The sequence below is a fragment of the Geotrypetes seraphini genome, chromosome 1 (genome assembly GCF_902459505.1).
Source record: "Geotrypetes seraphini chromosome 1, aGeoSer1.1, whole genome shotgun sequence".
Lineage (NCBI taxonomy): Eukaryota > Metazoa > Chordata > Amphibia > Gymnophiona > Dermophiidae > Geotrypetes > Geotrypetes seraphini.
The window spans coordinates 10,959,555-11,031,643 of record NC_047084.1 but is presented as its reverse complement, the minus strand read 5'-3'; the positions used below and the strand labels follow the sequence as shown (position 1 = coordinate 11,031,643).

The 72,089-nt window shown below is 40.6% G+C and overlaps 1 long non-coding RNA gene across 1 annotated transcript; it reads left to right on the top strand.

Moving 5' to 3' along the window:
- The first annotated feature begins 12,886 nt into the window (after nt 1-12,886).
- LOC117348416 lies at nt 12,887-71,033 on the top strand. The gene is made up of 3 exons (XR_004536984.1): nt 12,887-13,027; nt 67,282-67,859; nt 70,664-71,033. It is a non-coding gene; the product is annotated as an uncharacterized LOC117348416 (long non-coding RNA).
- Nucleotides 71,034-72,089: the final 1,056 nt, after the last annotated feature.

Here is a 72,089-nt window from a genome sequence, read left to right as displayed (position 1 = left end):
TCCGTTCAAAGCCGTGGGTGGCAGCTCCTTGCGAGATCCGTGCCTGCGTCTGAAGCCTCTCTGATGTTGTGATGTGAGAGAGGCTTCCGATGCAGGAGTGGATAGCGTGAGGAGCCGCCAACCCGCGGCTTTGAACGGAATGAGCTGGCCAAACACGCTGCTGCTCCAAAAGGAAGGGAAAGGGGAAGAGAAATGCTGTTGATCGTGTCCAGACTGCGGGCCGCAAATAAAACCTGGAGAGCCACATGCAGCCCGCGGGCCGCGTGTTTGAGACCGCTGCTCTAGCCAATGCTATTCACCCTCCTTCTGAAAACTGAGGGCTTCTTATTTGCTATATGCTCTTGAGGCTTGACCCATCTTCACTTTATGCCACCGTTGTCTCTTCATCTCTTTTAACCTATAGGGCCCTTCTCTTCTTCTTTGTGTGCCAAAAGCAGGCTTTTACAAAGATGCACTGCAACATGGGTGACTCAGCACTTAGGGGGCACTGCTAGGCAGCATAGCTTTATTAAAGGACCTGTATATCTTTACAATTGCAAAATTCTTATCAAATTATTTCAGAAGAGGAAATGGAATGAGAACACAGATTAGCCCCACCCCCTTTTTTAACTAAACCGTGATAGATGTTTCTACTGTGACCCAGAGCGCTAAATGCTCTGACGCTGTTCCAAAGCCCATAGAATTCCTAGGAACGTCGAAGCAGCATCAGAACATTTAGCACCCCGGGCTGTGGTAGATCAAGTTTCAAGTTTAATAAATTTTGATTGTACGCAATATCCAGTATTTCAATGCGTATTACATAAATCTAATATACAATGAAAGCCAGGGATGACAAATACAAATAAGACATAGTTATACAGACTAATCATTTTGTTCTATTAATACAAACTGGAACAAATAGGTAAAGGGTAGAAATACAATTTATACAATTTATAAAATAAAAAACAAAACAAAAGAACATTTAGGGCCTGATTCTCCAAAGTGCGTCCCGATTTTAGGCAGCTGTAGGTGTCCTACAGCTGTCTAATCAGCCAATCGGGATGCACGTTTTTTAAAAAAATGCTCCCCAGGCAGGCCGCCTATATTGAAGGCACCTCCGGGAGCCTAGGGAGACCCGCAAGACGCCTAAGGCCAAGGCCTAAGGCGAACCTAGGTGGCCCTACGCGTCTCTCTAGTAGAGGAAGAGACGCTTAAAATGTAGGCCAGCAAAATGCTGGTCTACATTGTAAGTAGACGCGGCCGCTATACTTATGGCAGCAAAGGATCTCCCTGCTGCAATAAGTATAGCGGCCGCGGTCGCAGCCGCCTGTCCCATCGCCAACAGGAGGATGCCCAGTCCTCCTGCCGGAACCCCCCTGGAACCCCCCTACCCCCCAAACTGGTAATCTCGGGCAGGAGGATGCCCAGTCCTCCTGCCGGAATCCCCCTGGAACCCCCTCCCCCCAAACTGGTAATCGCGGGCAGGAGGATGCCCAGTCCTCCTGCCGGAACCCCCCTCCCTCCCAAACTGGTAATCGTGGGCAGGAGGATGCCCAATCCTCCTGCCGGAAAGCCCTACGACCCCCCCCCAAAAAAAACTAACCTTCCTCCCCCAACTAACCTTTACATGTTGGTCAGCTGGACGGGTCTTGCTGCCGTCCAGCCGACGGGCCCGCCTCGTGGAAATGAGACGGGCCCGCCCCTTCCCAGCCCATCCCCGCTAAATCTAAGGCCTGATTGGCCCAGGCTCTAGAAGCCTGGACCAATCAGGCCTTAGGCATAGCGGGTCCGCCCATCCCCACTAATCCTAAGGCCTGATTGGCCCAGGCTAGGCCACTGGTAGATAAATACTTCTGCTGTGTCTATGGGAAATCAGAAGAATCATTTGAGTTCTGTTATAACAGTCCTCTCAGAGAGGACCTCCTCTAATTATTGCTGCATGCATTGTTAAGTTATTTTTTGTGTGTTCAATAATTTTTATTGGTATTTAAAGAAAGGTCATACATATATAATCACAATACAATACAATACAATTCAACATAAGTCATATGTATGAAAAAAACAAAAAAAAAACCCTACTAAACAAACATCATTAACATCAAATTAGCGATTCAAATTGTTAATTATAATTGATACTTTCATAAATACATCAGAAAGGACAGTAAGAATGTACACCTTTATCACACAAATCATTATAGTTTAACAGGCGCATGGCTATAAGATTCCAATGGCTCCCATATTTTAGTAAATTTTTTTAGAGTTTTGAATATCTCTGTAACAACACACTCATATTTTGCAGTTATACAAACAGTGTTCCACTAAGTTATGTATTCCACCCTAGAAGCATCCTTCCAGTGTTGCAAGATGATTTTGATGGCTAAATTAAGCAAAATTCTTAGTAATTTTGATTGATTATCAGATACTTAATGCTGAAGCTCAAAATGGCCCAATACAATGATGTTTAATGTAAGTGATTCATTGATATTCAATAAAATACAGATAGTATCCCATACTCGTAGCCAGTACTCACTTATGTGGTCACAGAAATATAATAGATGAATTAGAGTGCCAACCTCCTTTAGACACGACCAGCACTTATTAGATTTATCACCATTCATTTTGGATAACTTATAAGGTGTCCAAATGGCTTTATGAAACACACACAAAAAAATAGATTGTTTAATTGCATCCAATTTTAGTGATTTGTGAATGGAAGTCCAAATCTGTTCCCAACACTGCTCAGAAACAACCTTTGTGATGTCAAATTGCCCTGTATCTTCAGTACTCTTAGGATGTAAAAATGAATAAGTTATTTTTTAATTGTGTTTAGTTTTGCAAGTTTTTGTAATAACATACAAGTACACATGTGACAGACAATTACCAGGATGAAAGAGAAAGCAAAAAGCAAAATATACAAGAAAACTATTAAAGTCAATAGTAAAAATGCATCTACCCTTGTGCTTTGTATTTAAATTCCTTGATTTTAGTATAAGGCAGTAGAGAATTAAAATATGAGAAAAATAAAGAAAAACTCATAAAGAAAGATAATTGGGAAAGCTTAAAAGTACATTTATCACATCTTTACTTTTAATTATACATTTACAATAAAACTTTAAAAGTTAATGAGTCTGAATCTGTTCAGCCTTAGGATATACACTAAAGTAATCAAAAGATTCAGAAGAAAAGTCCCACGAAGATCAGCCAAAGGAAGCAAAATGCAGGCAAATGAATGGGATATAATCAAATCAGCTCTTTATTGCAGAAATACACAGACAGGACACTAAAATGTGTTTTACTAAGATTAGTTTATTGATATGCAGTGTAATTTTTTTTATATTTAGGTAAGACATTGTTATACAGCTCTCTTTTTGTTTTCATAAATAACAGGAATACATTGGTAAGATTTTTTTATATCCTGTCTCCTTTATACATATTATTTTTATTACACACCTTTTATGTTATTAATATAACCCTCCACCCCCATTTTATGAAGCTGTTTTAGGTGTTGGTTTTTTTCGTCAGCCACGGCAGTATCATAGGAATTCTCTGAGTAGCGAAGCTAATACCGCCTTATCAGCAATAAAAAAACTCTAATGCAGCTTCATAAAAAGGGGTCATAATGTACATTAAGGGCCCCTTTTACAAGGCAAATCTATGGCAAATGAGATGCAGCTGATAGGAATTGAACGGGCTGCATCGCATTTGCCATGCAGGACCCACTATCACAACTTTGAGAAAGAGACCCTAAATGTTTCTTCATTTTGTTCCCTTTTTTACATATTATGGTAGATTTTGGCCCCCTTTTACTAAGCAGTTATGGAGGTTTCTACTGTGGCCCAGGGTGCTTAATGCTCTGATGCTGCTCCAGGGTTCATAGGAATTCTATGAATATTGGATCGCGTTGGAGCATTTAGCGCTCCAGGCCACAGTAGAAACCTCTATTGCAGATTTGTAAAAGGGGGCTTTGTTTTTTTATTTATCAACATATTAGTCTGTTGGACTTGTCTTTTTTATACTAAACTAGACTAAAGCTTAACTTTGTATACCGAGTCATCATTCTGAGAAGGCTCAACTCGGTTTACAGCAATTAAATAAACAGGGAATGATTTACAAATGATAAATAGAAGATAAAAGCAAAATTTCAAAATTAATTTTCAAAATGTTTGGCAAATAGAGTAGTTTTTAAAGATTTACAGAAAAATTGAAATGAACTGGAACTCCTTAAAAAAAAGGGGAGATCATTGTGACAGTTTTGATTTATTGACTTAATATTTTGTTTTTATTTGCTTTTCATATATAATTTGTATATGTTTCATTTGCATATACAGAGGAAGCCTCAGGGAGTCCCCGATTGGCTCAGATGCCTAAGACTCCACCCAAGGGGAGGGTCTTGAGGCATCTGACCCAATCAGAGCCTTAGGCCCCTACCTGTGTATCAGATTATGCATGTGGTGGGGCCTAAGGCCTGCATTGCAGTCAGCGGCTGCCGGCAGAGGATCAGGAGGGACTCCTCCTGCTCCCAATGAAAGGTAACATGGAAGAGGGGGGTCAAGGGGGGATGGGAGGCCGAGGGAGGGGGCACTCCACTGGCACTAGGGAGTGGGCATCTCTCCTGCCATTTGTTGGCATCGGGTGTCTGGTGGCAGGAGGGTGTGGGCATCCCTTCTGCCATTTCTTGGCATGAGGGAGTGGGCATGCTTCCTGCCATTTTGGGAGGTTCACGGTGGGGGGAATGGTTGGAGGAGGGGGATGCTAGCGCAAGGGAAGGCTTTTTTAATGGGACAGATGGTATGCATTTAGACACAATAAAAAAATGGCTTAACACCAACAAATTAGCCTTAAATATAAAAAAAACAAAATTTATGCTATTTTCTTGGAAAAAGGACATTTCATTGGACACTGCCTTTTTCCTAGACAACGTTCCCTTAGATTCTGTTTCTTCGTTAAAAATTTTAGGTATCATCGTGGACGACAAGCTTTCATTTCACGAAAACATAGGGAATACTGTTAAGTCATGTTTCTATAAATTACGTATGATACGTTCTATATCCAAGTTTCTTAAACCTAAGTCTATCAACATATTGATTCACTCGATTATTTCCAAAATCGATTACTGCAATTCCCTTTTTTTTTAATATACCGCAAAAAGAAAAAAGGAAGCTTCAAATCATCCAAAATACTGCAATCAAATTAATTTACAATGCAAAAAAATTTGACCACGTCACTCCTCTGCTGATAGACTCCCATTGGCTTCCTATTGCATATCGAATTTCATTCAAAATATTACTGCTAGTTTTTAAATCTATGATCTATAATGAACCTCAGTTCATTACTAGAATGCTTATTCCATACAACGTTTCACGGACCCTCCGATCAGCTTCAAACAATTTATTAACAGTTCCATCCCTAAAAATAATTGGAACTAGAAGACAAGACATGTTCTCAATTATTGCCCCTACCTTGTGGAACTCTATGCCTCAGTACATTAGAGACATAAAGGACCTCTTTTCCTTTAAAAGAGCTTTAAAAACTTATTTTTTCAAGGATGCTTTTAATATATGACTCCCAGACTTATAATTTTTTTTTGACCCTAGGCTTGACATCCTACAACTTTTTTTTTTTTTCTTCTCCCTTCCCTGAGTTATTTTTCCCTTTAATGTATTTTTTCTTCTACAAATATATTGTAACTTTCCCCTTTAACCCTCATGGTTCATGTATGTTAACCCAGTATGTTTTTTATTTAAAGTCAGTGTATTTGTATTTCTATTTTACTTGAATTGTACTTCGCTTAGATATTCAATAAGCGATTTATCAAGCACTAATAAAACTGAAAACTGAAAATGAAACTAGGGAGTGGACATCCCTCCTGCCATTTGTTGGCATCGGGTGTCTGGTGGCAGGAGGGTGTGGGCATCCCTTATGCCATTTCTTGGCATGAGGGAATAGGCATGCCTCCTGCCATTTTTGGGGGTTCACGGTGGAGGGAATGGTTGGAGGAGGGGGATGCTAGCGCAGGGGAAGGCTTTTTTAATGGGACAGATGGTACGCATTTAAGTCATGCAGAACATCTGTCCCATAAAAAAAAGCAGAAGCCCTGACAACAGGGACGGGAGGCTGCTTCTCCTGTCACTACTGTCAGGGCTCTGCACCAACTCAATCGCTCATTGAGCGATTGAGTCGGTGAATTTGCATGCCCCGATTCACATGATAGTGAATCAATCGCTGTTTGCAAATTGAACAGAGAATCAGCCAACAGCGATTCAGTGGCTATCTGGGTCCAAATATTTGAGAGCTAAGTATCAATACTATAGCAGCAGTTCTATATGGAATTGCTAGCATTAGACCCCTCTGTGCCTGCTAATTATCATCCTGTTTTGTAATCTCAAAGTTGAAGGAGAACATTGTTTACTCACAACTTCTGCACTTTTGTGAAAGTAATTTGATCTTTTATTCCTGATAGACTGGATTCCATCATAATCACAGCACTGAGACAGCTGTTACCTCCCTCTTGAGTGAGCTGCACTCTTATATGGATAAAAGGGACATAATTTAATTGTCTCCCTCACTCGATCAGTGGTCTTTGACCTTATTGGTCATTCCCTGCTACTATAACATCTATCTTCGATTGGGAATTCTGGATCAGCTTTGCAATGGATTTCATCTCTTTCACAAGGGCATCCTTTCTCTTTAGACTCAGGTTCTGACTATTCTCTTCCACATCCTTTACCTTGTGATGCCCCACAAGGTTCTATACTGCCTCCTCTGTTTTTATAAATATTTTTTCCTGAGTCCACTGTCTACTTTGATTCAGACTTTCAATATTAGCTTTTATTTCTATGCAGACAATATTCTTATTTTTCCTACTTCTTCTCACATCAACCTTCTCCCGTTACAATCAAGCTTACAGGCTATTTCTACCTGGCTACAGGCTATTTCTACAATAAATTGGTTTTTAAGCAAAATTAAACACAGCCTGTTGGGTCCTAGACCATTATCTCAGCCAGCTGATCCCTTTGACTCTGGTGTGCCTATCACTCCTTTCTTTTCTTTTTTAAATTCTTTATTCATTTTTAAAATTTCAATTGTGCAGAAGAGATGATGCATTTACATATAATATTAACATTACAGCATAATAAACTTAATATAATAAACACAAGACTTATTTTCCCCCACCCATTTCCAATTAACCAACACCTCATAAAAATACCTGTAAACAACCTATCTATACCTGTTAACCAGTGCCAAAACATACCCCCTCCCCCCTCCCGGATGTGTATGTATTCCTCATTTATATAAATCAATCAATCCTTACAATATTTAGTTAATGGTTCCCAAACTTCCATAAATTTTTTATAATATCCCTTCTGAATGGCCATAAACTCCTTTCTTTTCAATATTTGGATGTTATTATAGACTCCCATCTTTCTTTCCAATGGCATTCCAATACATTTTCCAGTTCTTATCCTCTTCAATCCGGTGTTCCCCAGGGCTCTTTCCTGGGTCCAATACTTTTTAATATCTTTCTTGCTCCTCTGACTCTACTATTTCAGTCTCTCAGTTTTATCTTTTTCATTTATGCAGATGATATTCAACTTCTTTACCCTCTTGACTCTTGCACACCATCATGTTGTGCTAAGTTAGACAAAATCGTTGATTAGCTTCCATTTTCATTCCACGCATTTTTCAAAATCCTTTGTTTGACTCATTTGGTTGTTTCACTCTGGATCTCTGTCTCTCCTAGCCTCTTTTACTATCCCATATACCCCCTATAGATTGTTACAATCCTTGGACTTTTACCAACTGATTCTCTCTTCACCTGAAAATGTACATCTTGAATCCACAAGGCATACAGCCTTTTATTTTGTATCCCCCAAATTATGAAATGACTTCCCCCTTTATTTATGGACTGAGCAGTTTTTAAGAAACAAGACTTTACTGGAGAAATGTTATTTCAATCTGGCATTCACTGCAGACATTTTGGAGGGTGGTGATGTTTTTTTGCCTACATGATATCTCTACTTACCCTCGTATGAACCTTGATCTATTCCCTTAAGGGGAAATTCTAAAACTGGTGCTTACACTTAGGCGCCTAAGTTAATTGAAGAATGGCATTAAAAAGACAAAAAATGGTGAGGTTGAAGCACCTACCAATACCTAAATCAAAGGCAGCAGAAGGCTGCCGAAAGCCAAAGTAAGCATGGCCAGTGCCAGAAGTGGTATTAGGTGGCCTAAAGTGCCTATATAGGCATGATTCATACAAAGATAGTCATAAAAAATGTAGGCCCAGAAATTCCTGGCCTATATTTGTGGTACCTATCTTTCCCATAGGTGTGATTCTGAAACCGACAAATGCGTGATTGACATGCAATCAGCAGCCACTTTTAAGGCAGCGCCGATATCAGTGGCAATTACAGAATCTGGCCCTTACTGTACAAAAGGGTGCTGAAAAGTTCTCAGCCCAACCAAGACGAGAATGACAAGGATATGGTTCAGTCAATGATTTTAAACTCAGAATTTAGGACGTTGGTTGGTTGGGCTGAGAACTTTCCAGCACCCCCTCATAGAATGAAGGCTGCTGTTCTATCATAATTTGTAGCTCTTTTTCCTTGCTTTTGTATTTTAGCATACAAACTGCCCTTACCTGCTTCCCAGACAAGTTGGTATAGTATGAGTAAATGTGCAATAAACAACAATTAACAATATGTTTCCAAAGTTAACAACCAATATTTCTGCCAAGTCCTGGGAATAGCCTCAATGATTTATATGAAGGTTTTAAAACTTCTGTGGTTTAACATGTTGCTGTCGGTGTGTGTTCCCTGCAAAACTTTTAACACAAGATAATGAATTAGGCAATATTTCTTTCACGTGAATGAAGCATTTGCATGGCAATGCATGTCACCATCTCCCTGTAACTGTTCAATTCTGTACTGTCCATAGCATACTGTAATAGTCGGTTCTGTGGCAGTATAACTCCTATGAATGATTGCTGATGTGAGAGTAGCCACTTTCTATCATCATGCAATACATTTTTGAAAAGGGCAACCGAATACTTTTTAGTTAGAAGGACCAAACAAACCAGTTTTCAGCTCCTGTACCAAACTCTAGTTGATTACACTATGACCCCATTCTGCTGCCTGTACAATTCAAAATAGTTTGGAGTACATCAGTGCTTATTTCTTTATGTCACTGTTTTCAGTCATAGCAGTTTAATTAGGTGGGATGCAGTGCTGTGTAGCAGGTACTTACAATACAGGCAGTCCCCGGGTTAAGAATGAGTTATGTTTTTAAAGCTGTTCTTAAGTCAGATTTGTATGTAACTCAGAAATTATAGATTTTAAGATTCTTGCTGCTTACCTCTGCTCTCAGCTGACAAAAGGGCCAACTGTCCCCACCAGTGCTCCCTCTAAGGCACAAACCACTTAGGCATTCAAAAACACTTGGAAACTCTATTCTAGCATATAACCTAAATATCGTCAAATGCAGTAAAAAAAAAAAAACTATATTATGCCTCATATAGCATATTTAAACCACACGTGGGGAATCTCAGAACACCACCTGTCTGCTGTAGTATCGTGCAGTACAGTGTGGCAGCACTCGTCACTGGCTCACCCAATCGTGTATTTTTAACTGTTTTTTAAATCTTTTTTTCTAAGTTTTTATGTTGTTTTGTTTTATTTATATTTCTCCTTATACTATTTCATGTAATGCTTATTTAATAAATAAATAAATATTCTAATAGGTCTTTTCAAGGGTTTCAATTCATCACCATTTATCTATTCCGTGTAATTCATTATCACCTCATTCATTTCAGTTGATTTCATTATTATTTAATTCCCCTAAAAATCATAAACTTAGCTTATTTGTTCAATGTGGTTGTTACACTAGGGCCCCCTCCCCCCAATAAGGCACAGCATGCACAACCACACACTGTTCTTAATGTGGCCATACATCACTCTTGAATCTGCTTCAGGAGAAGTGTAGGAGTCCATGCTCTTTGAAATACTGCTCAGTGGCAACAACGTTCTTAAGTATGAGTCTTACTTAAGTTGGGCGTCTGTAACTCAGGGACTGCCTATATTTGATTTGTGGGATTACATTGTATATACTTTTTTATATATATATATAAATTCTTTATTCATTTTAAATCAAATACATAGTGCAAACAGATGAACAAACAAGTAATATAACATACTGCACTCCGTTCCTATCAAATAATATACAGTTATTAAATCCCACCTCCCACCTTCCCTCTCCCCCTCCCCTCCTGGATGTGTGTAAGAATCTTTCATAACCAAAGGGAAATAATATTAATATATCATAACTTGCAATATTATGTTAATGGGCCCCAAATTTCCTTAAATTTACTATGATGTCCCCTCTGTATAGAATAAATGTTTTCAAACTTATAAATTGTACATACTTTTAATGTTGCTATGCATTCCACTCGTCCCCATGTTTTCTGTTCTTGATAACTACTTTGTAGCCTCTTTCCTTTCTATACTCAGAGATACAGTCAAACCTCGGTTTGCGAGCAACCCGGTTTGCGAGTGTTTTGCAAGACGAGCAAAACATTCTCGCAAAACTTGTCTCGCAAACCGAGTGTTGACTCGATTTGCGAGCACCCCCCCTCAAGAACCGACATCGCTCCCCCCACTCGCAAAGGCCCCCCCCCCGCGCGAATCGGCACCCCACGCCCAAACAACTTGAACCTTACCCCCCGTCTGGCACCGGCACACAGCCCACAGGACGTGCCGGTGCCACTTGAAGAACTTCCTGCCTCTGCTGGGTCTTGAGCATGCATCTGCACATGCTAATGGCCTTCTAATTCTCCCTCTCGCCGAGATCTCCGAGAATCTCGGCGAGAGGGAGAATTAGAAGGCCTTGAGCATGCGCAGCTGCATGCTCAAGGCCCAGCAAAGGCAGGAAGTTCTTCAAGCGGCACCGGCACATCCTGTGGGCTGCGTGCCGGTGCCAGATGGGGGGTAAGTTCAAGTTGTTCGGGCGGAGGGTGCTGGTTCGCATGGGGGGGCCTTTGCGAGCGGGGGGGAGGGAGCAGCGCCGCTGGCCTCAGGAGGAGTGGGGGGAACGTATCAAGCGAGTTTCCTTTATTTCCTATGGGGAAACTCGCTTTGATATACGAATATTTTGATTTACGAGCATGCTTCTGGAACTAATTATGCTCGTAAACCAAGGTTCCACCGTACTCTGAAATTATCGGTTTGGAAATGTTGCGAATTCAAATCAATATATCTAGAAATACTTGAGCACCACCTGCATTTTTTATATGATGCTTATTCTTTGTAGATAACCTGAAAACGAGATTCACTAGGAAGCACTTGCTTCTTTCTTGATGTGGGACAGTGAATCCTGTGAGGCATAGGCATAATTGAATCAATGAGCCTCCTCTGCCTTGTGGTTTCAGTATAGTTTTGCAATAACAGTGCTGTTATTGGTCACAGAGATTGAGTGATGATTTCCTCTAAACTGTGATATACTGTAGTCATTTAAAATTTACCAGTGTTGTTTTCAGGTGTGTGTTTGTTTCCCCTTACAGATGCTAAACAGGATGAGATTGTACGTGCATATTGTTTAAATAACAAATATAGGGGTCCTTTTAACTAAAGCGCGCTAATCGATTTAGCATGCACTAACTGATTTAGCGTGCACTAAAGATTAGCGTGTGCTAAATATTAAGGTGCCCATAGAATATAACGAGTGCCTTAGCATCTAGAATGCTAAATCAATTAGCACACGCTAAATCAGTTAGCGCGCCTTAGGTAAAGGACCCCATATTTATTATACAAAATGTATTAAAATAATAAATTGTCTCAGTTTTAAAATAAGTCTTTGCAACAATAAAGTGCAATAAACTATTAAAAGTTCTTCAAAAAATGAAACATTGCATTTAAAACTCACACTGGATACAAACATCTTAGGGCTCCTTTTACTAAGGTGTGCTCGCGGTTTTAGTGTGTACTTAGCGCACGCTACAATGCCCCGCGCGCTAGACGCTAGCACCTCCATAGAGCTTGCATTAATATTTTCCATGTAGCGTGGGGTTTGCGTGCACTAATCTTCAGCGTGCGCTAAAAACGCTAGCGCACTTTAGTAAAAGGAGCCCTAAGTTAAAGTGCTAGATGTAATAGCAATTGTATTGCAGAATTAAACTCAAAAGCTGCTTCTTACCGAACTTGACATATGCAGCAAGACTTCCGACTACCTCCATTAAATAATAAGTACTGGGAAAAATGTTCTCCAAACTTGTCTTGAAGACATTGCCCCCAAGAGATAATTCTATAACAGTTCACCTATAAGGTACCTATTCTATAAAAGAAAGTGGGTGCCCAGTAGCATAGCGAGTGTGAGAGTCGCCCCTCCCCTGCCCTCTTCTCTGCCCCATCCCACCTCCTCACGCTCTTTCTTTGCCCCCTCCTTTTTATTTTTCTTTTCCAAAATGTTATTAAAATTTGTGAAATATACGATAACAAATCCAAACAGGAGAGAATATATGCATAGAAAAATATGTATACGTATTGTCACACCCCTAGCCTTAAAGCTCGGTTTGTGCCAGGCAGGGGTTTGTCTAATCCTATTACAACTGTCAGAAGAGCTGATCAATGTAGCAAGCCCGAGGGAAAGAATAGGGAAGATGGTTCATTTCCCTTTAATTCTCAGGTAGCTGAGCTCCAGGGAGTGAAAGATGCTGAATGTAACAGCCTGGAACAGCCTGAGAACACTCCCTCCTCTCCTGCCAACTCTCAGCTGCAAAAGCTGATTGCTGCTCCTGGGAGAGTTAGGAAGAAGCTGCAGGCTGGCCCTCCCCCTCAGAGAACTGGGCGTGCCCGGCTGAACGTAATAGAAGCTGCTCTGAGGGGAAAGAAGCCAGTCTGCCCTGAGCCTGCTCAGGAAGGAGGTATCCAGGACAATGCTCCTGATCCTCACAGCTCTGTTGATGTGGAAATGCTAGAGTTTGATACTGACCCTGAGACTAACCAGCCAGCAGAGCTTGAATTTATGGATTGCCAGGAATCTGCAGTTTGTCCTGAAGGTATGCCTATGGAAGAATAATAGGATACATGTTTGTGAAACTTTTGGTTTTTTCTTCCAGCTCAGGTGAGCAAATTGTTTGAACTGCTTCTCTGCAGCTGTTGGCAGTTGAGGGAAGAAAGAGAGCAGTGCTGCACCTCTCCCTTTAGGGGAACTTTTGAAAAGAAAAAAACGTTTTCTTTAATTGCAGAAATCTGCTCTGTTAAGTTTACTTTTGTGTTTGAATGCTGAAGAATGAGGAAGTAAGTGTGGGGAGAATCCACTGTACATCTGGATGGGATTGTGGGGCCATTTGGGCATTCTGTGTTAACAGAGATTTTGGTGGATTCGCTTACTCCCCTCCCCCACCAACTCCTTTGGAGCTGGCTGGGGCCAAGCCTATTTTACTCTCAGGCTTGGACACAGCACTATAGGCAGTGCTAATAGCAACCTTGCTAACTGCCTCTCTTTTTGAAGATAGCAGTATTGTTTTGAAGATTTATCTTGGCCACTGATGACAAACGTTTTTGTAAAGTGTTTTGGTTACTTACCTGTATGGAGATGAGAGCTGAGACATACTGTTTTTCATCTACTCTGATTTTGTTTTGAAGTATTTGTATTGGTGACTTGGAGTACAGACTGAAGGGAAGTTGGCTCCCAATATAAGCGCCAATAAAAGTGACTTGTAGCATGAATTATAAAACTGACTCTTTTGAATTTCTGTTTTCATGCTTTACCAATGAACATTGAGCCCAGCAGGACTTCCAACTTTATGGAAGCACGTCAAGTGTGAGTATTTGTGTGCTTGGACCGGAGCCTACCTTATCCACAGGCGCCGGCAAGACCACAGTATACAAACACATCCATAGCATAGGGCAGGGGTGGGGAATTCCGGTCCTCGAGAGCCGTATTCCAGTCGGGTTTTCAGGATTTCCCCAATGAATATGCATTGAAAGCAGTGCATACAAATAGATCTCATGCATATTCATTGGGGAAATCCTGAAAACCCGACTGGAATACGGCTCTCGAGGACCGGAGTTCCCTACCCCTGGCATAGGGTATTTGAGAAATCACATGAAACAAGCTCCAAAAACATAAACACCCATCCAACCCACCCAACCCCAGTCCCTTATGCAGAAAGGGAATCAATCACCCATCAACATCCATTCACATGCATATATTCATTCTTTCAACATACACTCATCTGTTATTATCCACATATCCTTGTATAGGTAACCATATCTCATTAAATTTAGCCTTCTTGCCTCTCTTCTCCATAACTGCAGCCTCATATTTCTCTGTCAAGCATACAGAGTTCCACCAAAACTGAAAAGATAATAAGGACACATTCTTCCAAGTTCTTAAAAGTGGTCTGAATAGCAATCGCAGTAAGAATTGCTATTAACATCATATGATCATTAGTTATATTGACAGAAGCATTAAAGATATTGAAAACAGCTCCAGCATATGTTAGAGAAACATCTACAGTATATGTAACAACATCTGAACATGAATCTGAACAAGACTTTAGGACAGGGGTAGGGAACTCCAGTCCTCGAGAGCCGTATTCCAGGTGGGTTTTCAGGATTTCCCCAATGAATATGCATTGAAAGCAGTGCTTGCAAATAGATCTCATGCATATTCATTGGGGAAATCCTGAAAACCCGACTGGAATATGGCTCTCGAGGACTGGAGTTCCCTACCCCTGCTTTAGGACAATAGAACAACAAATGGTCTAACATTCCCTTCTCACAGCAGCAGGACCAGCACAAAGGAGAACATCCAGGGCTGAATTTATTCAGTTTAACAGGAGTCCACATCACACGTGATTGTTTCATAGAAGCAGATTGAGAACAACGAAGTCACTTGAGAAATATAAATTGCCATTGTTAAACAGTCAGAGCAATATTCAATTCATGCGACCATATATCACATAGACCTTCTATGTTCTGCATTCACTGTTTCAGTCGTACAAGTATTTTGTACCCATTAGATGCTTCATGACCTAATCCCATAATCTTTTTACACAATGAAATTATACTTGGTTCACACAACACCAGTGGTATTTTTGAGCAGATAATAGCATGGCAGAGTTGTAGCCATTTAAAGCTATGAGCAAATCTGATGTGATGACTATTATGTAGTTTTGAGAAAGTTTTTAAATTATCTGATTGTATTATGTCTGCCATTGTATATATGCCTAGTTCCAGCCATTCCTTCCATATAATATGTCTATCATCAATGCAGATATTCATATTTCCCCAAAGAGGGCACAAATTTGATCTTCCAAAAGGAGTTTCCAACTGAGAGTCAATTTCAATAAGCACCCTATGAGTAGATCATATAATTTTTTTTTTTCAATTATCTTTATTAACAATTGCAAAGGAACATACAACCATGAGCAGAACAAGCAGAAAACAAAGCATCCAGAAACAGCACGGAAGATATTGACAACAAATGGTGCTCAGTACAAAAACCCCATGGGAGGATGCTCATCACAATTGACATTTTGAGATATCAAACCCCTTCAAACAAACACACACAAACCCCAAGCCCTCACCACAGACCACAACAAACACTCCGCACCTGAACCTCTAGACATCCATACTCCCAAATGCTCACTCCCTCACACATACAGATGCAGCTACCCAGGAAAAGCAAAAAGAGAAAGACAAAAGGAGAGAGAGCAACAGCCCCCTCTAGAAGAAAAATCAAGGGGAGGATTCCGTGCCCACTGACTCCAAGCTGGAACAGACCTTCAACGCCCGCTACCACAGATCTCGATAGCAGCAGTGGGTCAGATTCCCAGATCTAGGGACACGGTGAAGCTCGTACCGCCCCACCTCTACCAAACAAGCCCTCCATTGCGGAAAGGATGCCACAGAATCATCCACCCAATGTTGCAACAGGAGCTTTTTTACCACCAAGACAGCCATGTAGAGAACCCTGCGTTGGGGAAGCGTGAGCCCTCCCCCTCAATCAATTCACGTTGATCTCCCAAGAGCAGAAAACCATAAGACCAGGGCACAGCTCGTTGGAGAATGCGCTCCAAAAAAGGGAGAGCTTGCAGCCATAATTCAGAAGAAGGGCATTCCAAAAAATGGTGGGTAAGGGTACCTAAGAAACGATTGCATTTGGTACAAACTGCTTCCTCCCAAAGGCCCATATGAGCTCCCTGAGCCCGAGAAATATAAGCCCGATGCAAAATTTTAAATTGCATTTCCCTAAAATCCGTGGAACCCCCCAAGGCGTGCACAGTGGCAAAGAGATCAAGAAAGGCCTTACGATCTAGGGTAGTGCCGAGCTCTGATTGCCACTGGGAAGCCAGTTGATCAATAGATCCCAGGTCCGATGCATTCTTCAGAATCCGATACCAGGTAGCTAATTTGTTAGAAGCGGGAGGTGCCTGAAAAAATTGAACATCCAAGGGATCACAGAGCCAAGCCTCCCCCCAGCGACGGTCTAAGGACAAGTAATAATGCCGGACCAGAAGGTAAGCCCAGAAGTGAGTCTGAGGCAGTTTAATTTCAAATTCTGCAAAAGTGTAACACCAATTAAATCTTGCAATCTAAATGGTTGAAGCAAATTTTGCTCTAACGTGCACTGTTTTGGCAAATTATGCTGCTGATCAGGTATTAGCCAGTATATAACTTGTCTCAGGATATAAGCACTATGATACTTGCAAAAATGAGGAAAATCTAATCCGCCACCGTCTTTAGTATGCTGTAAGGTCTTAAAAGCAATCTGTGGTTGTCTAAATCTTTGTACAAAGCAAGAGAGAAATAGATAGGAATCATGATCAGATTATACAGAATTGTTGGAGCAATGGTCATTCGCACAGTCTCAATGCGCCCCCACCAAGATAACCATTTGGGCGTTAATTTCTTTTATAGTGCCAAGCAACTTAAATTCATTTCCTTGATGGTTTCAGATAATGAAGTACATACTTGTATTCCCAAATACTTAAAGCCATCCGGGTTCCATTTGAATGGAAAATCCTTGCCCCCCTCCTGCTGTGCGTGCACCACTTCCGTTCACCCATACTTCTGTAATGTTCCTGTTGTCAGCAGCAACTCCCAAGCTGCTGTTGTGCCAGCGTCGGCTCTTCCTCTGATGTTGATTCTTAGGTGCGGGTCCAGGAAATGACATCAGAGGAAGAGCTGATACTTGCGTGACAGCAAGTTGCTCATGCCAGGAACATTATAGAGGTGGAGGAAGGGATGCAGTACACGCATGCAACAGTGGGGGGAGGGGGGGGAAAGGAGCAGAGAGTGGAGAGGAGGATGGGTGCCTGCAACCTCACCAAGATGGCACCCATTGTGAGTGCCTATTTTCTATCATAGAATTCTAGCATAACAGGTTAGATAGATGCCTATAATTTAGGCTTGAACAATGTACGAGCCATGGAGCTGATGTTAGTGCTTGGGCCTAAATTTATTTATTTATTTTATCTTACAATTCTATGTGAATTACAAATAATTCAGGTACTCAAAGCATTTTTCCTTAACTGTCCCGGTGGTCTCCCTCTCTATCTAACGTACCTGGAGATATGCAAGTAACTTGTGGAGGGACATTTTCGATATGATGTCCAAATCCAAGTTGGGATGTTATGTGAAAGATACACAAAAATCCAGTAGCCAACATGGCCATTTTCAAAACTGCAAAATGGTTACAGTGGTTGTCGGCGGTAGAGAGGGATGAAGCCTTGAAAAAGCTATTTAGGCGAAACATGTCGGCTTTGACATCCCTTATAAATACTGACATCTTGAGCCAAGAGGACTTAGCCACAGTTTTAAGCTAAGTATAAAACTATAAAAATATAAAAGAATAAAAAGTTATAAAGTTTAAGAAAAATATCTAGCTCTATGAAAAAGATCATTAGACCCATTGACGAGCAGACACGTAAAGCTCAGGACAATGAAAAGTTTGAGTCCTGAGTGGTGCCACTGAGGGTCGCTTAAGATCTAATATGGTTGCTTGTATAGCAGGAAAGAAAATATTTCCTAGCTACCACATTGATATATGAAGTAAGCACCTACACTTAATTATAGTGCTTTTGTTGGATTATAATAATAATTAACACACATATGTTCCAAATACATGTTTTTATGATCCAATAAACCCAATTGGAAAACATAACGAATTGACCAGAAAAATAATCATTTTCCCTTTTTTCTTGTCCTAAATAGAGCAGCAGCAGGAGGGCCCACCGTCTCAAACAATACTGGAATTAAATAATTAGTGAAGGGAGGGTCCTCAGTCTTCAGAATTTATAACCAGGGGGAACCAGTTTGCTACATTTTTCAATGATGTCATCACATCTGCTGACGTTCTGCAGTTGAACTTGGAGGCGTTTTTCACTTCAGCAGTGCCATTTTTGGAAACCTACCTACAGATTGATGGAAACATATTGCAACAGAGCGAAACAGAGCCACAGTCCCTGAAGAAGAAGGGATCAACCTTTGAAACAGAGCCCTGCTAGACTTAAAGTAGCACGCGGAGCTGTTTGAAAATTCGGAGTTTCTAAAACCAGTGAGATATGTACTGAGCTGATTTCCAATTTATTCTGGCATTTTTGTGACTGCGATTATTCTGCATTCATTGCAATGGTATGGACTATGGATGCTGGAGTATTGTTCCTATATAGAACAACAGCAGTTTGGCCCCATTTTGATTTTGGTACTAAGATTTTATGCACTTTTGGATTCACTTCATTACGGGAGTGGCCTGGGGATGTTTCACAAACTATTACCCTTGTAGGTTTGTTAGAGTGACACCTCTTCTCGGAGGACGGTTTATTCTGGCTTTTTTTTCCCCCTGGCTATGAGTTGTGAAGACTGAAGACTCTCCCTTCACTAATTAGAACATAAGAAATGCCTACACCGGATCAGACCTGGGGTCCATCCAGTCCGGTGATCCGCACGCGCGGCGGCTCAGCCAGGCATACCCTGGCGAATACATTAGTCACTCGTATCCCTCAATGTGTCCTGCAAGAAGATGTAATTCCAGTATTGTTTGATACGGTGGGATCTCCTGCTGCTGCTCTTTTTAGGACAAGAAAAAAAAAGAAAAAGATTATTTTTCTGGCCAAATACATGCTAGCACGCACTTTATAAAGAATTATCCCAGTCATGGTTAAACCAAGGAATCAGTCCTGAAAGTCTGCTCTAAACACATTATTCAAACCCTTTGGCCCTGACTAGCTTCTGTTCAGTATAGGATGCCAGGCCCAGTGGATCTTTGGCCGACCCAGCATGGCTTACCTAATGCTGTCATGTTCTTACCACAGTTTTACCTTTACTTATTTAATTATTCGTTTGCCTATAGCAAGAATGGCAAATAGCTCTGTCTCAAACCTGCAGAGCCGATCACAGCACTGATCAACAGGTTTTCCATTATGCCTCCTAGGGCAACAAATTGTGGGTTTTACTCTGTGTGACAACTAAATTATCGTCACTGAAAAATGTTCTTGTTTGTATTGTTTGTATTTTAGCTTTGGCAGGCATTGTAGCTTTTCTTTCTGCTAAAACCTTGGGCCACATTCACCTTTTCAGCTCTAATTACAGTACTTTGCACTTATTCTGTAGGGAACCGTATTTCACAGCTTCCAGCAAAAACAGTCCATAAAAATGACATTTTTAAATATTCCCCCAGTAGTGGAATTGTATTAATTACTGTTATTGGCATACTATAGAATAAGGACATTATGGAAAGGTCTATATTCTTTAAGAATAAAAACTGTGTTTAACTACAGATTATAAAGGGAAATATTAAACTAGCATTTAATTCATGCTGTTTTGCACCAAAGAACGACTTAAACTGGTCAAAATTTACCACTGAAGTCTTGAGACCAGTTTATGCTTTTCTAGCTGACTAAATCTAAGGAGACTGCAGAGGTAAGAAGAAAGAATAGCCTTATTGGGTCAGACCAATGGTCCATCAAGCCCAGTAGCCTGTTCTCAAGGTAGCCAATCCAGGTCACTAGTACCTGGCCAAAACCCAAGGAGTAGCAATATTCCATGCTACTGATCCAGGGCAAGCAGTGACTTCTGCCATGTCTTTCTCAATAACAGACTCTGGACTTTTCCTCCAGGAAAATGTCCAAACCCTTCTTAAAACCAGCTACGCTATTCGCTCTTACCACAGCCCTCTGAGTGAAAATAAAAAAAATTCCTCCTATTGGTTTTAAATGTATTTCCCTGTACAAGGGGGTGCTGAAATGTTTTCAGTCCAACCGAGAAGAAAATGACATGGATATGGTTCAAGCAATGATCTGAAACAATGTCAAAAGAAAGAATTTAGTTTCTGCAAATTAGCATTTAACAAAATAAGATAACACTCTTTCCAGCTACAGTGGCAAAATAACAATCAAACTTTAGGAAATTGATTGGTTGGGCTGAGAACTTTTCAGAACTCCACCCCATATATCTACTCTAGATTCATGCTGCATGTCTATTCAGTCTCTAGAGGGTCTGCATGCTATGGTTTCTGCCCAAAGGTTATTACTGCAATGATCAGTCTAGATCAGTGGTTCCCAAAACCTGTCCTGGGGGACCCCCAGCCAGTCGGGTTTTCAAGATATCCCTAATGAATATGCATGAGAGAGATTTGCATATAATGGAAGCGACAGGTATGCAAATCTCTCTCATGCATATTCATTAGGGATATTTTGAAAACCCGACTGGCTGGGGGTCCCCCAGGACAGGGTTTGGGAACCACTGGTCTAGATGGATTAGCTTCACAGGAAAACTGAGGCTGAAATACCAGCCCATGAAATTTCCTGCAGGTTAGTTGCATGTTCCCACACATGTTTGCTACAAATATAAAAGTTAGCTATGTGAAAGCCATCAAAAAGATAATTGCACCTTGATGCAGTGGGTTTTTTTTCCCCTATGAATACTAAAGGGGAAATTCTATAAAAGGCACCTAAAAATTAGGTGCCAAGTATCGCAGCACTAAACGCAGTTCTATAAAAGTTAGGTGCACATTATAGAATCATGCTTAGTGGCACCTAAAGTGGGCTTAGGGGTTGGTAGTTGTCCTAACCTTGGGTGAACCCTATCTATGCCAGAGATTTTGTGGCCTAGATAAATGCACCTAAGTCCAAAACAAGCACCGACATGGGAGGAAAAAAAAGCCAATGATCCACCCTTAATCATGCCTAACGCCCTTAATCATGCCTACTTTCTGGTAGGGACCTTGAACTATGTGCCTACCTTAAAATAGTAGGTACACTTCCCCACAGCTGCCGACTCTACTCCAGAACCAGTAAGTGACGTTGGATGGGTAAATTGGCAGCCATAGGGAGGTGCAGGAAGGTCTTGCGGCAGAGTAGGGTGGGAGGTTCCGTACCTGTTGTGCCGGCTGTATACCCCCTTAGGGCATGCACCCAGGGTGGACCCCCTTTTCGTACACCACTGGAGTTCAGGATCATGGATTTGATATACTGCCTTTCTGCGGTACAACCAAACTGCATATATTATACTACTACTAGTGGGCTCTCTAAGAGCTCCTTTTACGAAGCCACGTTAGCGGCTTTATCGCATGGGACTTTTCATCACGCGCTAACCCCTGCGCTAGCCGAAAAACTACCGCCTGCTCAAGAGGATGTGGTAGCGGCTAGTGCGGCCGGCAGTTTAGCGCGCGCTATTATGCCTGTTAAACCGCTAACGCTGCTTCGTAAAAAAGAGCCTTAAGTTTTGAAGCTGGAGCAAGGAAGGGTTAAGTGACTTGCCCAGAGTCAAAAGGCACTATAGGTGGGAATTAAATCCAGTTCTTAAGGTTCTCAGCCTACTGCTCTAATCATGTTTACTGGTGACCAATGGCCATATTATCTGATTTGATGAATAGCCAGGAATAGCATAGCTTTCCCATCACAGCAGAACATGTTTGCTATTTGAAAAACACTTCATAAATAAAAAGCTATTAAAATATATCCTATCTTTCGGACTCAGATATAGCATGCCAATTTCAAAAATTTTATGCACAACTCTTTACACCAGAATTCCAGTTTTCCAAATTCTTGTTTCACAATTTCACCAATAATTTAACATACCCCACCGTATCAAGTGAACATAACACCTTTTTGGGGAAAGATATTCAGTGTAAAGAAATTCTTGAGGTTATTAAGGATCTGCCCATGGGTAAACTTCCCGGTAACGATGGTTTTAATATAGAATTTTATAACACATTTTCTGATTTCTAAATTACAATACCTTTATAGTGCCATGTATCGTGGTAAGTCATGTAAAGGGTCCTTTGTAGAATCAACCATAATAGTGATTCCCAAACCAGATAGAGATCATTCCAAAGTGGAAAATTACAGACCAATCTCATTAATCAATATAGACAACAAGATTTATGCTAAAATCATAGCCAATAGATTGCAGGTAGTTCTTCCAACCCTATTGCATAAAGATCAGACTGGATTTACAGTAAATAGATACCCAAGTGATAATTCATGCCTCTTTTAGCTCATGCCGCTCAATCTAAGGACACTTTCTTGATTATTTCATTAGATGCCGCAAAGGCATTTGATAGGATTGAGTGGGACTACCTTTTCCACACCTTATCTTGGTTTGGGTTTGATAAAAAATGTATATACATATACATGATTAAAGTTCTTTGTAACAATCCACAAGTTTCTATTATGGCTAATGGTGTATTATCTGATTTCTTTCCCCTTAAAAGAGGTAAGAAACAAGGATATCAACTTTCTCCTCTTCTATTTAACCTAGCTCTTGAACCCATAGCTATAGCATATAGGGCAAATCAATCTATCAGGGGGTGTCTATTAAAGATTCATCTTTTAAGCTCTCTATATATGCAGATTATATTCTCATCTATACCTCATTAGATTCCATCCCAAATATTTTAACTTGTACTGGGGAATTTTCAAAATTCTCTGGATACAAGATTAATTGATGTAAATCAGCACTTCTCCCATTGACTCCCTATGTACTTAAACATCACATCTCAAAATATCCTTTTAAATGGTAACTGGATAAGATAAAATATTTGGGCATTTGGTATAGTTCCTCTGTAAATAAAACACTGACTTTAAATTCCAAATTCATCATTGAGTTAACAACAACCATCTTACAATCCTGGTCTCACCTTTTTCTCTCCTGGTGGGGTAGAGCTGAAGCCATTAAAATGGTTTTAGCACACAAACTAAATTACATTTTCAGTGTGTTTCCTATTTCTTTCCCAGAGTTTTTATATAAGAAGGTGGACAGTCTAATTCACAAATTTCTATGGAAATCTAAACCTCCCAGGATAGCTCTATACAAATTAAAATTGCATAAATTAAGAGGTGGCTTAAATTTACCAGATTTCAAAAGATACCACTTAGCTTTTAGACTCACCCAAAGTCTGTGCTAGTTTCAAAACCTGGATGATTGGAATACTCCAAGATGGTTGGTACTCGAGAAATTACTAATTTCTCCTATGCCTATACATTTACTTCCTTTTATGGATAAATATCCTTATTCAAACTCTTTATGAATCCTAAAATCTTCAGCTTCAATCATATTTACATTTTATAAGACCATGATCAACACCAATATAGATTGGGACCACATTCCTTTATGGTATAACAGCGCCATTGAATCTCATGTTATCTCTGAAATTAAGGAGACCTGTCTATCAAAGAATATATGAGCTCAACTCAAGTAACTTTTCAGGGTGAAATTATGTTGTTAAATAACCTGAAATGTATCCTGGACCTCCCTGAATTTGAATTACAAAATTGGCAATTGATTTTAGAATCCTTCATCTCTCTAAGACCGATGTGTAGAGATATTTCTCCTAACTCACCAAATTTTATTAAGTTCACATAGTCTCTCTTAATAGAGAAAAAAAGAGCTTCTAAATTATATAAAACTATGCATGAATTGGGTAGGGAAGAGGTAATTTCCTTTGATGAACTTTGGGGGGAAAAATTGAACTTAATTCCAGTTGAAACTAATTGGAACTCTTTTTGGTCTTTATCAGCACGCTCCACCATGTCAGCCTCAATTTGTCAATCAACCTTTTTTATTCTGCATAGGGATTATTTGACCCCTAATAAAATTGCTAAATTTAAACATTCAGTTTCTTCAGGTTTATGTTAGTCTTGCCCTATGCAGGACGGTACTCTTAAACACCTCCTTTATAAATGTTCCATGGTACAAATATTCTGGACAGATATTTGGTCCAGAATACTTTCTATAACACATTTAGAAAATAATCCTCCCATCTTGTACAAATCCATCATTCTACGCTTCTCAAATCCTGATATCTTGATCATACAAATGCATACCAAAATATTTGACACAATGATTATTGCATTAGCTATCCACCATATCATCATCAATTGGAAAGATAATTCCAAACTCAACTTTCCTGAATGGTGGAATCATTTGAGTATAATTAGAAAATACAAGGAAATAATAGCCATTAAACAGAATAATATTGTTAATTTTACTAAGAAATTGGGGCCCCCTGGATGGTTTTTGTAAAAATTTGAAGGAGAATCTTCCCTAACTCCCTCCCATCTGAAATGGATATTTTATTCTATGTTTAATTTTTGTTTTATTTTAGGTTCTTATTTTATAATAGACATAGTCCTCATTAAGTTGTAATAATGTATGTATAATAATTATTATTATTGCATTATACGTATTGGAAGTATGTGTTATTGTATTGCACATATTAAGTTAAATTAAAAAATTAAAAAATATATCAAGGGCCTGCAAAAAGAAGTGACTCTCTAGCAGGTAGAATTCAGATTACCAATAGCAAGAAACAGGGAAGGATTTCCCAGCATTTACCCTTTCTCAATAGCTGATGGAGCTTATTTTGCTGCAGCCAGAGTTTCAGATCTGTAAATCCATGAACTGATGATGTCTAGTGGGTGAAGTTTCACCTCTAAGGCCAATGAGAAGAGGAAGCTGTCATTGGCAGTCAGAGCTGAAAGCAGCAACAGCAGGAAGGAGAGAAGTGTTTCACAGTACTCCCCTGGTATTCTCCATAAATACACGTGGGCTATAATTGCTTGCTTTGTGGCCGTCAAGGTTTAAAATTGCTGATCACTGCTGCAGAGCATAGTACAATGACATATTTGAACCAGGCTACAAGTATTACTCTTGAATAACAGATAGACCTTCCACTTAAAGGGTATGGATGTTGCTTTTTCAGCATGATCAATTCATGTTAACAATCTGCAGCATCATGGCTCTAGGCTCTATCTCTCTTGGAACCAGAAGAAGAAGGCAATTTTTTTGGGGAAAAAAAATGTTTTTTTACACAGGTAAACATTTTGTCAAAGGCTAGTCCTTCTATTCAGGGCAGCTCCATTGCTGCCCCGCCCAAGACACAGCGTTCCGTGGCAGGGGAGAGAGACCGAGTCAGTGTGGGAGTCCAGCTCCATCACCCGACGCCCCCTGCGGCCTCGAACACACTTTTTTTTTCTACCTCAGGGCAGCTCCACTGCTATCAGGAGCTGCCCCAACCGAATCCCAGTATCCCGCGGCATGGGAGAGAGGCCGGGTCGGCGTGGGAGTTTAGTCACAGTCATCTCTATTTTTCCTTTTTCTATGCATGACGTAGGTCACTGGTATACTATTTGAATACTATAATCATCTAGTTTGAGGCTTCAACTCCACAACTTAATCCAGGATACATTTCAAAAAGTGAACTTTACTGAACTGTGTTGCATTCGTCTTTTCTTGACATCTTCTTTCTACTGCCTCTACTAATGGTCTAGTTTATCTCTCATTCACCAGCAGCTTTCCAAATTGGTTCCAGGCGCTCAACTATTTCCACCTGTGCTCTGTATTGCATGACTGCCCATCTGTAACATGAATGTGCATCCTGTCCATTCAGGTTCCTTAAGATATAACCCAGTATTGCCAGGCATTCACTGATTGTCTGAACTCCCATATGCTGTGTTGAGCTCTCGCTAGTAGTGAACTATTGTATGACCAGTAACAAACTATCCAGAACAATACAATTTGTTTAGACACAGAAATTCCTTTCAAAATTGTCTTCATGTTGTATTCTTTCTCAACTACTTGCATGAATGGATACAAAAACAGTGGTACCTCGGTTTACGAGTGCACCGGTTTGCAAGTGTTTTGCAAGACGAGCAAACATTCGCAAAATCGGTGCCTCGGAAACCGAGCATGCCTCGATTTGCGAGCGGCACCCCTCGCAATCTGGCACCCTCCCCCTGCTGCGATTGGGCACCCCCCGCCGCTTCATACTGTCATCTGGGCCTGGGCACTGGCACCAGCATGTCCTGTGCGTTGGTGCCGGTGCCCGAAGATCGGCCTCCTCTTCTTGCTGGGCCTTGAGCAACTGCGCATGCTCAAGGCCTGCGAGTTCACGCTCTCTCCTAGATTCTCGGAGATCTCAGAGAGAATGTGAACTTGCAGGCCTTGAGCATGCGCAGATGCTCCAGGCCCAGCAAGAAGAGGAGGCCGATCTTCGGGCACCAATGCACAGGACATGCCGGTGCTGGTGCTCAGGCCCAGATGACAGTAAGAAGCGGCGGGGGGGGGGGGGGTGCTGAATCGCAGGGGGGGGCCTTCGGAGGAGCAATGCCGGTTCTCGTGGGGGGGGGGGATAGAGCAACTCCGCTGGCCTCGAGGGGTGGGAACGTATCAAAGCGAGTTTCCATTATTTCCTATGGGGAAACTCGCTTTGATAAATGAGCATTTTGGATTACGAGCATGCTCCTGGAACGGATTACTTTTTACAATGTAGGTGCACTCAGGCGCCATTTATAGAATCTGGCCCTGTTAAAGTGCCACAGAAAATTAGTGGTTAGCCCAAATAGGGAATTTAACCAGCCAGGAACTATTTCTGGCTGGTTAAATCACTTTTAATATTGACCTAAATGTTTAGCTTTATATTTTTAGGTCAGATGGTCCCTTTTTCAATTCTACAGATTTAATAATGATATGAAACGAGTGAAACAACCAGTAGTTTTCATATTAATGCATATAAGAAACAGTTAAAAGTAAACCAGCTGATGATCTTACAATATTACCTTTGGCCATGAATATGATATATACCTGAAAATTCCTTTTGTGGAACTGTTATGCATCATAATACTGTAAGTCTACATATATTGACTAACATACTAAGGATGCATACATGCCTTGCATTATTCAAAATATATCAGTATGTAAGATGTTGCTATGATAAGTTTGCATGCATATAGAAAGTGTGCAGAATGTAATTATGAATGTGTGAGGTATGACTGAATGGGTGAGAGAGAGAAGGAAGAAAATATTATTATATGATTGTAAGGAAAAGCAAGTTAAGATTGTGATAAAAGAAATAGAGGAGGGGGAGGCATACAAATGATTACCACTGGTATTAAAGAGCTAATGCCAGGCTTAATGAGAGGAACCTGATTACAACATGGAGTTAATGCTGTTAATATTATTTAGAAGAATGGCCAGAATAGCATTCTGTAACTTTGAACTATGATTTACCGATGCAAATTTAGGTGATATAATGCAAAATTGCTGAATAAATTAAACATAATGAAGTTCTGGCAGAGTAAACCTGTAGAATGGTATTTATGAAGCAATTAGCCTGGAAATGCGGCTTGATAGAGATGAACATTTAACACTAGCAAACTATAGGGGCAAACTTGGAAGCACAAGGTCTATCACACACAAAGAAACAAAGCAGGAGGCAGATCAATGACAGGTTTCATATATATGCTGCTCAAGGCTGCAGAAGACATAGAAGTTGTAGTGAAAAGATTTTTAGGCCAATGATATATTTATTTGCTTTTCTAGAGAAGGGATTCATAGAAATGTAGAAATTCACCTCTTACCTTATCTACTATTGGATACAATTTTTCGCTCCATAAGACGTACTTTTTTCCCCAAAAAAAGTGGGTGGAAATAAGGGTGCATCTTATGGAGCGAATATAACCACTCCCCCTCCAAAAGACCTAAGAGAGGGATGTGTGACATCACAACCCATACCTCTCTCCCGCCTCTGGATCAGGGTCTCTCGATATAAGGAAGGAGCTCCTGCCTCCTGATTGGTAATTGGTCGAAACGATCACTTAGTGAAAGGAGAGGCATGGCACAGTGTTGAGACCCTAAGGGGCGGGACCCAGCATTCAGATTGGTTGCCTTGTGGTCAAGCATAGCGCAGCCAGTGGGCAGTTGCGGGAGCATGGCTCAGTGTTCTGATTGGCTGTTTGATGGATTGTAGGAGTGGAGCGGAGCTTGAGAGCACAGCTCTGAACTGTTGGCCACGAGGGCTCTTTGTTTGTGGGATTGGGAAATGGGATAGGGTGGAAGACTGGGCCTGTGAGCAAATGAGCCGCATAGTGTAGCTCCCCCCCCCCGGTGACTCATGCAGGAACTCAGAGCAGCCCCGCACTCAATGCACTGAGGCCAGCAGCATTGGACGCCCCATTGTCTGTCCCCCCACCCACCTAGCACCTTCAACCCCAGCTCACTGCAGAAGTGGCTAGAGGGTGGGTGGGCACAGACTCGCCTGGTGAAGGCAGAATGAACCAGAGTAGCCCCAGCACCGACGACATGATGTGCAGTAACTATCAGAAACTTCTTCGCAAGGGCAAGATATCCTTCTTCTTGGAATTGGGGGGGAAGGGGGTGCACCAGAGTTCCAGCTCCTCCTCCCCCTCTGGGGTCTGCATACAGGCAGGGTAGGCTGGCCATTCTCATGGAAAAATTGAAAGGCAACACTCTAGATGTCAAGATTGACATGTACGCCTACATTGACACACGCAATAGGGTCTTATTTTCAGCTGTTAGGCCCTTCTTTGGCCGCTGAGGAGGCACATACTCATGTCTTCATGTGACATCAGAGCACCCCCGCACAGTATAAAATTACATTCGTAGCGTCACAATTTTTTTGTTCCAGAAAGCCCAGGACCTTTTAGCTCCAAACACTGTTTAAAAAAAAATATCCTAGTAAGTTGTTTTTATCTTCTTTTGAGGCTCATGCACGTATTTATTTATCAGACAGAAATGTGAGATGACTCGGTTTGATTTTTTTTGCCAGAGTTTCCTTCAGCGTACAGTTTTTAAATAGTTTTTAAAAATTTACTTACAGTGTTTCAAATTCAGACGCTTGTATGAGTAGTATCTGCCGCACCTTTTAAGAGTATCTTATAACTTCTCTGTGTGTAGTGGTATAATAATAATAATAACTTTATTCTTATATACCGCCAACAATCTTGCGACTTCTAGGCGGTTAACAATAAAGGGAAACTGTAAATACAATAAATAGAAGCTGTACATACAACGAATTAAGGAGTATTGCTATGTACATCTGATAGTATCAACATTAATAGTAGTATGATACACATAAGTTATTTTCATTTTGGCACTAGAATTTACAGTATAGTGAGTTTGGACATTTTAATCGTGCCAGTAAGGCTACAATAACATTTAGGAGGCCTATCTTTTAAGGCACTTATTTTATGACATAGCCGTGATTAATCATTTATTCTATGGTTTAAGGCTGGCACCATTGTTCACAGTTCCGGACTTAAGGATCCTACAGCAGCATAGATAGGGGGCTAAAATGTTGGGCAGGGTTTTCTGGGCCTATATTTCAGCTGCATATCTTGCTGTGAATTTTCAGCTAGGTAGCTGCTTTAGCTCACCTAATGCCACTTCCAGCATTGGACATGCCTACTTTGGCATTCAGTGGCCTAAAGCAGTTACCTAGCTGCAATGCCAGCTGCGTTTTATTTAGGTATCAGTAGATGCTTCAACACTGTCATTTTTTTGCTGTTTCTGACGGTATTTTTCAATTAACATATGCATCGGAAGGGTGCCTATCGATGCCTAAGTTTAGATGCTGGTAATAGAATTTTCCTGTTAATGTTTGGTGCCATATATAAAATTCCCCAATAAACTGGTTGTTCCTGGTTCTTCTTCTCTATTGTGGAGTACCTCAGGGGTCTATTCTTTTACCTTTGCTATGCAATCAATTTTTTTTAGTCTATTGGCTGCCCTGATTAACAATTTTGCTATTTCTTTTTATGTCCCAGCAGACAATATTTTATTGCTTCATTACAGAGATCCAGAAGATGTTGATATTTCTCTTCTACAGATTTGTTTAGATTCTGTATCTCATTGGCTAGAAAATCACCAGCAGGTTTTAAATCTAGATAAAGCTTGTTGAAGGATGGCTAAAAATCAATGATTTTTTTTTTAAATTAAAAAAGCTGATATTTTTTATTTAAATTTGATTTTTTTTTAATGTTTTTTATGGAAAACTCTAAATATAGTTTTCTACTTAAGATATATAATAGTCCAAAATTTATTCATCATGAAATAAGGATTCATTTTTATAGAATGAGGCTGTATATTCATGCAATGTTTAAAAATTTGGGTAAATGAATTCAGTTAATCCATTTATATTATCATGGGCAATTTTTCTATTTATATTATCACAGATGTTTGGTTTGGCATTTCTCAAAACTTTGAATTTATGTCTGTAGAGATAACATGTTTCAGCTTCACAGCAAAAATGTTATATAATACATGGAGTTGAGAAAAAAAAGCCTTTGCTCCATTGTTCCTTTGCAAATCGATGTACCTAGAATCAACCCCTTACCTCTTAAGTGCTAAGTTTATAAATCTGCACAAGTAGCTAAGTATAAGGAGGAAGGACCAGGCAGTAAAAATAAAAGTGAAACCCTTTGAGCAGAATACCCCACAAGTGTTGGGATCTTTGGCTTATCATATTATTCTCTCCTTGGAAGAGAAAGCTATAATGGTAACAGGTCATAAAAGAGATAGTTTGGGAAGATTTTAATGAAGTTCCTCTACCTATGGATAAGGCAGGCATGTGTAAAAAATGCAAATGCTGCAAGAAAGAAATGCAAAGCCATATGGCCCAAATGAAATGACATCATAAGAAGTGCTTTGATAATGATGATGATAAAAAGGAACATGTTTGAACAGGCAGGGTCTTCAGGTTGAAAACCATTTTGATTTCATCATATTTCTTAAATACTTACTTAAGGAATTGTAATATTTGAGAAAAACATATATTTATTATTACTCCATGTTACCATCATTTTGATACAGTTTTTATGATGAAATAAAGAGTTGAAACAATCAAATATTCATTTTCTTGGCAATACTGAGTGGTAGTGAAAACAATGAGTAACACTAAATAAGCAGAAATTATATCAATAATAAAATAGCAGCACTGATTTTTTTTTTTTTGTTTATGGGAATCATCATCAGCCTAAAGGATTCTGGAAACTATCCACCTTCAAGATCTCTTCCTGTTCTACAGTTTCAGAGTTATCTGCTCAGGATAGTGTTTCAGTCACACCATATACATAACATATCCAGAGTAAAGCACCTAAAAGAAAGAAAGAAAGACAAAAAAACAACAACAAACAACTACCATCCAGGAACCACCATAGATAAGTTTGTAATAAAAACCAGCAGATTAGAAAAAGAGGTAATTGATGAAAAAATTATCCAGTTTATTTATGCGACAAATTCTTCTTTCTGTCTGATTAAAAACCCACGCTTCATTAATATAGCTCGGTCACTGTGACCAGGACATGGTCCACCCAGCAGAGATATTGCAGGAAAACTGTTGGATAAAGTATATAAGATAAAAATTGAGCAATTTGTTACAAGTCTAAAGGGTAAAATTGATAACCTAAGTTGATTGGTGGAGTACTGTCCAGAATGATCCTGTTGTATATTCTTGTAAAACAATCACAGGGAATGTCATTTTTGCAGAAACAATACTTCAGGAAATGCACATACAGAATACTTACAGGAAGTAGCAACAAAATATATCATAAAATGTAAACAAAAATTCAAAATGTCTAGTATGCAGTTTAGTCATAGACAATGCTGAAAATATATCCAAGATGAGAATAAATTTAGAAAGTGGAAAAAGGATCTGACTGAAAATAATTGTAAACAGCACAAGGAATGTCAAGTCAAATGCAAAGCACTAATACGGAAGGTACAGAGACCATGAAAAGAAGGTTGCACTGGAAGCAAAATCAAACAGCAAAAACTATTTTTTTTGTATATTAAAAGCAAGAAGCCAGGAAGAGAATTGGTTGGACTGCTAAATGACTGAGGGATAAAAGGGGCTCTTAGGGAGACAAGGCCATAGCAGAGACATTAAATGTGTTCTTTGCTTCGATCAGTATTACCAGTGCCAGAAATGGTATTCAGTTCTGATGATTCAGAGAAACTCATACAAATCTCTGTAACACTGGATGATGCAATGGGTCAGTTTGACAAATTGAACAATAGCAAATTGCCTGGACTGGATGGTATACATCCACGAGTGCTGATAGAATTGAAAAATGAACTTGCAGAGCTATTAGTAATTTGTAATTTTTCTTTAAAATCCAGCATTGTACCAGAAAACTAGAGGGTGGCCAATGTGATGACAAATTTTAGAAAGAGTACCAGAGGTGATCCAGGAAATTATAGACTAGTGAGTCTGACATTGGTGTTGGGCAACATGGTACTGTAGACACTATTATAAAGAACAAACTGATATAATATACAGTATACGTAAGCATGGATTACTGAGAGAAAGCCAACACAGATTTAGTCAAGGGAAATCTTGCCTCACCAATCTATTTGGATTTCTGCCAGGAGCTTGTGACCTGGATAGGCCACTTTTGGAAACAAGAGACTGGGCTGGATGGACCATTGGTCTGACCCAATATGGACATTCTTATGTTCTTAACCTGAATGCCTCTTTGCAGTCAGGTGCTATGCCATTTATGTATACCCTTTACAGAACACTGCTTAGCGATCAGCTAGCATTTATGTTCATAAATATATACTTGTGATTTCGATTGGCCACTGTTTGAATCAGAATACTGGGTTAGGTGGACCATCAGTCTGACTCAGTATGGATATTTTTACATTTATATATATATATATATATATACCGTATTTTCACGCATATAACGCGCGCGTTATACGCGTTTTTACCTACCGCGCATACCCCTCGCGCGTTATATGCGTGAGCGCGGTATACAAAAGTTTTAAAACATAGTTCCCACCCCGCCCGACGCCCGATTCACCCCCCCAGCAGGACCGCTCGCACCCCCACCCCGAACGACCGCTCGCACGCGCTCCCACCCGCACCCGCATCCACGATCGGAGCAAGAGGGAGCCCAAGCCCTCTTGCCCGGCCGACTCCCCGACGTCCGATACATCCCCCCCCCCCGGCAGGACCACTCGCACCCCCACCCCGAAGGACCGCCGACTTCCCGACAATATCGGGCCAGAAGGGAGCCCAAACCCTCCTGGCCACGGCGACCCCCTAACCCCACCCCGCACTACATTACGGGCAGGAGGGATCCCAGGCCCTCCTGCCCTCGACGCAAACCCCCCTCCCCCCCAACGACCGCCCCCCCCAAGAACCTCCGACCGCCCCCCCCAGCCGACCCGCGACCCCCCTGGCGACCCCCACGACCCCCCACCCCCCTTCCCCGTACCTTTGGTAGTTGGCCGGACAGACGGGAGCCAAACCCGCCTGTCCGGCAGGCAGCCAACGAAGGAATGAGGCCGGATTGGCCCATCCATCCTAAAGCTCCGCCTACTGGTGGGGCCTAAGGCGCGTGGGCCAATCAGAATAGGCCCTGGAGCCTTAGGTCCCACCTGGGGGCGCGGCCTGAGGCACATGGGCCCAACCCGACCATGTGCCTCAGGCCACGCCCCCAGGTGGGACCTAAGGCTCCAGGGCCTATTCTGATTGGCCCACGCGCCTTAGGCCCCACCAGTAGGCGGAGCTTTAGGATGGATGGGCCAATCCGGCCTCATTCCTTCGTTGGCTGCCTGCCGGACAGGCGGGTTTGGCTCCCGTCTGTCCGGCCAACTACCAAAGGTACGGGGAAGGGGGGTGGGGGGGTCGTGGGGGTCGCCAGGGGGGTCGCGGGTCGGCTGGGGGGGGCGGTCGGAGGTTCTTGGGGGGGCGGTCGTTGGGGGGGAGGGGGGTTTGCGTCGAGGGCAGGAGGGCCTGGGATCCCTCCTGCCCGTAATGTAGTGCGGGGTGGGGTTAGGGGGTCGCCGTGGCCAGGAGGGTTTGGGCTCCCTTCTGGCCCAACTACCAAAGGTACGGGGAAGGGGGGTGGGGGGGTCGTGGGGGTCGCCAGGGGGGTCGCGGGTCGGCTGGGGGGCGGTCGGAGGTTCTTGGGAGGGGCGGTCGTTGGGGGGAGGGGGGTTTGCGTCGAGGGCAGGAGGGCCTGGGATCCCTCCTGCCCGTAATGTAGTGCGGGGTGGGGTTAGGGGGTCGCCGTGGCCAGGAGGATTTGGGCTCCCTCCTGGCCCGATATTGTTGGGGAGTCGGCGGTCCTTCGGGGGGGAGGGATGTATCGGACGTCGGGGGGGGCATCAGGCTTTCAGGATGGGGACAGACCTTCAAGGGGGGACAGTGCACGGAAGTCAGGGGGGGTGAACGGAGAGTCGGGACAGCGCACGGAAAGTCAGGGCGGGCGAAAGGAGCGTCGGGCAGCATGCGCGGTATACCCGTGAGCGCGGTATACCAAAGTTTTTGTACATATCATCGTGATTTCTGCGCGCTATACCCGTGTGCGCGTTTTATACGGGTGCGCGTTATTTGCGTGAAAATACGGTATATATATATATATATATATATGAATGCATATTTGTGGGCAGATCTGTAAGCTAAACTCATGTCTGAATAATTCTCTAATTTTTTTACTATCATAAATCTTTTCCATGGCAATAAAACCTGTTTAAAATGATCTGTGCATGAATTAAGTCTATATAGGAGATACATTTCAGTAATCCTCATAATAACAAAGCCCACAGCTACATCTATAACTGTGCACATTTAGCCAATTTTTAATGAGAAACCACATTCAGAAAAGAAATCAAAACCCTGCTTTTCAAAAAATTCATCCAAATATCTTAACCCCTCCTCTTTTACCTCCAGAAGATTCACCTACCTTCAGATAACCTTCCCCCAAATTACCCACCTTAACACCTTCCAATTAAACAAATACCATAAATAGATTGTAACCTACCCTCTCTAGCTGCATTCCATATGTATTTTTCATACAGTTCTTCACTGTCAGTTTAATTTCCATCCTATAAATTCACATAGAATTTTCCTTTTTTCAACCATCTTTATTTTCTCTTCTTTATTAATTTCCAGGTACTTTAGTTAGATTGTGAGCCTTCGGGACAGTAAGGGAATTTTTAAAGTACCTTCTTACTTCTCATTTATAATCTTAATGTATATTTTCTTCAAACCGCTTAGAACCTAACGGATGTAGCGGTATATAAGAAATAAATTACATTACATTACATTACACTGCTACTGTAGTTTCTGTTTGGAAATTGGATAAAGTTATAAAGGTATACAAATATGCTGGGACTTTGTCCCTTTTTATTTGTATACTTGGAGTTCATGCAGAGAGTCTAGCTGTAAAAGCCCCATTATTTAGCATACAGAGCAAATAGGTAAGCCAGTTAACCAAATATGCTGGTGATCTGAGAGCTCTCTGTTTCATATACCCGCATGCAGGGAAACAGAAAGGTAGAAAGGGATGCTGGGATGGAAAGAGCAAAGCAGAGAATAATCTCTCTTTCTTCATCTAACCCTCCCTAATATGCTTCCCTATCTCCATACCTATGACTTCTAAGAAAACAAGTGAAGACTGGGTGATGCTGGAAAGGCCAGAACAGTGCAAAGTTACTGTGTTCTCAAATCTGTCTCTTCTATGTTTTGCTGTACAACGCTGTGTATGTCTAGTACATTACATTACATTATATTACATTACATTACATTAGGGACTTCTATTCCGCCTATACCTTGCAGTTCAAGGCGGATTACAAAAGAGCTAACTGGACATTTCCAGTGAAGTTACAACAGTTTGGGGTTTTTTTGGTATTTTTTTTGGTTACAAGGGAGAAGAGGTACCTGGATTAATTCTGGAAGAACTTGCAAATTGGATATTAAATTGACTGTACGTTACTGTGTGATATAACAAATAGATTACAGTTAGAGTACAAATAAGATTACGTTACATTTCAGGGATCTGAATACTTGGTTGGTGTTTGGGGGGAAGAGATTATTTAAGTGGAGGTTTTGGGGGAGAATTTATCTAGGAGGAGGGTAACCCTAGTAGCACTAGGGTTACCATATGGCTCCAGTAAAAGGAGGACGGATTGAGACATCCTGGTTTTACTTTCATTGCTTTCAATGGAAGTAAAACCCAGATGTCTAAATCCATCCTCCTTTTTCTAGGGCCCTATGGTAACCCTAACCCCCTGTTTTACTAAGGTATGCTTTGCGTTTTAGTATGCGTTTAGCGCATGCTAAATATACACATGTGCTAACCGCTAAAGTGTTCATAGACTAACATGCACGTGGTAATGTTTAGCATGGGTTAACACGCGCTAATATTTAGCGCATGCTAAAATATATAGTGCACCTTAGTAAAAGGAGTCCTAAGTAGCGCTATAGAAATTATTAAGTACCGTATTTGCCGGCGTATAAGACGACTTTTCAGTACCTTAAAATCCTCCCCAAAGTCGGGGGTCGTCTTATACGCCGGGTACTGTTTACATGCCCTTACTTTACATTAGAGAGCTGCACGGGGACGCCCCTAGGGTCGCGGGGATCCCGTGGGGATGCCCCCTAGGGTCGCGGGGATCCCATGGGGATGCCTCCGAGGGTCGCGGGGCTCCTGCGGGGCTGGATGCTCAGTCTTCTGGATGTACGCGGCTCTTCTTCTCCCTACCTTCTCTGCTTGCAGCACAGAGCCGAATGGAAGTCTTCCCGACGTCAGCGCTGACGTCGGAGGGGAGGGAGGGCTTAAACAAAGCCCTCCCTCCCTCCGACGTCAGCGCTAACGTCGGGAAGACTTCCGTTCGGCTCTGTGCTGCAGGCAGGGCAGATAAGGAGAAGGAGAGTAGCCTCGCGGTACCAAGAGAGAGGGGCGGCCGCCCCGCCCCGGTTGCAGCACAGCCGGCCAGGTTCCCTTACTTTTGTGGCACTTCCCCGACCGACCGATAACAGCCCGGGTCCGACAATCCTCCCTGCCCTGTAGCCGCGAATCTAAATTACCTTCTTACAGCAGCTGTAAGAAGGTAATTTAGATTCGCGGTTAAGGGCAGGGAGGTTTGTCGGACCGGGGCTGTTGTCGGTCGGTCGGGGAAGTGCCACAAAAGTAAGGGGACCTGGCCGGCTGTGCTGCACCCGGGGCGGTAGAGAAGGTGTGCGGAAGAAGGGGTAGTCTTATACGGCGAGTATATAACAAAACTCTATATTTTAACTAAAAGTTGGGGGGTCGTCTTATACGCCCAGTCGTCTTATACGCCGGCAAATACGGTATTTATTTTAAAAATTTATATACCATCTATAACTAGATGGTTTACAGAGTACAAACATAAAAACTCAGGAACAAGCATCACAAAGCAAAATCTTAAAAGCAACTATTCTTAAAATAACTCACTCTGACACTTAAAATCCTGGACATTTCACAAAAATGCTGTAACAAACAATTGTATTTTCAATCATTTTTTAAAATCTTAACCGTTCAGAACACAGCCTTAACTGTCTCACCAATGCGTTCCATAGCAGTAGTAGAAATGCTGGTTATATGAACATTCCAAATATTTAAATAACAGGGCTTGTACTATCATTTAAAACTCAATTAGATGCAAGTTCTTTTCTTTCCTAACCCACACATGCCACTGAGAATGCTTATTTTAAAAACAGTTAAATATAGCTGTGTTGTGAAACTACATAGTTATATTTAGCTGCTCTGTGTGAAGCAAATTTCTAACAAAGGGATCTAGGTGCCTAACTGCAGTTAGTCATCTTGATCCCTTTCCAAAGTCTCATCATGTGGGACAAATTTTACTAGCTTACTGGGTATAAGGCTTTGAACTTATTCAGTCTGTAGTAAGTTTTTAACAGAGAAACTACAGTACCTAAGAATGTTTTACTCTCAAACTTAGGTACAAGTTACATGAAATAAAAGTTCCTGTGAATCTTATACATCATATTTCTGTGGGCTGGCTTTGCATCAGAAAATACAAATACATATTTGAAAATTACAGGTCCAATATTCAACTTATGGTGGTCAGTGGTTTTTAAAATGCTAACAGTTATGGATTGTCCAGACACAAACACTGAATATCCAGATAATTAGAGTAACCTGTTAGATAACTTAAGAACATAAGAATTGCTGCTGCTGGGTCAGACCAATGGTCCATCCTGCCCAGCAGTCCGCTCATGCGGTGGCCCCAAGGTCAAGACCAGTGCTCCAAATGAGTCCAGTCTTATCAGTTTAGCATGAACTTGTCCAACTTTGTCTTGAAACCTTGGAGGGTGTTTTCCTCTATAACAGACTCCGGAAGAGCATTCCAGTTTTCTACCACTCTCTGGGTGAAGAAGAATTTCTAACTCAGCTCTATTCACACATACTTTCCTCAAATACACCTTCCTATGGTTCATAACTACATTCCATGTCATAATATAAGTTATTTGATTCAAAGCCCTGCTCATTTAGTTCCATAGCAGTACCTTTTCTATCTTGTAGCTCCCCTCCCCCACTCTGTAAGAAGCCACATTTCTCCCAGCTAGCTTGTGTAAACCTTGTTTCAGAATTCTCTCCCTCCCAAGCTAACCTTTCCCTAGGAAATGAGTTTCTTTCTTGCCTGGGTGTTTCTAGTTGCCTTGTCCAACGTGGTGGAGAAATTGGTTTACAAATTCTCCAGGCGTTTCCTGGCAGGCACTGCAGAGTGTTCAGCTTCACTTGTTCCTACCCTTTGCACTCAGCTGTCAGCTCTCCTGACTCCTCCCCTGTCTTTACCCTGTGTGTGTCAGGCTGTAATACTGCAGGGTTAAAGGGATTTTTTCTTTCTGCAGGTTGGAATAAGGAATAATAGGGAAATACACTAGAATCCTGAGCTGCTGCTGCCTTAGGTCTTATGATCTGCCTTTCTGCTATGCCTATTGCCTGCTTGTCAGACTTTATAATGCTTTTTCTTTCTCTGGGAATAGGCACTGGCTTGGCATAATGAAGGTTAGCAGCAGAGTCTCAGGATGAGACAGGGTCCTGCCTGTCACAGTACCCATGTGCTTTTTAAAAAAATTAGGTTCCTGAATCCAGCCCTATTAGTGTAAAAATGCTGATGCACAAATATTAGCACTAACTGCTATTGCACTGTCTAGTTCATGCTAGAGCAGTTCAAGGGTAGAGCTTGGGTGGACTTAGTACTTATTAGTACCAATTGGCTGTTGCTAGAGTTCATGGTGACCATTTTGTGAAAGGAGATGAAATGGACAGGAGTGAGTGGATATCACCCTTGTCTACAGGACCCCGCTAGACCAACAGGAATCTACAAATTAGCTCGGGGGAGGAGTGGGGAAGCTTATGGGGTAGGATAGGGTCTCAGTAGGTGGGAGTGAAGGCTCAGTTGAGTCTTCAAGAAGTCAGTAATGTGAGAGAGGGGGAATCAGAGACTCAGAGTTGATGAGGGCATCTGTAAAATCTTTATGTGGGTTCCAACTGATTTTCATCCGGGGACTGTATAGCAGGTCCAAGGTGGATATTGGCCAAGACCTGCATAATCTCTAGTGGCCAATACATCTATAATTAGCCCTAGATATTCAAAGTTGGTACCCAGAATTGAAAATACATTAAATATCAAGGACTAATTCTGCCTGTGTAGGTCAGCATTTAAAATTACTCTCAAACGGTGCAAGTTTTTCTACAATTTCCTAATAATATACTCCTGTACTGATTAACTGTGGAGCCCATGACATTTCAGCTCTTGGTTTATACTGAACAGAGATTGACAGTATTTCATAATCATGGCAAAGTCTGTCATGCTCCACTGAGTCATATTTGTACCTCATGTAGAAGTTATTTGCTAGCACACCTCTCAAACACTGCTCCTTTGCTTCCAGCACCTTTGGGGACAGTGCATTCTTTTTAAAGGAAAGAAGGGAAAAAAATGAACTCTATTAAAGGCTTTTTTGTGTGTATGCTGTGCTAATAAAAAAACTTGTTCATTCTAAAACATGAAATAAATTACTACGGAGGGAAAATGGTGAAATCAAACTGAACTCTGTGTGAGACTTGCAACATTTGACAAATTTTAATTCTGTTTTTCACAAACTCCTAAACACTTCATCCAAAGTGACAACAACTCTCAGCAAGTTTCCAAGAACCTGCAGCTTTTGCATTTCACTAAAGAGCAGATGCCATTTTTGAAAGCCTTTGTGTCATCTATTCAGGATGAACATGAACAACAAGATACTTCAGCCAAAAATAGGACGTTCCAATTTCTTTCCCACCCCTGAGCCTACTTTTTCCTAAAAATCCATTTCCTTAAATAAGCAGCATTGAATCACAGAGAAATGTACTAAGGCCCCATTTTATCAAGCCATGGTTGTTTGTTTTTTTATCGCCAGCTGCTGTGGTAAAAGCTCCGGCGCTCAAAGAATTCCTATGAGCATCAGATCTTTTACCACAGCGGCCGACGATAAAAAAAACCTTGATAAAAGGGGACCTAAATTTCTGCCTTCATAACAAAAGTGAGAAAAACTCCAGTGAAAATAATAAGCATCAGTAACATAAATACTTTTTGTTGTCAGGAAAATACACAGAATTTAAAGAGCCTTATTTAATAGATACTGTGCACAGGGCAAATATTTTTTGGTTCATCTGCCTTTTCTCCCAAATTTCCAGCCATTGTTCAGTTCATATATTCTTTTTATTAAAAGGTCCCAGCATGTATTTAAAACTTTAAGATGCACTGATGTGGCACTTTGAATTTTTAAGTAATTGTGCATCAAATTAATTTAGCATTTATCGAGGGGCCCTTTTACTAAAATATGGGCTTAGCACATTTTAATGCAAGATTTTCCCAAGTGGTAAACCTATTTTTACCATGGCATATTTTTTCTTTGTTTTCTTTTTTGTGCAGGTCATACACTAATGTTTATATTACCATGTGATATCTGCAAAAAATTAATGTGGGAGCACGTGGCAGATAATTCAATAAATGGCGTCAAAAATTCAGCATAAAAAAATGAGAGAGCTAAGCACTGTTCTATAAAGGGAGTGCACCCTTTAGCCTTGAACACTTTAAAATCATAAGTGTTATAGGCTTGTGCAGTTAAGGCAGAGCTTGCAGGATTGGGATAGAGACATAATTCATAGGGATGGGACAGGGATCTTGAGATCCCACGGAGATGGGGACAAATTCGTCCCTGTGTCATTCTCTATAGAATACACAGAGTTCAAAATTACTCTCTACTAATTATTATACAAGATGCTGGAGTGCCCATGCAAACGAAAGAAAAAGCCTCAGGTATTGGTGACTCATAAGACTCTGACCTAGGGACCGTGCACTGAGTTTAGTAGTATACATCAAGGTTCCATTCGGCAAGGCCAACAATCATTTTGTGGCATATCACCACTTCCTCAGGGCCCATGAACCTTGCACCAGCTGTTCAGGAGTCTCTTCTCTGCTTGCTAGCCAGTGCTATACATGAAAGATTTTCATGCCAATGATGTGGAGGACGTAGGGTCTTATGACTCATCAATACCTTAGGCTTTTTCTTTCATTTGCATGAGCACTCCAGCGTCTTGTATAATAATTAGTGAAGAGAAATTTGAGCTCTGTGTATTCTTTCCTCCACTCCTCCTATTTTTAGTTAGTGATTCTCTACAGAATAGCATTCAGGGAGGATCAGGTGCCTAAATGTTGGTTGCTATATTTATGTCTGCTAAAAGCAGATGTAAATGTTGGTGCTCAACTTAGGTGTGCCTATAAATGGATGTTATCTAAGCAGTTTACTTTCAGGTACTTATGCATTTTTCCTTATCTGTCCCAGTGGGCTTACAGTCTATCTAATGTACCTGGGGCAGAGGAGGATTAAGTGACTTGTCCAGGGTCACAAGGAGCAGTGTGGGGCTTGAACACACAACTGCAGGGTGCTGAAGCTGTAGCTCTAACCACTAGGCCACTTTTTCCTGCAAATTCTGTAAATCTGCAAGCCCTTAATTATGCCTTCTTTTTAGATATGAGTGATTGAAGTTAGACTCTTTGCTCTATAAAATGATGCGCAATGAAATTCAATTGTACATAATTAAGACTGCCAAATAACATCAATTGGTTGTTAACACCCAATAATTGATGTTTCTGAGCTTATTAGTCTATGTGTATGCAGCTGTTTAGTAATGCCTGTGATGTATTGATCATCTTTTGATATTTTAGGATATATATATATGTTGTACTTTAATCTGTTTAGGCCTAAGCAGAATAAAAATAAAATAATAAATAAATCTCTGATGCACATACAAAGTTGAGTGTGGAAATTTGGGTGCAATGGCCTGGATTCTGTATACTGTGGCCAAAGTTACACATGCAAATCTCTGCACATTGCTAATTTATACACATAACTTATACCTCCCTCCCCCTTTGAATGTTGTTTGAAACCAGTTTGTTTGGGATTTTTATTACCGGCTGTGGCAGTAAAAGCTCAGAATTTCTATGAGCATCAGAACTTCTGCTGCCATTGCCGGCGATAAAACACCCTAGTGCGTCTTCATAAAAGGGGGAATTAGTTAACAAGGCAATCGGGACTGATAATTGCCAATATGCAATTATTGACACCGATTAGCACTGATTAGAACATGCACGCACAACTTTCTAAGTGTATTCTATAAAGTGGTGCATGTTGAGTATGCTCCCTAGGGTGCCCCACTGCTCTACTAGGATGACTGTGTGGCCAGTCTACTAAAAATGCTGGCCCCCCTCCTACATCCCAATGGCTTGTTTTGTGCATATTTCCTTTGAATTTTCCCCCCTCCAAAATGGTTCTGTATAGAAATAAAACAAAATAAATAAGGTAATATCTTTTTTATTGGACTAACTCAATACATTTTATGATGAGCTTTCGAAGGAAACCCTTCTTCTTCAGATCAGAAATAAGCAAATGATGATAAATATCTATATATAAGGAAAAAATGAAAGCATTTCAGGGATAGGAAGAGGGAGGTTTGGATTGGTGGGCAGGAGACAGAGAGGTGACAGAGCAGTTTTAAAAGTCTTTGTAGTGGGAAAGGAAGCCCAGATCTTTGTTAAGTCCTGTCTGGGAGGTGTCAAAATATTTTATCATTTTAATTTCAAAGGTTTTATGCTCTTAGATTGTCTTAAAGTTCGTGTTTAGTATTCTTACTATAAAATCATTGGTGCAGTGGTCAGTTTTTCCAAAGTGTTTTCCAACAGAAGTAGTCACACTATTACACAAAATTTATATATTGTGTAGAAGTTCAGATATAAAAATAATTAATGTGTCAGAGAATTTATATTATTCAAAGTGCAAAATAGTACCTGCCAGTAAATAATATATCTTCTAAAACTCAGGGTCTTCGGTATGTCAGCAGAGTCATTAGACCCAGGCTGACTGAACTCTTCATTAGTCCCGTTGATTAACTTAGCTTTTTTTTTTCTTTTCTTTATATCTTATTATATTTGTCTTCTGCTTCATTCTTTTAATTCATTTTTCAATTCTTATCAACAACTCATAATTTGATAGAAAATACTTAGCTTGCTTAGCAGCAATACCTATTTGCTATCAAATTATGAGTTGTTGATAAGAATTGAAAAATGAATTAAAAGAATGAAGCAGAAGACAAATATAATAAGATAAAAAGAAAAGAAAAAAGAGCTAAGTTAACCAACGGGGCTAATGAAGAGTTCAGTCAGCCTGGGTCTAATGACTCTGCTGACATACTGAAGACCCTAAGGTTTAGAAGATATATTATTTATTGGCAGGCACTATTTTGCACTTTGAATAATATGAATTCTCTGACACATTAATTTTTTGATTTCTGAAATTCCAACATAAGTGACATTCGACCAGTGTGAGGGTCATCTTCAATGTACTCTCTACCCTACTGAAACTGCTTGCTCCAAAATTTTACTTTGTAGAATGATGGGGCAGACTCACCATAAATTGCAGTAATGTGTTCATGGATCTTCTTTGGCTTCTTCTCTTCTTTTGTGAGAAATTTTATCACTGAATGGAGTTCCAAATCTAGTAGTTTCTTACTTGATTTGCACAAGGACTCTCCTGACTTCCCTACTCTATCTGTCCGGAAGGCTCACAATCTTGCTAAGATAGCTGATTAAAATAAAAATATATAATACAATTCCAAGGTGGTAATAAGTTACACTTCAAAAAGAAAAAAAAAAACCCAGCAAAAATAATTCAAAATCAAAAATAAAAGAAATAGAAAGTAAGAAAGAAAATAAAAAAAATAAATAAATTGAAATTAATAAATAAAACAAATTTAGAGAGACAGAAGAATAGTCCTGCAGAGACAGTCTCTGAAGTGGCCTGATATTAAGTTCAGTCTGTAGAGCAGCACAACATATAAAGCCGGAGACCCATAGACAGGCAGCAGGCTCCTCATCATCTGACACTGGAACCAGGTCAACGGGCCATCGCTAATGAAGCAGGACCAGGAATCATGACAATGAAGAGCAGCGATCAGGGGAGAAGCAGTAGAAAACTAGTCACAGCACGTTGCCCACCTAGATCATCAATGGGCTGCCGTCGAAGTAGACACCTCTCCAAATTGAAGAACAGGGCAGGCAGAGCCATGCATCGCTGAAGCAGTACAAGCAAGAAGCCCCAGAGGATGAGCAACTCTGGAAACCGGAAAAAAACGTACTCCCTGCTGACAGACAATGCCATTGCAGCGTCAGAAGGATGAGATTCAGACCCCGCCAACAGTGCAAGAGATACTACCAGCTCCTCCCGGATGAAAGCAGAGGTCGTCTCAGCCAAGAAGATGGTGCTTCCGTAACAAAAACTACACAACATATCATCTCCCAGTCATGGTCTCCAATCAGTGACAGCTGCCCAGCGGGAACAGAGGGAGCCAACAACGGCAGGTAGGTTAGCCGTTAAACGCTCCTGACAGTCGCAGAGAAACAGAAACCACTGTCCCAACCCAAATAAAAACTAGAAATAAACAAGATACATTATAAAACAAATTAAGGGGTCCTTTTACTAATGTGCGCTAGCCGTTTTAGCATGCGCTAAATGCTAACGCATCCATTATATTCTAAATTGGCTAGCGTGCTGTGTAGTAAAAGAGGGGGTAAATGAGCTAAAAAACCAAATTAAATAAGATAAAGCAGATTAAATTAAGAAACAAAATACAGAACAAAGGAGGCAGTGAAATCAGCATCTTATTGGATGCCATCTTGGAATGTAATCTCTTGGGCGGGGGGGTGTCATGCCTCTGGTAGTCATCTGGTCAGTTTGGGCAACTTATTCGTTGTTGAAACAGTTCTGACCTCTAATTTTTACTCTGGATGTTTTGTATAATGTTCCATTATTACAGAAAAACATCCAAATCGTAAGCCCACCCTAGTCCCACCGTAAACACATTCCCACCAACATACCCCTCCTTGAGATTTAAAGGGCCTGTGAATGAAGTCCAAAGAAACCCATCTTAAAAATGGGTTTTGAAAATTGCAATTCGTACATTTGGGAGGAGAAAATGGCCATCTGCCACTTTGTACTGCTTTTTTTTGATGTTTTTCTGTTTTGAAAATGAGTCTGCAATAGGGACAATTTTATTTCCATGGTCTCTGCAGCAGATAACATGCAACTATGGGATTATTACTCACTAACCATTAGTAAATAGCCCTCATAATTTTGCATATAATAGTATTTTGTGTTGTGGTATTTCTGCACTTTAAAAAGTATGGGGTTTTTTCATTTTTATATTCAATGTGCAATGTGTTCTTTTTAAGAAGAAAAGGTTTAAGAAACCAATTATTTCATTTGGATATAATTCAGATTATATGCAAAATTTCAGATCAAGTTTTATATAAATCCAAATGGTTATCACTTTCTGGCATATGAGTGTGATTTGCCATATGTTGTCATAAAATATAGACATTTAAATGTCTCCATAGTCAGTTCATTATAGCATTTGTGTTTGACAATATGCTAGAGAACAGAATTTTCCTTTTGTTCAGCTATAATTATAACTAATCTATGCTTTCTAGATTTGTTTTAATTGGACTTTTTGAGGTAAAATAATTTTTGACACATAGAAGCTGTGACAGGTTTCTGTATATAATTAGAATTTTCCTTTTTGTTGCTCTGTAAAATGTTATCAATTTCTATGTTGTATACAAAAAAAGGGAAGGAACCAACGGGGTCAGAAAATGAAAATGTTGAGAGTCAACGATACATTTTGTGACAATCTTGAAAAAAGTTGGATGAATGTCATTCAGCATATCATCTTAGACATTTAACATCTTTTTAACAGCTCTGTTATGGACTCTGAACTAAGTATTGACCTGTACAAATTTTCAGTTTGACCCACTGACTTCAAAAACTATGATTAATGGATGGCTACTTGGTAACAATTGTGAAATAAATTACTAGGACTCATGTCAGTGTCCTACAAATGTATGTTCAATCAGGGGTAAAAAAAAAAGAGAATTGAAATTGGTAATATGTGACAGCATATTTTCAGTATTGTATGAAAGGCCAAAACTTGAAAGTATCAAGGATGCACTTTTGTCAATTCACCTGTGGATTTCATTTCATTCTGAATAAGGCAACATCACAGATGTAGCAAGAATTTGCTATGCCAAATGTGTAGAAAAAAAGAACAAAAAAAATGTGCCAGGGCCTTGGAAAATATTTTCAGTTTTAAAAGGAAAAATGCATGCTCTTTATCTCAAACTGGTTTCAGACAGCATTATAGTACTGAACACACTTTACTGACACCGACTGATTTCATTTGATTTAGGGCTCCTTTTATCAAGCCACGCTAGCGGGGTTAACGCGCGTGACTTTTCATCACGCGTTAACCCCCGTGCTGGCTAAAAACTACCACCTGCTCAAGAGGAGGTGGTAGCGACTAGTGCAGCCGGTGGTTTAGCACATGGTATTACTCGCGTTAAACCGCTAGCGCAGCTTGATAAAAGGAGCCCTTAGTCTTAACTCTTGAAAGTAAGTCTTCCTGCTCTAACTAGACTTCTCCTTCAGTGCTTCAGTAGACCTAAATTTTACTGGTATTGTTCTTGTTCATACATGGTTTTATTCCTACCTTATTGACGGATCTTTTCAGGTAGAAACTGGTGTAGTTCAACATCTACTTCTCATGCTCTCTCCTGTGGTACACTCCAGGGTTCCATCTTTGAAGCTATCCTTATTCAATCCCTAGTATTTTGGTTTTTTTCATTTACACCAAAGATTTATTTATTTGGCTTTATCAACCACCTTTAAGAAGAGATTCACCTAAGATATCCAGCTGCTTTCTATAGTTGACCCTCTTTCTTACAGTTATCTTCCTGATCTCTCCCCTAAATGTAATTGGCTTACTAACAACTGTCTCAAGATTAGCCAATCTAAAACTACTGCTGTGCTTTTTCTACCAATAGCTTTCCTACTCTTCCCAGTCTGCCTCTCATCTTTTGCCATCCTCAATTCCATTGAACTCATAGGTGTCATAATTAATAGCATTTATAGTTTTGCTACTCATATTTCCAACTTTGTAAAAAAATCATTCTTCACCTTAAGATAATTTTATTCTGATCATCCTCTTCTAAACGCCACAGTTCTAAGGCACCTATCCACTCCCTTATCCTTTCCAGACTAGACTAAGTTGAAGTTGAAGTTCATTTATTTTTGGTATATCACATTACATGTATTATCAATGTGGTTTACCAGGAGAACATATAGGAAAGTGGGAGGATGAGGGCAGAGTGGGAAGGATGAAATACAATACAGTAAAACTTTGGTTTGCGAGCATAATTAATTCCAGAAGCATGCTTGTAATCCAAAGCACTCATATATCAAAGTGAATTTCCCCATAGGAAATAATGGAAACTCTGACGATTCGTTCCACAACCCAAAAACTTTAATCCAAAATATTATACGTGCTGGTATTGCAAGACCTCATTCATTTAGAACAGTCGCTACACTCCTGCTGCATCAGAGAGAGAAGAACCTTCAGTTCAGTTGTGATGATGTGATGTGTGTATACTGTATGTACTCTTATTGCAAGACTTTGCTCGTTTAGAACGGTCACTACACTCTTGGAGCGTCAGAGAGAGAAGAACCATCAGCTCAGTTGTGATGTGTGTATACTCTATGTACTTGTATTGCAAGACATTATTTGTGTATCAAGTTAAAATTGAATAAATTGTTTTGCTTGTCTTGTATAACACTTGCAAACCAAGTTACTTGCAATCCAAGTAATAGAATGATAGCAATAAGGATGATTCACATAAGACAGTATCTCAGTTGGTCTGTTTAGCTGAATGCATCTTTGAATAGAAAGGTCTTTAGCATTGTCTTGAATTTATCTGGTGAAGTTTTGTGCTTGAGTTGTAGGGGAAGTATGTTTCAAAATGTGGGACCTATTACAAAGAAAATACTATTAGGATTCCTTCATAAGTGATATGTCTGGAATTTGGGATTGTGAGTAGATTGGCACATATCGTAGGCAGCGACAGTGGAACATTATTGATTGCCACTCTTTCTACTTCATAAAATTCTTTGTTCCAATCTATCAGCGAATGAATATCGAAATACAGGATTAAGAACTGAAGACTGAGTTCATACAAACATTATCTCGCCATACATTCAGACTTCTGAGGGAGGCCCGTTTGGGCCGAAACACAATCGTGTCGAGTCCTTTAAAGTTAGTATCTCCTGTGGCTTCTATGTCTACTGGAAATGACACATGAAACATTTCTGCCTACCCATCCTTACAAGATACCCAATTACACTAGTGTATAGAATAGTGTCTCGCAAACTTTTTCGAGGCGGGGCACTAAACCTAGTGTCTCCGGCTCGAGACACCCAGAAGTACGCTGGTGTCGGTGTGATGATATCATGCGCATGTGTGATGTCAGTACGTCAACATCAGCGCATGCCCAAAAGCCCTTCAAATGGGCCTTGAGCCAAGAGAAGGACCTGCGCTGGAGAGAAGGGCCAGCGCTAAAACCCGTGTTATGCATTCGTAAAAAAGGGGGTTAGTGAATCCTTTTGGTATAGCCTCATACTATACAGAAACTTGATACAAGCCATATCAAGGAGTCTTCAATACATTAAACAACAGCTTATCCCCTACATCATTTTATTTTAATGCACCAGTTTTACTACTTAAAGTTCAACTTTTTTTTTTTCACAGATTCTTTGATATTTGAGTACACTGAACTTTGATGGTAGATAATTAGAAATTTTCCTCAGCGGTAGAATTGATGGCCCAGGGTTGTTAGAAACAATACCAGTCTTTTTTTCTAGTACTCTTCTGAATTGACTACTACAGCACATGTGTACTTAATATTCTCATTTCCTTTGGCTAACTTACAGTCCAATAGCAGTCAAATCAGTTTAGCTAATGTAGTAAAACCGTGAAAGATTCCAAAGACGATACGACTTGCCCAACAGATTCTCTGAAACCATCAGGAATGCTAGAACACAAAGTGAATTAGGACTCCCCAATTCCTAAATCTGATGTGGCTGAGTTATTATATGAAATTATGCTTTTGAGAGCAGACTTTTCCAAGATGATAAGGAACCTCAAGGCAAAACTAAAGTCTTTGGATGACAAAGAAATAAAACAAGCTGCATATCAATGAATAAATTGAGTCCACAGCTTTCTTCATGAAGACCATCAGATCCCTAAAAATGTTAACGTGAAAAAGGGATAAGCAGGATGGCTTGGAAAATAGGCAAAAAAAAAGATGCAATATTTGAATATTTACCCCCTCTTTTACGAAACTGCACATAGGAACTCAATGAGCATTGGGAACAGTGCAGGTCATTCAGTGAGGCTCCCTGCACTAGAAACTACTATCGCAGTTTCATAAAAGGAGGCTTTAGTTTTCCTGAAATTTTAGAGTCTACTGAAGTCATTTTCCAGATTGTACAAGACATCTACAACTTATGAACTGAATTCTATAAATGGTGCCTAAAAATTGTTCCTGACTAAAAAACATCATTTATAGAATAGCATGTTTTTTTAGTCATTTATATAATAGCGTTTAGCACCAAGAACCTTGCCCAATTTAAGCACTACCATTTACACCAATTAAACCCTGGTGTAAATCCTTATGCTTAAATTAGGTGCAGATCCCCCTTATTCTATAACAGAGTGCATAAATTATAGGAATCCCCCTGATCCTCCCATGGTCACACCCCTTTTTTGAAACCGTGATACAATTGTGCACATAAATTTTCATTGATCCTAATTAATGCCGATAATTGACTATTAGCACTCAATTATCAACTAATTAACTTGTTATTCAATAAAATTGCACACAGAAAGTTTTCCACAAGCAGTGTTTAGTGTTTTTTATAGAATTGGGCCATATGTACACATGCTGCCTCATGACTGATTTGCAAAGGGTGCATAGAGGGTTAGCTACTTAGCAGAATAAGGCAAACAGGTGGACTAGTCACAGTGTGTTCTCATCATTTCACCATGGCTGATTGGTATTATTTTGAATACAGACACCAACCCAGGTGGCAGCAGAGGGGGATTGCTACCATGTGGTGTCTCACCAATTCAGACTCCCAATTAAGACCTGGAGTTGAAGAAAGAAGGGAGAGGGTGTAGATTGCGGGCAGTGTGCTTATGTTGGAAGGGTAGGGTTTATGGAATGGGTGGAGTTGTTATGTTTGCAGCCTCAATTGTTTTCAAGAGTATCAGAGCCGACCTCAGGATTTAAGGTTGATGATGGGGAGCCTTGGGTTCTGTTCCAGGGGACATGCATTGGAAGGGTTGAGACTTGCATTAGGAGGTCAGATCTTGAGTTGGGGGGGGAGGGGTTTCAGGAATTGCACTGGAGGGGCTAGGAAGTGCATCAAGGCTGTCTTTTTTTCTTTGAGTCACGTGATCAGGATTTGAATTGGAAGGCTGAAACCTTCATCAGGTGGTCTAAACTTACACTGAGGGGTTGGGTCTTGAGTTGAGGGGGGTCAGAATTTGCTTTGGGGTTGGGTCTTTAGTCGAGGGCTCAGGATATCATTGGGAAGAATGGGTCTGCATTCAGATTATGTTAAGTGAAGAGATAGTGACTGGTAGGATCTGATTGGAGGGAAGAAAGGGGTGTGTTGCCATGTCAGATCTATTTTAATTATTTCTTTTTTGAGTCATGTGGCACAATGTTACATGCAATAGCTCAGTGTCCCACAAACTTTCTGTCGTAGTAACACACTAAACCTGGTGCCCCAGCCAGAAAGTATCTGGAAGTGCACAGACGTTGACGTGATGACATCACATGCATGCGTGACATCATCAGGTTGATGTCTGCGCATGCACAGAGGCCCTCCGGCCGTGACCCTGAATCTGTCACTTCGCTGATGGGGAATTCTGGAGGAGGGGAGGTGCAGGGAGAGGAGGAGAGATGCAGGTGAGGAGGAAAGTCGTTGGTGCCAGCTGACTGCTGTGGTGAGAGGCACGTCCTGTAAGCAGTCAGCTGGCACCAGCACCTCTTCTCCTTACTGGCGTCCGTGGACACCTGGAATCTGCTGTGACACACTAGTGTGCCACGGCAGCAGTTTGTGATACACTGCAAAAGCTGATAGCACAGGTGTTCCCAAACTATCTGGAGCTGCATTATCTGACCACCCTGTGCAGTATTTGCAGGGCAGCTGAAGAGCATGCTCCCTGCATTTACCACACAGGCTTTGCACTTACTGTACACTGAGTTTTGTGTTAAAAGTGCTGTAAGTGCAAAACTTACCACACTTTAGTAGAAGGGCCCCTATGTTCAACTGTTATAAGTGGATAATAATGCTGTTATTAAAGTCACATTATGTAGTTGTGCTGCCTATTATTGCAAGCTATACAAATTTTGTTTTTGTTTATTTTTATCTTGTATTTTTCTTTTTTTTTTTTAGCAAGCTGGTATTTAAATTGACAATGTTATGGGGTAATATTTGATATAAAAGGGTGGGAATGGGGGTAAGAGATGTTTATTGGAGTTTGGTTTTATCAATTGCAGTATGCTGGATTACAGGGTATGAGAATATTTGTAATGTGACTTTTCTTGGCAATGTCTTGGTTTGTTCTCAATTTAAAAAAAAAAGTGAAAACCAAACTGCTTGCCTATATAGTAGTTGTCAACACAATTTAGAAAATGTCTTGCTGATGGCATCACTGAAGTAGTTCATGAGTTTAAGGTACAGTTTTGCTCCTAAATCAATTTTCAGCCATAATAGGAAGAACATCCCCTCCTTTTCTGACTGCTTTCACACTAAACAATTCTCTCAAGTGTCTCTACTCAAGCTTTCTCCTCTGTGTTGATAGAAGCTAATTTTGTAAATGGTTGTCTCGGTCAGGATGTAAATAGCTATAGTACTGGGGTAAGAATCTGAGCAGGTATGGTTTGAAATATAACTACTTGGGATCTAGCTAGGCACTTGGGACCTCGGTTGGCCACTGTTGAAAACTAGGTTTGATGGCCGGTAAGTCTGTGGTAAGCAAATTAATGGAAACACTTTTAAAACAGAGAATGGTGAAGTTTATGGAATCCTGTGGATTACAGGACCAAAGGCAACATGGATTCACTAGAGGTAGCTCTTGTCAGACGAATCTGATCAATGTCTTTGACTGGGTGACCAGAGAATTGGATAGAGGGATTGTTTATTTAAATTTTAGCAAAGCTTTTGACAGTGTTCCACACAGATGTCTAATAAATAAACTGAGTGCCCTCAGGATGGGTCCCAAAGTGATGGGCTGGGTCAAGAACTGGTTGAGTGGAAGGCAAAACAGGGTAATGATGAATGGAGATTGCTCTGAGGAAAGGGATGTTACCAGTGGCGTGCCAAAAGTTGTGTTCATGGGCCTGTCGGGTAAGATTTGCCTCTTAATGCTAAGAAATGCAAAGTCATGTATTTGGGCTGCAAAAGCCCAAGGGAATGGTACAGTTCAGGGGGTTAGTGTTGCCCGATTCAGGAAAAAAAAAATTTGATTTGATTCAATTCAGCCTATTGAATTGATTTTTCAATTTGATTTGATTTTCCTGCCCAAGTTGATGTTTTTTTCAAACATCCTGGTGGGTTTATTTTATAGCCTCTTCACCCCCTTTGCCCTCTCCTACCCACACTGGCGCTGTGGCATAAACAAAAAAAACCCAAATAAACCTTTTCCTCTCTCTGTTAAATCCTAGCTCACATTTGCGGTCTAACACCAGCTCTGGCAGAACACACATTTCAAATCTGACATATTGTAATCACAAAATAGAAAATAAAATTATTTTTTCTACCTTTTGTTATCTGGTCATTATTCAAATCTTGTTGATCCCAGGCTCTGGTTGTCTTCTGATAACTCGCTTGCCAGGGTCTCCTTTCTTCTTTCTCCATGCTAACCATCCATCTTCCATCTCTGTCCTCCATGTCCGTTTCCCTTCCCTCCCCTGGAGGTCTGGCATCTTCCCTTTTTTCATCTCCATCCACACAGCTGCAGTGATGGACCCCACCATCCCCAGATCCACCATCTCTCCTTTTCTCAACTAACCTTTCATCCAGTATTTCTCCCTCCTTCCCCAGTGTAACATTTCTCCTTCCCTCCTTTCTGCCTCCCCATCCATCTCACCGTCTCCATGAGCCCAATACTTTCTGCCTCATGCACGCTTTCTATCTCTGTCCTTGCATCTTCCCTCAAGTGGCAACCCTCCTTCCCACCCTCCAACCCAACTTGCTCTCTCCCCATGCACCATCTCACCCTCCCCTCCAGTGTGTAGCACCTTTCCTTTTTCTCCCTTTCTGCCAGGTCCATCAGCACCTCTTCTCCCTTCCTTTTACCTCCCTCCTGTCCAGCAATACCCCTTCTCCCTTCCCTGCTCGCCCTGTCCAGCAATACTTCTTCTCCCTTTCCTTCCCTGCTCCCCCTGTCCAGCAGGACCCCTTCTCTCTTCCCTTCCCTGCTCCCCCTGTCCAGCAGTACCCCTTCTTCCTTTCCTCCTTCCGTGTACTTCTAGACCAGGGCCCCCTCCCCCAAAGGCCTGGCCTGCCCCCCCAAAGACCTGCATGTTCCCCCCCCTTCTTTGCAGGTCCTCTGGCTTCCCCCCAGGCCTCCCGCTCTTACTGCAGCCTGCAGAGAGGATCCCCGGTGCTCTATGTGATCCTTGCAGGCTGCCATTATCCTCAGAAGCACGTTCCATCTAACGCGATCCTGCCCCTGACATCAGAAGAGGAGCATGACCGCATCAGAGGGAATGTGCTTAGGGGGCATAGAGTACCGGCGATCCTCTCTACAGGCTGTGGTAAGAGTGGGAGGCCAGGGGGGAAGCTGGAGGATGCAGCAAAGTGTACCAAAGCACAGAACAAGGTAAAACCAGGATTTCTGCAGCTCTTCCCGACTGACCCTCCCCCTCGCCCCCTAAAGCATGAGTGGCAGTGGCAGGCCAGCAAGGGGTAGCGCTGCCGCTCCTGCTTTAGGAAGGCATGGGGAGGAGGGTCGATCACCGAATCAGCCGGGCTGATTTTTTTAAAATCAAATCGATTTGAATCAATTCACCCGAATTGAATTGGTGAATCGATTTGAATTGGAAATCAGGCACTACAGGGGGTGAAGAACTTATGTGCATGACAGAAGAATGGGACTTGGGTGTGATTGTATGTGATGATCTTAAGATGGCCAAACAGATTGAAAAGGTGACCGTAAAATCTAGAAAGATGCTTGGGTGCATAAGGAGGGAAATAGGACAGTAAGAAAAAGGAGGTATTGATGCCCCTGTATAGGACTTTAGTGAGAGAAGGCCGTGAAGCAGTCTGTTTAGAGTGCTGCCAGCCCGCCGCTGCTCTGGAAGGAGGTATGTAGGACTCACAGTCGGCGGGGTTCAGATGGTCGGCAGGTCGTATTAAAAAACTAAACGGGCCGGATATGGTCCACGGGCCGTAGTTTGCCCATATCTGCCCTAAGCTGTACCATTCCCTTAAGGGGTTTTTGCAGTCCAAATGCAATGACTTACATTTCTTATCTTTAAACCTTAGGTGCCAAATTCTGGACCATTCTTCAAGCTTCACTAGGTCCTTCCTCATATTTTCCACATCATGGGTATCTATCCTATTGCAGATGTTAGTATCATCTGCAAAGAAGCAAATCTTACCAGACAGTCGTCAACAGTTACCCCAAGTCAATGTTAATTGTAACTGTTAATACATAATTATCTCCTAAAGTATGTATAACTTATAGTATTCTTTAAATTACATTAGTATCTCTGAGTTACACCCATGATCTACCCATGCTCTGCCTATGTTTGTGCTCTCTCACACTTATGTCCTAACTGATTTTGGTGGATTTTATAGAATAGAGCCTGGCTTTTGTACACATAATTACCAATTAGTAGCACCAATCATGCACATAAGTGCTATTATTCTATAACTTATGCACATAATTGGTGCCTATCTTGCGCTTCATGTCATTTTAACCCAAAATGGGGAAAAAAAAATTGAAATTTCTTATTTTCTGTCATCATTTGTACTAATTGGGCCTGGTTCTATCCATGGCACCCTAATCATGGATGCCTAACTAAAATTTGTATATAGTCTTTAATAGGTTAAATGGCATGGTAATTGACCACGCCATGAAAAACCCATTGAGAAACAATTATTTTAATTGCTAATTAGGGTTTTGAGTGGAAATGCATGTGGTGCCTAGCGATGCCAAAGTTAAGGCACCCCCCAATGCCTAATGATGCCTACCTGAAAAGTAGGATGGTCAGGGGCAGAGAATAGGCATGGTAGACTTAGGCGCCACTAAACATCCAAGGTAGATGCTTATAAATTAGGCTAGGTAAAACCACAGGGATGCTTAACAACACTTAAGCACACCTAGGCACCACTAAGCGTGATTCTATAAGCGGTGTCTAGTAGTTGATAACCGCACCAGCTGTTTATAGAATCAGGTCAATAGTGTTTATCTTTGCACAAATAGTGTATAGTATACTATTGTTCAATAATATGCACTGCTTACACTGGACAACAAAGTTTTTGTTTCTTCATCACTTTCGGGGGTATCTTATAGATTTTTGGCTGCTGATCACAAAACTCGTTTAAAATTACATTTCACGTACCGTTTTAACAAAAAAGTACATTTTTACAATTTCTTGTTATACTTTCAGGCTAATGCAATTAATTCTTAGCCTAATTCTTAATATAGGCCTATTGCTCACGTTATACCTTGCTGGATATAGTGTGATCATGTCCAGGTGTACATTCAGGACAGGTTGCTTAACGTCCATGGAAATGATGCAATTTGGGCATGCCTGGTCATGCTTGTACATGGGCTTCAGGGATGCTGCCTGAAAAGGCTATATAATAGCAGTTTGCATACAGGGATTTGATTCCAGGACAGAAAAATGTGGTACATGAACCACTTGTTGACCCAAGAAAGATATTTTTGCCTCTTCTTCACATAAAACTTGGACTGATGAAAAATTTCTTAAAAGCAATGAACAAGGAAGGCAAAAGGTTTTCTTTATGTAAGGCAGATGTTTCCAATAATAACTGAAACCTAGATTAAGGAAGACATTTTTTGTCAGTCCATAGATCAGGCATGCTATCAATGATGAGAGATTTGAAGACCAGAGAAAAATCACCTGGAAAGCATTCAAGGATATCACTGAGAATTTTCATGGCATTACAGAGCACCAAACTATATTCTACTGGATGACAAACTTCTTAGAGTATACAAAACCATGAAGTGCAACATGTCAATGAAGATGCACTTTCTACATTCACACTTAGACTTCATCCCCACAAATCTTGGTGCAGTCAGCAATGAATATGATGAAAGGTTTCAACAGTACATTGCGACTATGGAAAAAAAGATCAGGGCAACTGAAATCCATCAATGCTGGCTATTGTTGGATACTGCAATGAAATGCACCAGACAAGGAGTACAAATGAAAATCAGCAGGAAAACACTTTTAGTCACTGCGAACTTTCACAGCGTATCAGAAACTTTGTGCACTAAAATATGTTATAGTGAGTTTTTGGTTTTGCAATTTTATAATTTCAATTATAATGTGCTGTGAAAAACATTTGCTCTGTTTAGTGTACTTTGAAAAACTTTGCTCCATCTAGTGTGCCGGAGCTAAAAAAAAGTTTGAGAAACACTAGTTTAACCACTGTAAACATTTGTTAGCTGTCAGTCTATATCTAGCCTCGTCCTGCTTTAACTGCTGGCAAGTTTTGATACTATTGAGCTCACCAGTTTTCTCTCTACCCTTCACTGTTGACTTCCATGGTCAATGACAGTTTTTTCTCCTTGCCAATTGTTAGAGAAGGCTGTGGGAAATGGGAAACAGATTTGGGAATTGTCATTCCACAGCACTTTAAAAAATACATTAATAGTTCATATTTGGTACCAGGAATTCTTGTCATGCTGTCAATTGCTGTCAATTATGAATGATTACAGTGCATAGATTGCTAAAGAAAGACAGTAGAGATACATCTTATGGATTTAGGGTGAAAGTTACCTCATCACCTCCAAAGACCAAATTATTGCAAATTAAGCACCAAAATATGCATAGTCATGAATTTGTATTCCAAGATAATGAAGTGTACCAAGTAGCCTTTCTTTACCCTATTTCTCTTCATCATTGACATTTTATTCTGTTCACTAGCTTTATCTGATTCTTCTACTTCTTCTGTTCTTTTTCCCCCAGCCAACTTCCATGGAACAATTTAAATTCACTGAAAGCACTAGCTTAATTAGATCTTAAGCTCTAACATCATGATCTAGACATGACTTTTGTAGGGCCATATCATTCTGCATTTCAGTTTTTCTGCCATCCTAGCTCTATCTGCAATCAACAATTGGTACCTCAATATTTTGCAGAGATCTGCAATTATTGAACAGTTAAAACTACAGATTTCATAATTAAGAGGGGACACCAATGATAGGCCTTTGCCTTCATTTCCCATTGCTAGCTCTGTTCTTTTATGCAATTAGTTCCAGCTGGTTGTGCAAACGGACCTGAAAGGTAACCTTCACAGTTTGGAACTCTCCATCCTCTCTACTTACTCTGTCTCCTAGGGCCCCTAAAGTTGAATCTTGTGACCCTTATTAATATAAGTGGGGAAAAGGAAGTACAGTATTGATGCCATTGTATAAACCTCTAGTGAGACCTCATTTAGAATATTATGTACTGTATAGTTCTGGAGACCACACCTTCAAAAAAGATATAAACAGGATGGAGTCGGTCCAGAGGAAGGCTACTAAAATGATCAGTGGTCCTCATCATAAGATGAATGGGGACAGACTTAAAGATCTCAATATGTATACTTTAGAGGAAAGGCAGGAGAGGGGAGATATGATAAATACATTTAAATACCTACATGGCATAAATGCACATGAGGCAAATCTCTTTCATTTGAAAGGAAACTCTGGAATGAGAGGGCATAGGATGAAGTTAAAAGGTGATAGGCACAGGAGTAATCTAAGAAAATACTTTTTTTATAGAAAGGGTGATAGATGCATGGAAGACTGCATCTGATACATGGAAGACTGTGTCTGAGTTCAAGAAAGCATAGGACAGGCACGTGGGATCTCTTAGGGAGAGGAAGAGATAGTGGATGCTGTGGATGGGCCATTTGGCCTTTATCTGCCTTCATATTTCTATTTTTCAGTGTTTCTTTCTTCTCCCATTCCTGGACCACTATTTCTGATTAGCTCTTTTTTATCTATTGTTTCTTCCTAGATGAGCTTGTATTTTCTGATGCTCAATCCTAGGTAGATGGTGATGGTCTCCATATCTCCTGCTTTGCCAGATCCATAGTCACTACCTCTTTTTTTTTTTTTTTCCTCTCCTTTGTCAGCCTAGCAGCTGCTTTGGATATCTTTCAGCACTGTTGTGCACTATAGCAGACAAATTATTATCACTTATTCTTTGTCATCAGCACTTTATTATAATACCCCAATCACTGTCTGTTGTTAAAATCCAAGCACAAAGCAGATTGTCCTATTCATTTATATTCTTTATATAGAATGAAGTACCTAGGAAAATGTTCAATTAATATCACTTGTTCGTCAACACAAGTAACTAGCCCCTTGCTTTAACAAGTGCATTCAAATGTCTGTGTTCCATGGGTACAACTAGTAGCATTAGGTCATTTGTAGGAAAAGTACAAGAAGCAGCATAAACTGCTATGAATAGCAACTGGAGGGGGGGGAGGGAAGCATTATATTGTATTATTGTGATAAACAGATTTATTGGTAGATGCAAAAGATGTACTATTATTTTTTTGCCCTCTGTCTTGTTTCATTTCAAATTGAAACAGTTCTTTATCAATACTGTTGGTACCTACAAATTAAGAAGTAGTACCGTGGACTTAATCAGTTTTAAGCAGGCCCCCTTTCATGATGATATGAGAGAGCTCTTTGCTTTTGTTCCGGACTTCCTGGGTTTTAAATAGGAATTCTGGTCTGCAGGAGAGTACTTAGGTCCTCACACATAGAAATGCTACAGGATTTCAAAACCACCATGGGAGAGGAGGAAGTGGCCTTTCTCCTTCTCACTCCTGTTTCTGCTTCCTTATCTTCCTTCCAGTCACATAGTAAGGGAAGATAGCACCCAGGGTGGGTGGTCCACCCTCTCGTCCCACTTACAACTACAGCAGTTCCTTTCCCATAACTTCCCTATAGCCTCATCAGCCCCTTACCCACTGCTGCCACCAAATCATAGAGCCAGTGACAATGGTCATCATCGGAAGGCAGTGGGACCTCTCAATCACATGCTGATGACTCTGTAGCATCCTGTCTTTCATAGAAATAGAAAGCCTGTAGCATAGGAAGGTAGGACACAACAGAGTCATCAGCATGCATTCAGCCAGGAAGTCTCACACTGCCTTTTTATTGCTGGTCCCCAAGAGATAGAATGCACGCTGTAGCAGCAATTGAATTCGGAGGGAGCACACCCTGCATCAGGCAGTCCTCATTAAAACTGTCATTTATAATGATGACTGATTTTCTGGGGGCTCAGGGAATAGATGGGGAGGGGGGAGGAAACAGCTAAGATGGTATCCAGAGAAATCCACCCTTCTCACCCCTTGCTATGCTACTACTCTTTTCTGAATTATCTAGAAAATTGATGAAAAAATAATTTTCAGCTTTTGCCATTCTTGACTGTTGTGTATATGTGTTTTAAATAAAAATAATAATAATAATAAAAAAATTCAGATACAGGCAACAGAAACAAATGGCCATTGGTCCAGAAAAGGGAAAGGAGTATGGATTTGGGGGAGCAGAAAGATAATAAAAAGGAGCAAGGAGAACTCTGGAAAGAAGAATGGGATGAATAGGGTATCTAGAGGCAGAAGAAAAAGAAAGAGATGCACAATATAGGGGAGACACAGTCCAAAAGGTAACTACACTCTTACATCAAATTCAACTGAACTCTTTTCTCCTTTTGTTCAATGTTTCAAAAGCACTTCAATTAGCATATTTAAATACTTTGTAATGCATTTCAAATCTTACAGTATATTTCAATGCTGACCTCAGCGGCTACACTCAAACTGCATTATTCATGTAAAGTTTTTGGTGATTATCACCATATATTTGGTGACTATCAATATAGGAGAGAGACAGAGACAAGTACTCTTGAAGGACGAAAGGTCAGAAGAAGACAAAGATGGAAGAACAAAAGAAGGGAGAATGGCAAAGTGGCTTGTGGAAGGAAAAATAAAGGAGCACAGGAAGGAAGGAAGGAAAATGGAACTTGGAGAATAAAGAGATGGAGAAGTAGATGAACTGAGAGAGATTTAAAGATGATCAAGAAAGAAGAAAAATGTCACCATGAAAAAAGGATAGTTTATCTTGGGATGGAAAAGAGCATCATGGGGATGGAAAGAAAAACACAGAGGAAAGAAAAAGGGTCACATGGGTCAGGAGAAAAATGGGGAGGGGGGAATGAAGACCCTGCACAAAGGATGGAGGAATAAGAGACAATAGATCTGAATAAGACATTAGAATATATAGAAAGTAAGGGGCAGATGGAGCTGAGGAGTAGTTTAATAGTTATAGAAATGAGCTGGAAAATGAAATGCCTGGTTCAGCTCTCACATTGGTTCCTTATGATCTTGGGTGAGTCACTTAACTCTCCATGCCTTGGACCTGATGACATGCAGGTTCTTTCAGCAATGCCAGTCTGGGTTCTACCTCGCACTGTACAGTGGAAAGATATGGATGGGCATTTCTGATAGGATGTCTAAGTCCAAATTTGGATTTTTGAGAAAAAAAAAATCCAAAGATCAGATGAAGAAAATGTCCATTTTTGAACCTACATGATATCTATTTTTATTTTTCCAAAAATGGCCCAGCTAGATGTCTAATTTTGTTACCATATATATATTAGAAAATAATATTCAAATTAAAAACAAGATATATATGCACCAAAATTGACACCAACTCAGGGATGTGTCTTCATATACTATATCAGTACTTAATTCACTCGTACACATCACACAACTTCTATTCATTTCAAAGGACCTTCAGAGGAAAATCTTCCACAGTGAATAGCGATTGTAGCTATGTCACTAAAATATCTTCATAAGTCCTGAGAATTGATCATCCATTAAAGTCTTCAAATCATATACTAATTTATTTTTTACCATGTGCTTTAACTTAATTATATAATCATTCTTAATATTTTATATCTTAATGAGAGCTAAGAACTTATCTGAATTGTATCGAGGAGGGAGGGGGGTGAAATCAACACTGGCACAAATTCATGATTCATGCTGATGGGGCTGTTTCAAGGCTGTTGTAAAGCTGAAAAAAGGGGGGAATAGCCTTGAAACAACCCCATCAGGGCGAAACATGAGTTTGTGTCGGCATTAATTTCACCCCCTGTGACTTATTTTTATAGGCACAATTAATTAAAGCCATAATCAATGCCAGAGAATTAAAAAAAAACAACTCTATATAACATGTGAATTAGCATGTGCTGTCTTGTCTGAGTGATATGTTACTGCGTTCACTCACTTTTACTATGCACTAATTCACTTAACAAATGGAAATTTGAACATTTAGGGGTACTTTTACCAAACAACAGTAAAATGTGGCATTAGCACACCTTTACATGGGTGTTTCCTATGTGCTAAGGCTATTTTACCACTGGAGTAAAATGGTCATACAGTAATTTTGTCATTAGTGCATGGGTGGTAAAACAGATAGTAACATAGTAACATAGTAGATGACGGCAGATAAAGACCCGAATGGTCCATCCAGTCTGCCCAACCTGATTCAATTTAAATTTTTTTTTTTTTTCTTCTTAGCTATTTCTGGGCGAGAATCCAAAGCTTTACCCGGTACTGTGCTTGGGTTCCAACTGCCGAAATCTCTGTTAAGACTTACTCCAGCCCATCTACACCCTCCCAGCCATTGAAGCCCTCCCCTGCCCATCCTCCTCCAAACGGCCATACACAGACACAGACCGTACAAGTCTGCCCAGTAACTGGCCTAGTTCAATCTTTAATATTATTTTCTGATTCTAAATCTTCTGTGTTCATCCCACGCTTCTTTGAACTCAGATTGATGCCTAAGTCTTACTGCCACTTGCTAAGCATGTGCTAATTGATTAGCGCATGGTAATGTAGATGAGCCAACTGATTAGAACAGAGCTTTTCTGCTTTCCATCCCAGACTTGCCCTCTCTATCTGTACTCCAGGGAGGGGCCTAAATACTTCTTTTATGGCATTTAAGGCCCTCCCAGTGCATTCCTTGATACACCAGGCAAGGCCAAATCTGCCATTTTGAAGAGGTGAGCCTTGAGGCAGGAGAGAGAGGGCATTCCTCTGTTCTTCTATAGAAGGTATGGGGGGTGTTGAGGGTTGCCTGGGCTTCTCAGCCTGAATAGTGAGGTGGGAATGGAAGTTGTGTCCATGAACTGGGGGGTCCTGGTACGGCCCAACCCACTAGACCTCCAGGCTTTTGGAGGTTTTCAGGGCTCAGTGAGAATTTGGAGCTTGGTGTCAGGGGGAGGTGGAGATTGGAGGGCTCTGTGGTGGAGGCGAGCTTGATGGGAGGGTGATCAGTAGCAGCAATGGCTTGGGTCCTTCCTCAGGGGCAGGGGGGTTTGGATTTCCCTGAACATGCACACATTGATAGCTCTGACTCTTTATCAACAGATGCTCAAAATCAACAGTGTGCATATAATTTGCATGCTGTTAGTGTTGAGCATCTGTCGATAAAATCAGCCTGTTGTTTCTCCAACACTGTAGTTTTGCAGTGCCAGAATTTTGAACATCTGCCCCATAATGTTATTCTCAAATTTGTTTGCTCTTACTGTGAAAAGATTGAACTCCTGAAAAAGGCATTGATTTCCATAGCAAGAACCATGTCAGGTGGGTCCCGTTCTAAATGATACCATTGTTACCCATATTTGAGACTTGATTTTGTCAAATACAATTTGAGGGATCCTTCTATCAAGCCTGCGCTAGCGGGATTAGCGCGTCGGACATTTCATCATGCGCTAACCCCCGTGGCCGGCTAAAAAAACTAATGCCTGCTCAATGCAGGCGTTAGCGGCTAGTGCGGCAGGCGGTTTAGCGTGCGGTATTACGCGTGTTAAACCCCTGCCGCAGCTTGATAAAAGGACCCCTGAGTTATTTCATCTTTGTATTTTGCCAATTTTTCCCTATTCGTTTTGTGGTTTCTTGATCGTTGCTGTGGGCAATAAAAATCATGCCCTTATAAGTAAAACTGGGTAATGCTTCTTAAAGTTAATGTAAAATAGACAACACTCTTGCCTTAAACTTTTTTTTTTTTTTTTTTTTAAGCCAAATGAACTATCTTTCACTCACAGCTATTTCTAGGATGCATCACTTTATACTAAAAAAAAAAAAAAAAAAGGTTGATTTATTGGAAAAACTTGCCAATTTAATGTTAGTCATGCTTTCCACTTTAAAATAGAGGTTAACTTTTAAAGTAAGGCATTAGACTGCCTAAAACTGCTTTCACAGCTATTTGAGCCTTCTAAAACACCCTGTTTGATGCAGAATTTCAAGGTAACAGCTGATTCTCAGCAGACGTAATGTATCCTTAAGTGAGCTAATTCAAAATGCATTAGTTTTAGCATTGAAACCCATGTCTAGCACTTCAATAAGATTCTTCCCTTTATAGTCAAATAATATAAAACTCGATAAGTGCTGTTTAAAATGATACGGACTGTGTTATTCAGTAAGGGCTCTTGAAGCAATAGTACTGAAGTAGTATAAAAATGGTTGAAAGATGTCAGTTGAGTAAAAGTTACACTGTAAAATATTTATATAAAAAGAAGCAAATAAAATAGTCAGTCTAGCTTGGTGGAGATATTTCATGAGTTTTATATGGAGAACGTTCAGGACTAGTGCAGTGCTGTTGCTGAAAATCCAGCATATTATGAGTTTCAAGTTCTGCTAAGTTTTAAAAATTGCCCTTTTTTCATGCAAATAATACAGGCATCACGATACTGACTTTGAGTAGTATTTTATTTTTATTAGAACCTTGCTCCCATTCCCCAATATTCAGCCAGCGGCAGTCAGACCCCAGCAGGACTAACCCGAGACTTCCACTGGGGGTTGTGGTGCCATTTTTAAGCGTGAGGCAGGAGTGAACCCCACTCATCTACTGGACCACCAAAAATAAAGTTAAGGTAGGTCCAGGAAGGGGAGTCAGGAAGACCAGGATGTAGGACCAGAATATGTTTGGACATATGAGCCCTCTCAGGTGAGTGGCCACGCACCTCTTTTCAGAAGTCCTCACAGCAGTTCTGGATGGCGGAGCACCAGGAGAAGCACTTTTCCATCACCCTCCTGCCACTACCCTAGGTGGTGCTGCAACTTTTCCAAATGATCAACAGCTGCATAATAGCCTTCCTCCTTCTCACATGGGGCCACAGTTACTGCCTCTGTCTGCTCGGCAGCTGGTTCTTCCTCGTAATTGGAAGAGGACATTGAGAGTGTGTTCTCTTGAGAGAGTGAGGCAGGCTGTTATGCCACTGCTGCTGCTCAGTGGCACTGCCTGGTTAAATGCTGATGAATATTGGTGTATGGTCCAATGAGTGAGATTTAAATTGCTTTGAATATTGACCCCGCCTGGGCAAAAGAAAAAGTAATTGATTTTAAAATTTTAAGCATCATAGACAGCTGGTAATTTTTCTATCTAGCATTACCCAAAGATATTCAGTGCTTCTATACAAATAGAGCCACATGAATAACCTTATAGAGTACTTGACACTATACAAATAGAGAGCAATTCTATAACTGCATACCTGTGGTTATCCGTGCCATGCATGCATAAATGCAGCAAAAATTGCAGTGTCCTATAGGCTGAAAGAGCACAATAAGCATTATAGAGAAACATTTTCGATATATCAATCAAATCCGTTTGGACATTTTGAGACAGATTCTGTAAAGGACGTTTAACTTTAGGCATCAACAATGTGGATGTCCATTGACTTAGGCGTCCAAATAAAGTGGATAATAAGCCCAATTAATGACTTTAACAAGCAATAATTGGATGTTAGATGTCCAAAGGCTCGATGCGATTCACAAAATAGGCATCCACAATTTTGTGGACACCCATCGGAAAAAGTTATGCCTAACGGAATAGGCATGGTGTAGGTGTAGCTTCGAAATAGACATCCATTTACAGAATCGTATGGAGTTCAACGTTCTAACGCATCTACCTAATGTAGGTGTTACAAAAGCAGGTCTACTTTTGAGCATGAACTGGGCGCTAGGTAGGCGCGAGTTAGGTAGACATGACTTAGGCGTGTTGGAGGTGTCCACATATAGGTGAATGGGGCTTTATTGTTTGAAATATAGAGGACTCCATTTTGATATTAAAGTCAAAAGAAGTATAATAATGGATTACTTAAGCAAAGCACATGAAAATATATATATATTGCATACTAAGAGGTTCATAATCAAAATGGAAATATGTATAAAAACCCACCCAAATCGGCACTTGGACAACCTAAAAGACAGGTCGTCTAAGTGCTGATAATCAAAATGGGTTTTTAGACGTATCCAGAGACTTTTTAGGTCTCTGAATGCCGCTTTGCACCCAGAGCTCAAAGGGGCATTTTTCGAGGAGTGGTTAGGGCGGGAGGTAGTCCGACCTATACTTGGTCATCCTTCAGGGATAATCAAAAACTTAACAAAACTGCCTAGATGGAACTTATATGTTGTGACTTAGGCGATCTAAAAACAGGTATAAGTGCCCAGAAGGTATCCAAAGTGACCAGATAACCACTGCAGGGTCAAAGTACATCCACACCCACACCCACTCCCCCAGTGATCACTGACACCCCCCCCCTCGCCATAAAAATCAGAATAATAACGTGCATACCTACCTCTGGAACATCAACACCTGGCAAAGGAAAACCTAGTAGAGCTGCACAAAGGTGGCTTAAGTAGTCTGGGGGGTGGGCAAGTGAATTATAGAGAGGAGAACCCAGGCCCATAAGTCACTCAAACCACTGCATTCATGGTGAAAAATATGAGCCCACCAACCTCCCCCCCAAACCCTACTGTATTGCCATACTCGCTATTGGGGTTGTAGACAGGTGAGTATAGTGGATTTGGGGGGGTGTTTTGGGGGGCTCACCATGACCTGCAGGAGAGTTTTGTTGAGATGTTTATGGGGCACATTTTTTGTGAAGTTCACAGCAGTGCCCTGTAAGGTGCCCCACTACTCTGTTGTCATGTCTGGGTGTCCAGTCCATCACTATGCTAGCCCCTCCTACGTCCAAAAGGTCTTGTTCTGGGTGTTTTGGACTTGGACAATTTATTGGACGAGAATGTGGTATAAAGATAAATGATTTGGTGGCAAACGACTGGACGTATAAGCAGGCAATTTTCAAAAAAAAAATATAAATATATTTTGGACGTATTTTTCAAGAATGGACTTTAGATGCTGTCAACTTTGAGCAACTAGCACCCTAGGCCCAAAACAGGCTTAGACTTTTTTTTTATTATGCCCCTCCACACCTTCTATTTTGGGGGGTAAACAGGACTCCTCTTTGATAATAGTAGAAAAAGATGTTTAATAATGCATTACTCAAGCAAAGCACATGAAAAATATATAGCATACTAAACCTTATTCCCAAAAGACTGAGAAAATAAGAAGAGAATCCCTATTCACAACAGCTGTGGTTTAGAACAAGTAGATGCAAAATAAGACAGTTATAACTTCATTATTTGGGCTTCAAGTGACATAGCCATTTTTTTCTTTTCCAGAATCAATTTGTTCTTCTGGTGGTCCATGGAATGCCTAAAATCCTTCTCCAGCACCAAAATTCAAATGAGTCACACTTCTTTATGACTTGTTTCCATAGTGTCCAGCTTTTTCATCCGTAACTAACCACTGAGAAAATGAGTGCATGGATAAGTCTGATCTTTGTTTGGAGTGTTACCTCCTTGCCTTTGAATACTTTGTCAAGAGCCTTCTTTGAAGAGAGACCAAGTGCTATTCTGCAGAGTATTTCCTCCCTGCTAGTTGCTTCTTTGTTTACAAAAGAGCCCAGGAAATTGAAATCCTTTACGACTTCTATTTTATCACCATCAAACACAAAATCTTCATCATTTTCCATGTTCATGATCTTCATCTTGCTTGTGTTCAGTTCTAATCCCATGTTATGACTTTCAGCTTTGATTTTTCTCAGTAGATACAGCATGTCTTCTTTGCTGCTGGTGATGAGCGTTATATCATCTGCACAGTGCAGGTTGTTCATATTTCAGCCACCAGCTTTGAAACCGACACTCTCTTCTACCAAATTTGCTTTTCTGAAGATGGTTTCACCATACAGATTGAACAGGTAAGGTGACAGGATGCATCCTTGTCTGATGCCATGTTTTATTGGCAACCAATCTGTGTTGCCATATTGCCATGTTCAGGTACTCAACCATTTTTCCCTGTCTGTCCCAGCGGGCTCACAATCTATCAAGTTTCAAGTTTAATTTATTTGATGTATCGCTTATTACAAACTAAGCGATTAACAAAGTATAACAATCATCGTTAAATTATATAATATACCTGGGGAAATGGGAGACCAAGTGACTTGCCCAAGGTCACAAGGAGAAGCACGGGTCTGAATCCACAACCTCAGGGTGCTGAGGCTGTAACTTTAACCCCTGTGTCACACTCAGATATAGTGTGGTAGGAGATGGCATGGCAAGCATTGTCTGACAGAGTTAACAAATCATAGCAAAACATAACATGACAAACATGGTGAGATATAGCATGGTGAGCATGGTATTGCAGAACATAGCATGGCAAACATGGTATTACGATGCATGACAAACGTAATATGGCAGAAATGGTAAGGCAAGTGTGCATGATGAAGCATAGCATGGAAGACATGGAATAGCAATCACTGTGTGGCAGACATGGTATGAGAAATTGTAGCATGGTACATAGGTGTACCCATTAATACATGCCATTCATCTGGCACAAGTGATGTATCTATATTTAGGTGATCCAATTTGGATTTATGCTAGTTTTCTAAAATGAAATCCGAGCACCCAGATGGCATTGTAAAATAGGTACTCCCTGTGCTGCATCAGGGCAAATACATTACAAATTATTCCTGAATTAGCTATAGATTTTCATTGGGTAGTACTGGACATTACAAGGAAGCTTGTTTTAGATCCCTGTTTGATTTTTAAGTGTATATGATAAATTGTAACTACACTACACTCTTATGAAACTTTCTAGTCATTTTTCATACATATTAAGAGTTAATAATATTGTACTGAAAATAGGATTGTAAAATGGAGGATTTTATTGACAAATGATTGAGAATAATAGACTTTTGAGATAATAATTCAGCATGCAAAAAGTGAGGGCTTTAATATCTCTGAGATATTTTTCCTCCAACAATTCTTTCCTTTATAGTAGCAGAAACTTTGGACTGTTTTATTTATGAGTTTTACTTGACTAATATAAGAGCCATCCATTTGAAAAAGACTCTTATGGAATCTTGAACACTTATGTACAAGGGTAAATCAAAAAGTAAAGGCAAAATATATTTAATGTCTTTAATAGAAGTAACTGTAAGCGATTGAACATATCACTTTTCCACATAGTCCCCATGCAAGACAACACATTTGTTGTGTTGTTCAACTAGCTTCAGCTTTCCTGCAGAGAAGTTTTTCGGCTGCTCTTGAATTCAGATGAGCACTGCTTCCTTTACTCCATCATGCTTTGTCTCATGCTCTCCGGGTTGCAGTGATGCACCCATGTCTCATCATCAGTGACAATTCTCTCCAGAATACTCTAATCTTCTTCATACTGTTTCAGGAACTGGGTTGCAACCTCCACACACTGTTGCTTGTGCTGATCAATAAGCTGTTTGGGAATCCATTATGCGCAGACTTTCCTGTATCCCAAGTATTATGACAAGTGCAGATCCATAGCTGATATCCAAATGTGCAGCCAATTAAGACACCATTATCCGTCAGTCTTTTCTAATCAAGGCATCTGCCCTGTCAATGTGCTCTTGTGTGCATGATGTTGATGGGCGACCAGAACGACCTTCATCAGTTCCACCTGTTCTTCCTGCTTTAAACCTTTTTACCCAGTCATAAACCTTTCATTGATTCATGGTGCTAAGTCCATACAGAGTCAATATCCGATGATGAATTTCCATAGGTTTCATTCCCTCTGCCCAAAGAAAGCACACTACTGCATGTTGTTCTTTGATGGTGCAATCTTGCAATGGAGCGTCCATGTTTCTGACCTTGTGGCTGCCACACGATGAAAGGCCAAGTGCTGCACTGTGCATGAACAAACTTCCCAATAGGCAATGTACACGAACATATGTTGCATTTAGCTAGCTCTGTTCCAGTTTAGTGTAATTTAACAATTGCCTTTAATTTTTGATTCACCCTCATAAAAACATTCTTTAAATCCCACAGTTTTATTTGAATAACACAGAATTGTACAAAAGCATGCAACTACGCAATTTTGCACATATGCTGTTGGTTTCAGGTGAAATGTAGATCACAAATAATTTTCTAAAATTAAAAATATAAATAGAATTCCTATATAATTTGATGTCTTTTCATATTCTTAGGGGTCCTTTTATCAAGGCGCAGTAGGGGTTTAACGCGCAGAATACCGCACATTAAACCACCTGCTGCGCTAGTTGCAATTGCCTCCAATGATGAGGCGTTAGTTTTTTGGCTTGCTGCGGGGGTTAATGCGTGATGAAATGTCCGATATGCTAACCTCCATAGTGTGCCTTGATAAAAGGAGCCCTTAGTATATTCACTGTTGCAGTCTTCTAATGTCTGGTATTCAAATTATGTATCATCTCCCAGAAACGTTCATTGAATTTTTTTAGAGAATTCTTAAGGTCGTATAACTAAAGGTATCAAAGTGCACTGAAACTTGATGCACAGAGTTGCCAAACCGCTTTCATATTATAAAATAAAAATTTTGCATATCTGCCATCCCAAAGCGTTCTACAGGAGAATAAGGTCTGGATAACATTGAGATATCAAAAGGAAACCAAACATGGGTTCATTTCCCATACAGCAAGGAGTTAAGGAGTGAACATTCTCAATTTTGATATTCTATTTGACATCACATAGTGATTAATTTCTTATTTTCCTGCAGGACATACTGGGATTGGAAGATATAAGACTGAACTAATACCTCTTACTGCTGCTATTTACTGCTAATTACAGTACCGCTGGTCCTCCATGGCTGATTGCCACAAACTCCATTTGGGATAGCATTTCTTCAGCCATCTCCATGCCTACACTGCTTCTGGACTGAGGCGATCCAGTCTTTGTTCTGAGCCAAGCGAAACCTGATTTGTATTAAAGTTAGCCGACTTACTCGGCTTTCTAATCTAATCTTCTATTTGTGTGTCGCATTAACCTAATCAGGCTCAAGGCAACTTACAGAGAAGAGGAGGAGAAAGAGGGCAGGGAAAGGACAGGAGAGGTCCTAAAGCGGGAGAAGAAATAGGCGAAAGTATCATTTGTCAAAAATAAGAGTTTTCATTTTTTTACGAAATAATGTGTTGCTGGTTTCCATCCTGATTGCTTCAGGGAGGTCGTTCCATGTTTTCACTCCCAGATATACCAGAACCAGAATGGAATTGCCCAGATCAGAATGATGTGCACTAAAAAAGTGTCCTCCAATTCATCTGATAATATGAAGATCTTTATTCCTCACAGTATGCTGCCATTCAAATAGATTTGACCAAGGACCAGCCAAAAAAGAAGTGTCATCTGCCCCGGAGCTTCCATTTCCTGTTTAATTACAGTGCATTCATCACAGCACTGCCTCATGTCTTTGCACTGATGCATCTAGAAAACATAAGATGCATCAGTGCAAAGACATGAGGCAGTGCTGTGATGAATGCTGTGTGGGACCTGCACTGTAATTAAACAGGAAATGGAAGCTCTGGGGCAGATGACACTTCTTTTTTGGCTGGTCCTTGGTCAAAGCTATTTGAATGGCAGCATACTGTGAATATCATCATTCGTGACTTTTAAGACTCCTGAGGAAGGCCTGTTGGCCGAAACATGTACATGAGTCATTGAGTCGTTGAATGTATTATTATGTCATTGGAGGAATAAAGATCTTCATATTATCAGATGAATTGGAGGACACTTTTTTAGTGCACATCATTCTGATCTGGACAATTCCATTCTGGTTCTGGTACATTTGTGTTTGTGGTTTTGTTTTCCCCTGTTTGTTTGTTTTTTACTCTCAAATATGTCAGCATGGAGTTGAAAATTCTTCTGTAGTGGAGGTTTTTATGTTGGCATGTTTAGTTGAATTTTGTTAGGGATTCTACTGGAGGTGGACCAGACCACTGAAAATATTTGGATAAGGGGGCAGCTGAGTTTCCGTGGAGTATGTTGTGTAGGATACAAGATATTTTGAAATTTATCCATGATGGTATGGGAAGCCAGTATAATTGTTTGATGAATGCTGAGGTTGAGATATATTTCTTTCCTCATGAAGCAGGTTCTGCAGTTGCACCGTTTCAGGATACCACACTGGGTATCATGGTCTGAACCAACAA